Below are 72,089 nucleotides of genomic sequence, written 5' to 3' on the forward strand. Positions count from 1 at the left end.
CACTACGCTGATGAGCAGCCTTTAACTTTGTAACACCTTCAGGATCAGAGATGATAAGGACTTTAGGACTATTTGCTACACCCTGCAAGAAAAAACTTGGGATTGTCAACAAAATAAATAAAGCCTATAACCTACAAAATACGAATAGAAAACAATGATATTACAGGAATCCACTATGAACAACATTGTAATTACACTGATGAGATAGAGAAATTACACTGAAAAAACTAATACTCCCTCTGTCCCAAAATAACTGTCTCAACTTTGTACTAGCTCTAGTACAAAATTGTACTAAGCTTAAGACACTTATTTTGGGACGGAGGGAGTATGAGTTAGGATGTAAAATCAATGATAATATATAACAAGTACATTAAACAAAAGAATGAGGAAAACACAAAGAAATATAACACGCCTGTATGAAGGAAGAAGATGATGCTATATTGTTAAGCTGGTTATAAGCTTCATTCGTCTTCTTTGTGAAATTAACACACCTGTCAGAAAACGTGGAGGTGCCAACTATTTGAACTTCTTCAAGACCAACCACCTAGAGAAAAAAAAGAGGAACAAACACCAGAAATTCAAAATAAAGGAAGTTAAAAACAAAAATAAAGAACAGATTAACAAAATAAGATGATCCTGACAAAACAAATAACACAAATAAAGTGGGCAAAACTAATAAAATATTATCACTTTACACGCAACTATCTATAAAACACCCTGCAAAAAAAACATAAGATTAGCATCAAGCATGACAACAAATATAAACTGATAACAAATTTATGTGACATGTTTGATCAAATTACTTGGACTTTCTCTGCAAAATTATTCTGCATTTATTAACAGATCAGAACAGAATACTTGTTGGCACAAACAGATAATATTGTTGTTCATTCTACAACAAGTTCAGCACTTATAATATCCTCAAAAAAATATCGAGTGCGGGTGCATACAATCGAACCAAATGCAAATGAAGGGAGCATCAAGGGGCAGACGTTGTACCTCAATGACGATGAAGATGGTTTCCTTAACGTATGGCTTTTAAAAGCCTAAACTTTTTTACAGTGCAAGCCACTAAGAATTACAGTGTAATTCACTAAGAAATACAGTGCAAAAGCAGTAAGAATTAAACTGTAAATCACTAAGATTAACAGTGGAAACCCAAACCCACTAAGATTTACAAAGTAAATCCACTAATAATGGTGGGGAAAAGGCACGAATAACATGACAGTAAACTGAAACTCTAGTTCCTAAAATCTCAAAACCAAACCTAAGAAAATTAAAGCACACACACACAGCAGGATCATCCTACATCAAGCTAAGGGCTCAAGGATGTTATATGCAATGGTGAACTAGCATCAACACTTACGTGCTAAATGGGAATTACATTGCAAATCCACTAGGAATCACATTGTAAAAACAAATATGAATTACACTGTAAAACCAAAAGGAATTACAATGTAAACCTACAGAGAATTACACTGAAATACAATAAGGAGTTATACTGTAAATCCAATGAGAATTACAGTGTAAATCGACTAGGAATTACACCGTAAATCCACATCCACCGAGCAAACTCCCACTGAAACACACCACTAAAATGTGAGAATCCCAATTTAACCAGGGAACTAACCCTACATCCACACAGTGACAACAAAACGGCCTAGGGGTAAATAACACATAGTTCCACTAACTAACAACACTGGAGAGCAGGGAATTGAACATAATACAGTATGTTTGAATTACTCAGTACCACATATTAACAACTAATCAAGCCCACGTACAAACAACCAATAGAAATTAATTAACCAGATAAAGATCAATCAACACACAAGGTTCAATCCCAAAAATGGTGCAATCTCACACATTTACACCAGAGGCCATGGGAGATTAACACAAGCAACAGATTCGACCGAGAAAACCCTATGCACAAACATACATAACTAAGGAACAAAACAAAAGCAAGGGAAAATACCAAATCAGACGAATACATTGAACCACTAAGAATTACATTGCATGATCGAAATAGAATTATAATAAAACCACTAAGAAACTACTCTAAAATTTTGGTGAGGATTACAATGTAAATCCAAATATAATTACAGTGTAAAATCAACTAAGAAAAGTACACTATAAATCCACTAAGAATTACAGTGTAAATCCAGATATAATTACAATGTAAGATCTAATAAGAAAAATCCACTGTAAATCCTCTAAGGATTACAGTGTAAATCCACTGAGAAAAAAATGTAAATCCACTAGGAATTACACTAAAGAAACGCGCAGGGAAGACAATTACAGCAATCTCACATAAAGACCCCTTACTATTCTTGAAGATGAACATCAAAGCACCCTCACTGTAAATCTCACATAAGGACCCCTTACATCTAACAGAATAAACCACATCAAGTCACCCGAAGGAAGAACACCGGACGCCTCACTACCACCGTAGCGGAGGGAGGGGAAGGGGACCGGCGGCTACAGAGGTAAAAATGAAAAGAAAAAACCAAAAAAGAAAAAGCACACCGGGTAGTAAGTGAGAACGGGTGTACCTGCACACCGGATAAGCGAGTGTGGTCGGCTCAAGTCAGAAGGAATCTCGGGAAAAGATCGGACGGTCACAAATTCGGATGAAAGCTAACAATTTTCATCCGGATGAAAATTAGCAATTTCAAAAAAAAATTCACACCTGCCTGACAAGATTTGTCACCTTCGTCAGACTTTCAAAATATCTTGAAATGATTCAATCGCAAAAAAAGTCAGTAGTATCAGCACTAAGCAGCCAGCACACATCGATCACCCTGTACAACAGACAAGACATAATCTTGACAACCAGTGTGACAATGACAACACCTAGGTTCCTAATCAATATTGTATAGTCATCTGGACTTTTACAGCTTGGATATCTGACCCAATTAATGTTCGTAAACACATTTTGTTACCTCCCTAATTTCAAGAATTCTATTAATGTTAGCTGCATCCAAGGTTTTTCTTTTCTCGATTCTGATTTTTTTCGGTAGGGCCCGGGAAAACCGGTTTTCGGAAAATCTCGGAACTTTTGGATTTTTTTCGTCTGAAAGTTTCAAATGAATTTTGAGTTCAAAATTTTGGTATATTCAGCATAATATGTCTAAGCCATGTTTAAACACGGCGATCGGCCTGTCGAAATGGCTACCAAGTCTTCTCTACGTTCTGAAGTTCGCAGGATCAACACACCAGTTCTCCGTGGAACTACTTTATTTTTCTAATTAAACTTGAAATAACATTAAAAAGTAAGTTTGCAAAAACTGGGATTCGATCGATGTGTCGAATCCCTAATTTGTTACCTCCCTATTTTCAGGAATTCTATTAATGTTAGTTGCATCTAACATATTTGTCAGCAGGTTGTTCCTGAGTCAGGAGAGTTGGTAATCTCAGGGATCAACATTATGAAACCCTACCTAACGATTGGACTTGTCTCAGGTTTCCTGATTTCACAGTTTTTGTGTCGTATATATATCCTTAGCAAAAAATAATATACTGAAGATTTGATTCCACATATCTACTGCAGAGGATGGAATGAAGCTCGAGCAAATGGTTGATCTTAAGCTAGACAGATGCACATTTTGCCATGAAATAGGGATAACTAAAATGTAAGTTTGTTCCTGCTTCTAGCTAGTTGCGTATGTATGACCAAAATGACTCTTATTTAATCTGAAGAAAAGGAATGTGTCGGCAGTGGCTACGGACTCAAAAGTATTTCAATTTGTACAAATATAGGTACAACATTATCATGGATATGCCACTTACCCTAAGCGCAAGTAGGATTCTACGAGCAGCCCCGTAAGTACTACTACTTACTGAACTAATTTTTGGAACAAAAATAATTTTTCTCAAGTTGCTAATTTGTTCATCTTGTACCCTCATGCAGTTTGATGGAATACGAGAAGGAAAGCTATGCAAGAATCGGGGTCATGCCCCGTAACGGAGATGCAGAGTCAGTAATATGGTTTGATGTAGAACCATTCTGCACAATGCATCTTGTCAACTGCTTCGAGGAAGGTGATGAGGTATAATATCATAAATGATCACAGTATAGAATTTGTTTTCATTGTGTACAGTTATAATCTGCAACGGGCGAAAGACTACATCATATAGAGTACAGTACCGATAGTTAGTCATAGGAACCTAGAGGCCTACATGGATTAGAAATTGCATTTTCTCAATAAAAACTCCTAATTTACCTTCATTTATGTTCTCTTAGGTTGTTGTCAGGGGATTTCGTGTGCCAGCTTCTATCATCATGGGTCCAATGCTTCAGCACAACAAAGTGTCTGGTGATCAAGAAATGAATGAGGAATACTTCTCTCGCTTGTACGAGTGGAGACTGAACTTGAAATCCAAGGCAGTTGCAGGAGAATGGCTAACCGGGACAGATGTCGCTATGGAATTCCCGGTTATCAATGACAAGTATGTTGGCTTGCATCACAGGTACGCATACGCACAGGTGGTGAACGTGGAAGGGAGTATGGCTGGTGGTTGTGGAACAGGTAACTCCAGCAGGATTTTCAGCTCCCGGGTGCCCAGGCACCCTCTATGAACAGTAAAATAAAAAAAATAGAAAAAAATAAGAAAAACCTGAAACTTTGCAGCATCAAAGATGATGAAATTTTGTAGGTGTTTGCAAGTTTTCATGTCAGAAAACTATTCGAGGAGCTCTACACACGGAAAATATTTCAATGCTTGAAGTTTTGAGCACTTTTAGCGCTGTAATCTGAAACTTGTTTGTACATCTTTCTCTACATGATATTTTAACATGAAAACTTGTAGGAACCTACAAAGTTTGATCATCTTTGATGCTGCGAAGTTTCAGATTTTTTTGAATTTTTTTTTGAATTTTACTGTTCATAGAGGGTGCCTAGGCACCCGGGAGCTATCACACCTTTCTCCTCCAGCAAACGTTGCAATTCTCTTCTATATATGCAGCAACAAGTTGGGTTACCTGAATCAAAGATTTCTACTGTATATATTAGTAGATGCAACATAATCATAAACCTTGGAAATGTAGGGTTAGATAATAGAAAATCCCATCAACTATGTGGTGTGAGTCCAATGCTAAATTTTAATATATTTCTCGATCTTGTAGTGAGACCAAAGTTTGGAGGTTTTGCAAAACTATATCTTGACCAAGAAATCAAGGTAACACATGGCATGCCTATCATCTGTAAAATCCATTCATGTACTGCTACTTGCTCGTAAGATTACTGACTTCATAATTTGCAATGCTTTTAGGAGTCTTGTGGAGATTCAATCCATGTGGAGTACCACCACCTTGAAACAAATCAATTCTGCTCAGGAGCAATTTTTGTGGCGAAAGAGGATGCGCTACATGAGGATGATGGATGGATAATCTCTTTTGTGCACGATGAGGGCACAAATATATCACAGGCAAGTATTAAACTTAGGCTGGGAAGAAAGGACTTTGGTTGTTAGTACTATCACAACTACGATATGCATTATCCATGAACTAAACAAACTTCAACCTTATATATTTATTTAACAGGCACATATTATCGACGCACGAAGATTTGAGAGTGGGCCAGTTGCTAAAATAACATTGCCACAAAGAGTACCCTATGGCTTTCATGGAGCATTTGTCTCAAAAACTTAATGAAAGCAAACATAGCTCTATAATAAGTGTAAATTACCTGTAGTTCATATTAACCGGTGACTGGCCATGTGCCTTGCTTGATTAACAGAAGTGCAGCAATGTCAATAAATTATTAAGCCATTCCTGATAGCACTGATCTTACAGTAGTATATTTTTATAGGAGTGTTGATACGTTTGTCATATGCTTTACCTCTCATTTGTTGTTAACATTTGTGAGCATGTTTTTCTCCGTAAAGATGCAACAAAACAGATTCTAACAACTCTAGAGTAACACTTTAAGAAATAAAATATGTACATGAGTGCTAGTACATAGCACCAGATACAAATATGGTAAATTAAGCTTGGAGTATTCTCAATTGCTTAGTTGCTACTCTTATTTCTTGTTGTTACAGCTCAATGAAATTCATTATGGAATGGTACGGCATGATAAATTACTCACTGTGTCATGATAATCTGGAGAGCTAACTCGATTCATATATGGACACAGTGCTGCAAGCCTGCGATGGTGGAGTGCTCACATTTGAAGAAAACAGAAATACGGCCTTTCATATAACTTTTGGATAGATAGAATAGAATACACTCCACTAACTAAATCTAATAAAACTTGAGTCTGGTCATTGCTCTGCTCTTGTCTTTTCAGTGTCACCCTAAAACCATGTTCACCCATCGATTCTTGTTGCTCATGATGCCTATACTGTGATCTTGCATCGAATCTGAAGGCAGGACATGTTAATACAATCAAAATATGAGCAGCAGGCTACATGCTGGACCAAAGATATGACTTCAGAGATTTAAACGATCTTATATTAGTTACTAAAGAGGGAGTAGTACTTTATTTAGTTTACCACATTTTTACAGGTTTTTATCGATGAAAAGTAGCAACTGTAATGGTGCATATTGCATTGCAGCCCACGCCTAACAAACAGAGGTAATAATGGATACAGTTGCAGACAAAAAAATAAAACCTGATCCATCCATTCGAACAAACAGAGAAACAAAAGACTTGAATTTTTTCCTCCTCTTCTCTCCGGATATGTACTTTGGTTTGTATAAAACTATTACCCCAGTAAGCATTCCGCTTATGGGTTTTTTTATATATAAATCTGTAGGTAGGGGGTCTGCCCTCCCGGTTTCCTTCAAAAATACAAAAATTGCTCTGAAAGAGATAGAAAACTAACATTTGGAAAGAGATATTGTGAGAGGATAGAAAGAACAAGAAAAAATACACACTTTTAAGTGGCAAATCTTTGAGAAGGAAGAATCAGTGCCTTATACAAATATTCATTTATCCAAATCAATGCGGGACGGTCGTTAATGCATCTCTCCATGGCAGCCTCCAATGTGGGACGAATGGATTCGTCATTAGTGCAGTGGACGCCTGCCCTTGTGGGGCAGGAGAGATCAGTAATAGAAAAACTACTTTACGTAAGATATATTAGTCCCGGTTTGTAAACGGACCGGCACTGATGTGACCATTAGTGCCGGTTCCAACGGCTAGGGGGCGGGCATCATTAGTCCCAGTTCATGTTGAACCTCTAGTACCGGTTCGTGCCACGAACCGGGACTAAAGGTGCTAGTGGGGCCCCAGCCTGACACCAGGCTGCCATCACCCCTTTAGTCCCGGTTCGTGGCACGAATCGGTACTAGAAGCTCACATTTAGTCTCGGTTTGTGTCATGAACCAGGACTGAAGGTTTTCCTATATAAACCCTTCGTCCATCCCGCGATCGAGCTCTCTGTTCTTCCCCGTTCCTCTCCTCTTTGTTCTTCTGGATTGAGCTCGAACTAAAGAACTTTGCACACTCTTCTCCACCGATTTGGAAGGAAGGGACCTCGGGCTGCTGCTGAGCTCGCAGCGGTCCCGGATCGGTGGTGCTCTAGTCCACGCATCCGGCGGCCAACTTTGTCTGCGAGGGTGGCGGCGAGGCTACCGATAGGTAGGCGTCCTTGCTGCCGGCGGCAGGTGTATGCCTCTATGCATAGGAATACCCAAGGAGCAAACCCATGCCCAGCCCATGAAATCTCCCTATCTCGTTCGCTCATTCCAGGCTTCCAGGTTCACACGGACGCATCGTCGCATTGAGTCCTCACAGACACGCAACACCGTCGGATGCTGATGTCAACCGGCCTCACGATGGTCCCGCGCTGGCGGCGCCCGCCCCTCCTCTTCGGCTCGGAGGGAGCAGCAGCCGACGGGTGACCCTAGCGCCCCCCCCCCCCAGGAGGGCACAGAAACAGAAGGTGTGACGACCTCCGTGGGTCCGCCCCCGCCCCCAATTTGGGAATTTCTTGATTTGTTCTAGTTTACTAGATGCAGGTACTCGATTTATTTAACAGATGCAAGTATTTAAATTTGTGCTCCCCCTGTTTTCCTAACGTAGATGAAGAAGAGTGGAATTGTTGGCATCAGCATATTTGCAATGTAGGAAAAGGCTTCAAAGGCAAGGAAAATAGATGAAGTATCCTCACCGAATCAGACAGTAGTTGCATCTAGTATTTGTACTTCTCCTGTTCATTTTGAGAGCAATTTGCAATTGGTGTTATGACAAGAACCTTAGAGTAGAGGAGAAACCTCAATACCTCATGTAGAAGATGATGAATCTATTGATGAAGATGATGAACCGATGCAAGCAGATTTGGACGCACTCGAACATGATCCTCGAAAGTCGTGTTTGGTTTAAAGAATTTTCATGGATTGAGTGTAGTGTGTAAAAAGATAGATTCTGCCAGTAGCTACCGCTAGTATTGAAAGGGTATTTTCTTCAATGAGCTATGTGAAGAATAAGCTAAGGAACAAAATGGGTGATCAATATTTGAATAATTGTTTGGTTACGTTTGTTGAGAGAGAATTTGTCAATCAAGTGAAGGATGAAGATGTCATCAATCTTTTTCAAAAAGGTGACCGGAGAGTTATAGTGTAAAAAAGCATATGCCTTATTATGGATACTTTGGCTGTGAATAATTGATTTGGTTTTGAGCAGGGGCAGAGACAGGGGACGATCAGGGGTCTCCCCCAACCTGAAATATGTAGTGTATATTTGATTGATATGAGCAAGTATATATGTACTTGCCCCCTCACCCCCAATCAACAATCATATTCAAATCCTCGCTCCATCACTAGTTTTGAGGTTAAAAAACACCTTCCATTTCCAAGTTATTGTCCCCTCTATGCAGTGGCAGAGTATATGAAATGGGACAGAGGAAGTAACAAATACTCCCTCCGTTTTTAAATATAAGTCTTTTTAAAGATTTCATTCGAAACTACATACAGATGTATATATACATTATTTAGAGTATAGATTTATTCATTTTGCTTCGTATATACTACCTCTGTCCCGGTGTATAAGTCATTTGTGTAGTTCTAGGTCGACAATCTAACTATCTAAATATGTATTATATGTGACAAAAAAATTCTAAAAGCTATATCCGTGAAGAAATCTAATGATATAATTTTCATGTCATATAACATATATTTAATTCCTCAAATTGATGATCCAAAACTACGCAAATAACTTATACATCGGAAGGAAGGGAATAGTCCGTAAGGGCAACTCCAACGGACCGACCCAAACAAATGGCGATTTTATCCGCTTTGTGTCCGTCTGGGTCGGTCAGACGGACACGAACTTTCGCTTCTGCAAATGGGTCGGCGCATGCGTCCAACGCTGCTCCGACCCATTTTTGTCGGCGTGCGAAAAAAATATAAAAGTGCATAATTAAACATTAAAAGTCGGCCATGAAGGCCGGCGGGAGTCCAGCGTCCGCATTACATTAATTAAACATAAAAAACCTAAAACTACGAGGCAGCCCTAGGTGACGTCGTCGTCGTCGGAGTCGGTGAGGTCGACCAGCGTAGGCGCAGGGCCGGCCCAGGGGAACGTCGTGTTCCAAAGCGCAGCTGACTGCGCCTCCGCCGTCTGTCCCGCCGGCACGGGTTGTGCTAGTCGCGTGGCAGCGCAGCAGCAGGGGCATCCACTTCCTCCTCCAACCCCGTCGTTCCTCCTTCGCCTCCTTCTCCAGCTCCATCAGCCAAGGCCTTTGGCGCGCTCCGCCTGCAGGAGCAGCGCCCTCCAGTGCACGAGGTAGGCTTCCTCCTGCTGCAGTGTCGCGCCCAGCCAGATGGGCGACACACTGACAAACTTGTTGACGATGTTGGTCCACTGATAGACCTCCCGCGGCTCCGTGGGCTCGGGCTTCGGCAGAGGTGGCACGACCCAGTCGTCGGTGGCCGATAGCGTGATGGCATCCGCGAGCTGCTGCTGGTACGCCGCCTCCTCTTCGTCCCTGAGTCGCGCTTCCTCATCGCTGTCACGGGGAACAGCTGCCAGCGCCGCCTGGTACGCGGTCTCAGCCTCCTGGTCCTCGTCGCTGACAACAGGCTGGTCCTCCTGGTTGCATGCCGTGCACGCCACGACAGCGCTGCTCCTCGTGCTCCACCGCGAACCAGAGCTCCCAGTTGAGGGAGTCGGCCGCGTATGCAAGGTCTCGCCGCTGCTCCGTCGTCAGTAGACGCTGACGGCGGCTCACCTCCTCCACGTGCACCTGCGCCGACCGCGGCACTTCCGGCACCAGGATCCTCTCCGGATCCAAATGCCAGCCCTGCGGCAAGGTGACGTCGGGGTAAGGGAGCGGCACGCGGTGCTTCCAATGCCACTGTGCTTGGTGCATCGAGACGCTCACACGTTGGCGAGGCTGGCGGGGAGATGGCGCGGGGTAGAGCGAGGCCTTGCCCTTGTTTGGAAAGCCACCGGCCATGGTGCTAGGGTTTTGGTCGTCGAGGAGTTGGCGTGGTGGGGACGGGCGGGTTCTGAAAGCAGATGGCAGAACCCACCGCACGCTCGGATTAAAAAAACGACCACAGTCGCTGACGTGTGGATCCAAGGATGACGGTCGTCATAAATAATATTGACCGCAGTGGTTGGGGACGGACACAGAGAAGGAGCGCGTGCGTCCGCTTCGCGTCTACGCCAACGCATTTAGTCCCAAATTTGGACCGAAAATAAGTCAACGGGTTGGATCATCTTTTTTATCCGTACCGATTCAAACAAAGGACGAATGAAATGAGTCGTTCCATTAGAATTGCTCTAATGAAATCAGAAAGGAAGTGGGTATGACTGATTACATTAGAGCCTATTTCAGCACCCACTTCTATCAGGCCCCTTCACTCCATGAAAAGGACACGTCATGTCCTTATTATTTCATACAGTACTACTTCCTTCGTTTTTAAATATAAATCTTTCTAGAGGTTTCACTAATAGACTATGACGGATGTATATAAACATATTTTAGAGTATAAATTCACTCATTTTGCTTCGTATGTAGACACCTAGTGAAATATCTTAAAAGACTTGTATTTAGGAACGGAGGTAGTATATTTTTGCAGCAAGCAAAGCGGCTAATTACTACACGTGTCAATTGGGCAGTGGACATACTGTGTGATGTGTGCCCGACATGTACAGAACAATCAATAAAGAGACAACATGATAGAACAGCAACAGGGCTTGCACCGATGAGGTCATCTTCTAAAAACACCCCTCGGAAATCTGCATCGTCAGCAAAAAGGCCTCTTGTCGCCGCCGCCGGCCGCCGTGGCGTTCCGCCGTGACACCGGCGGTATCCTGAAGTGCCAGAGCCGGCCGGTCCCTCCCACCCTGAACCTCTCGCAGAGGAACTCCTCGGCGTACATCCTCTCCACCCTGCGGTCCACGTCGTGCAGGAACACGTCGGTGTCCCCCTCGCCGCGCCTCGCCCGCGCCATCGCCGCCGCCGTCCATATCGCCGCCATCCTTCCGGGCGCCGACGGGAAGTACCCCTTGGGCGCGTCCACCATGAGCATGTCCCACTCGTGCTGGTACACCTCCGGCGGCAGGTTGTGCAGCGCCAGCGGGCATTCGGCGTTGCCGCGGACCCGCACGGGGGCGTCGGCGCTGGCGCCGGGGACGCAGGTGGCGAAGTTCCTGTAGGAGCGGAAGAGGATGTCGGCGTGGTCGAGGCGCGTGCGGTAGCGGACCAGGTGGGCGCGCAGGAACGGCGACTGCGCGCGCACGACGCGGTACCACTCCGGGTCCTCCTCGAGGAAGACGGTGACGCCGCCGGGGTTGAGCGCGTGCCAGAGCGGCGAGTCGTGGCCCAGGCCGAACACCAGCAGCCGCAGCGGCGCGCGGCGGCGCAGCACGGCGAGGGAGAGCGAGATCTCGTCGCGCGACTGCTGCGGGACGGTGGGCGTGGTGGCGTAGTAGAGGGCGGCGTCGGCGAGCGCGGCGAGGCCCGCGGGCGCGTACCCGTCGCCCGAGGGCGCCGTGACGGCCGGCAGGCACGGGAGCAGGGGGAGGAGCGGCAGCGGCGAGGTGAGGAGGGTGGCGACCAGCAGCGACGCCGCGACGAGCAGCGCGGCGGCCGCGGCGGTGGCGAGGCGGCCGGGGGGCTTCATTGCGTTTGCGGTGGCGACGCGGTTTCCCCTGCACTGGACGATAATGCCGCACGGCCCTCTCTTTTTCTGCCACCACGTCCCGGTGTCGGCCCGCCCAACGAGGCGACGTCTCTCTCTCTCTCACTCACTCTCTGCCGATCGTTGATTGGCTGCGTCCTGCATGCATGCCCGTATGGGCCCGCCACGTGGGTTTGTACAGAGACCTTAGAATAATTACTTTTTGAAAGAAAATGCTGATGCCTTCTACAGTATGTTTCATTTCAAAAGCCAAAGCCCTGGTATTCTTCAACAAAAAGTTTATACTTTTCCCTAAGCACCAAGTGTGATCATCTAGGAATTCCTTTGGCGCGATATGGTTCGTAGGAATGGATTCCTGTTAGCCCTTCCTCCGTTCCTAAATATAAGTCTTTACAGAGATTTCACTAGTGGACTACATACAGATGTATATAAACATACTTTAGAGTATAGATTAAATCATTTTTCTCTGTATGTAGACTCTTAGTGAAATCGCTTAAAAGACTTATATTTAGGAACGGATGGACTACTATATATGATAGAAATCAAATCTTTTAAAGCAACTCCAACGGGTTAATCCAAACGAATGGTAATTTTATTTTATTATTGTTCGTTTAGGTCCGTCGTCCGTTCCATGTATGTTCGGCTTTTTTTGTCGGCCACGTGTTCAACACGGACGATCAATTTTATGTTTCCACATTTAGATTAAAAAGGCCTTCATGTCAATACCCAAGAGTTCATTCCGGCATCATGCCAGCGACGGGCATACATTACCAGCCTACATAAACCCATCATGCAGTTCATGCTGGCACACTTGCCAGCGGCCGGCACACATGCCAGCACACCAAAAGGGGCGGGAATTCGACCATGCCATGTCGGCCCGTGGTCATGCTAGCACACTTGGCGGCATACAAAAAGGGGATTGTGATCTCCGTCACAGATCACATCTCGTCGAACTTCAGCTTTTCGGCCTGCATCTTCTCGAACCATAGCCTCTTCCTCGGCGACACGGTGTTCAGATCAACCTTCATGATCTCCACGCCTGTCTTCATCCCTCCGGATGATGATCTCCACGCCTTCCTGATGCCTTCTTTTTCCTTGACCTATTTAGTTATTGTTACGCCCCGAATTGTGAAAGTGATTTTTAGCGCCATCTCCTCTTTTTGTTGCACTGACCTTCTCGTCATCAGAGTCGGCGTTCTTCGTACCGTCCGACTCAGCATACCTGGTGAGGGTGTCCATCAACTCGTCCATATCCTGCACCTTTCGCTTGAGGTGTCCAAGCTTCAATACGAGGGGTTGGAAATGATAGTTCTTCTTCAAGATCAGCACGGCCTGAGCCACCGTAATATCATCCGAAGAGTGGATGATTTCGTAGTATAGTTAGGCACCTTACGGGGACCTTTGAAGTCTTTGTGCATGCGCTCATTGCACAGAGCGAAAGATAGGCAAGGGACCCCGACATTCCTTCCTTGTCCACCGTATCCCGGAGCTGGTTGAGCATAAGTCGGAACTCCTTGACCCGCCAGGGCCGCCGCTGCCTCCGCCTCGGCCTGCCGGGCGGCTCGGGTAGCGTTGACAAGCACCTAAGCATCGGATGCTGGCGGCTCTAGTAGATTGATCTGAGGTTGGTGTCGATGAGCGTCACTGGAAACTGCCGGAGGGTCATCTGGGCGACTCTTCGTGCGGCTCACCTGTGCTGTGGAGTGCAGACGGTCACGACTGTACGAGAACTGAGCCTGCTGGACTACCGCAGTCTTTAACATCTCTATGGTGTTTCGTGCCTCCACCTCTAGGGCGGTATTCCCACGAATGAGGAGAGACTTCAAGTGGCGGGTCGCAGCCATCATGTTATCCACCAGATTGAAGAAGTGACCCTGAGGTGTTTGGAAGTGTTGAGCCGCCCGCGGTTCAACGGGGGTTGCATCGCCTGCTGGACGATCTCCCCATGTGGATCGGCCTAGCCTGGCGGGTTACGATCCGCGCCAGGCGTTTGCGGGCTGCTGAACAGGCGGGTTGGATTAAGGTTGGGTGGGATGCGACTCTGGCGCCTCCTCTCATAAACGGCTTCTGACGCGACTCGTCGGCGCTCAAGTCGCCATGCCTCCAATTTCAGACGCTCCTCCTCTTCGTCGATCTGGGCTTGTCGATCTGTCATCCGGGTCTTCTCCGCATCGATCTGGCGCTGTATCTGGGCCATCTCTTCACGGAGTTTAGCCAATTCGGCGTTAACCTCCGCCTGGTTGTCAGCCGTCACGACTATGGCCATGAGTTTTGACATCTCAGTCATCAGATCTGAGATGGCCTGAGCTGGGGTCTTGCCTGACCCGCTGGCCCCATTGACGTTTGTCGCGTTTGGCTGGTCCTGAGCCGCCGTGGCTCCTGTCATAGAGATGGCGACTTGGCGGGGGGGGTCATGTGGTCCTTCGGAGATCGCCGCCTCAGGAAAACCACCCAGCCTTCCCTCATAGAGAGGGCAGATTGAATCGGTATCTCCAATCGACGACTCGCCATCAGAGTTGACAACGGTGTCACCGCCAGCTTCTGGGTCCTCCGGGAGGGCGGCTCCTTGCGTGAAGCCGACTAAGATGCGACACTGTCTGAACTGACGCGTGGCGGGTTGGGCAAGCCGAGTCGGCTCGACGATGTCGTTGTATATGTCCGGCTCGGGAACCGGTGTTCTGATCTTGCCGATGAAGACGTGGATCTTGCCAAAGGGGACCCGGTATCCGGATTCGATTGAACCGGCCTCGGGACCCCAACTTGAATTGTCGACGTAGTACTTTCCGCAACGACTCTTAGTCATGAGGTCGACCGCATAGCTTCCGAACCCTGGAAGGGCTTCCTTCAAGAACTCAACTCCACCCTGCGCAGGCCCCAAGGTGGGCGCCAACTGTCGTGGTTTTGTCACGGCATATGTCCTCGTGAAAGCACTTAGTGGTGAAGCCATCGCAACCATGTGGCGACTCAAAGGGGTTGATCGGGAAACGGGAGACGAGTTTACCCAGGTTCGGCCCCTCAGATTGAGGTAAAAGCCTACGTCATGCTATGTGTGTATTGCCGTAGGAATCGATTACAAGGGTGCGGATTCGCGTGACCTAGCTCTCGATTGATGTTAACTTACCCTCTCAACCCTAGAGACTCGCCTTTATATACAGGTCAAGGCTCTAGGTTTACAGGAGTCCAACTCTCATTACAATTCGTGAGCCAGCCTACGTCTAACTCGCCTTGTCTCTTACGCAAGGAAACTTCAGGTGACTCTTTCGTCATGTGGGCCGTGAGTCGCCTTCTTTGAGTCATGGGCCAGCCGTCCCTTCGTAGAGTACGCCTGACGCCTTCCACTTCTTAGATAACGGCCCATCTTGATCATGGAGATAGAACCGTCATTAATCTGACCCGGCCTCATAGGGCGGGTCTTATAACGGGATAATATCCCCAACAATACGTGATTTGTAGTAGTAGCCTCCGCCAGTGGGGACGGTAGCACTGAAGGACTTGTTTGTTGGTGGTACTCCTTTTGAGTACAAAGACGTGATTTTCAGGATGAAAACTCGAGGTCTTATCTTTATTGGTTGTGTGTAGCAGTGAATTGTCATGGGAACGTGGTATTTCTTCACGGTAAAAATTTATGATCTTTGATTGGGCAACGACGTTTATGCACTGTTTTTTTTTCTGAAAGTGTTGCTTTTGGAGAACCTTCTTTCTAGTCCGTATGTTCTTTTTGATAGTGGTTAGAGTGCTCCTACCAGGGGGTTGATCACCGCGACATGGTCTTTTTTTTTGTGTGCGTTCTGGATGCTTTTATGCATCTTGTTGGTGCTCAGACCCAGTATAATTGCTACGATATGAATATATTCCTTTTTTTTAAAGGTCAATGAGATAATTCAAAATTGTGTCAACATTAATCAACATGTTACAATTGAAAGTATTCCTCAATTGTACACGTAATTTCTAAAACGGAGGGGGTACTTTTTTGCATCTAATTTGTACTTTAAAATTTAAAATCAATTGGAGGTTGTATTTTAGAAATCAGGTTATACATAAATTTAAACTATAAATCTAAAACTCTACTGTAGTTGTGCAACTCCATGGTAAATTATACATAAATTTAAACTATAAATCTAAAACTCTACTGTAGATGTGCAACTTCATGGTAAATTTGTACGTACCATCATAATTTTCTGCTCTCTCAGCATGGGGCACAACATTAGCCATTGGGAACGGATACTTACTTCACACCCACTTTTTTCCGAATTTTGCTACGTCAATTTGGTATCACTTACAAACCAAGTACTCATTACGTCACGGTTTAAAAGACGTGCATGAGCGATCTCTCGGATCAAGGTAATCTTGATTGATTCTATTTTTTTATAAGTGCTCACATAATAACCGTACAGTGCCTAATTATTTGAAAAGATAATGCACAATAACCACACAACCACTAAATCAGGAGTGTATGCAGCGTGCTAGTACTCCTAATTAATCAAGCAATAAATGTCACGGGACTTATTTCTATTCTATTCTGAAAATGCATGTAAATAAAACTGTGTCTTTTAAACCGTGACAGAGAAAGTAGTGATATTAAGCACGTCGTTCCAAAATCATGGTTCTATGAAGAGTTTCTTTTCTGTAAACCCCCCACCCCGCCCCAACCCCCCACCCCGCCCGTCGGAGTTTGCACAAATCTTAAAATTACTTATTAAAATGGATACTACTATACATTCACGATCAACTAATACTCACTATTCTTTTATTCTTTCTTGGACGTGACTAGCTGGCGCACGGGCGTCAGTTTGCAGGAGTGAGCACTCTCAAGAAAGGAAGCAGCAAACCGGCATGCAATCAGGACAGCCTAAAAAAAACAAACCCCGTGCGACCTGGTTCCTTGCTTCAGTGTAATTATTTACTTTCTTTTCTTTTTTTCAAAAGCCACATCTTTTGTGCCGAGCGTCTGAATTAAGAGCCGTTTTCACTGCTGGGTTTTTTACGACGAGTTTTTCAAAACTAGATTCAATATGGATAGGTTTCGACAAAAAAAAATAGGCAAATTTGGATGATATTGAGACAACTTTAGTGTTATAGGAAAGCAACTTTTCTTGCCCTAGTTGGATTCCTATTTGGTTGATTTTTGTAAAAATGAGAAAATCACACAAAACAGGAGGCACACTTAGTGCTAGATACAAGTAACTTCACTGCACTATGCGGACATGTGAATCTTGTCAACATTATCTCAACTTCCCTATTATTGCTGCTCAATTACCTGCCATTGATGATTAGTTGCATGTGGTTGATGCTTAATTGCCTATATGTACTATAAAATTACCAAACATTGATGTCCAGATGCCTATTAATGATGATCAGTTGCTTATGGTTGATGCTCAATTGTCTATAAATATTATGCAATTGGTCAACTTTGATGCTCAGTTGCCTATTACTAATGGTCAATTGCCTACGATTGATGTTTAGTTGCCTATAGATATTATAAATTGCCTACCATTGATTCCCAATTGACTGCTATGCGTAAATAGTTGCCATAATTGCACTCGAGTATCACAAAAAAGTTAGTAATTTTTAGTGTGTTTTTATGCAACTCCAGTGCATTCAACAAGCAACTCATGTGTATTTCCCATCATTATATCTAGAGATTTCAATACTTTTTGCGGGCAACTCGTGCAAAAATTGAACAACTTGTGTAGGTTTGCGGGCAACTGTCCGATCCGCCCCCTATGAAATTTCTCATTGCCCCTATACATCTTCTGATCTGTCCCGACTTTTGCAACTAGCCAACAGCTGCGGCCTGACTAGTCAATACATGCGTGCTCAATAGCATAGGCGGGCAGACTACCCTAGAAAAGAAAATAAAAAGGCTCTCATGTCATCCATGCCCACATAGTTTTGAAATTTAGAATCATGATAGATATCCGACAAAAACTTTTCGATGTTGTAGGCAACTTATGTCCTTTGATGGACAACTTCCATAGTATTTTAGGCAATTGAGGATCACCCGTAGGCAACTTCGTAGCAATACATGCAACTTGGTTCTCAGGGAAACAACATAAAAGCCATATTAGAAAACTTTCCACTCTATGGTAAACAACTTTCGTAGTATCGTTGGCCACTATACTATCTACAAATTAGTTTCTGATGTATGCAACTTAGCAACCATGGTAACCCTCTATTAGGCTACTGCACACAACTATTAGCATCCTACTAGGTGAATTCACTAATACACATGATGCAATTCATCAAGCATCAAAGTTGCTTCTGTTTAGCACTAAAATTGCCTCATCTACCATCGAATTTGCTTTTAAAAAAATCTTCAAAACATATTCATATGGGATCTCGTTTTAAAAAGTTTGCACGAGGAACCCAACGGTGAAAACAGATCATAATTCTGACACACAGTTTGAAAGTTATAAATTTGTGAATTTTTTCATAAAGGAACTAATGCACATCCAATGCATGCGGAGCCGAGCATGCACATCCAACGCATAATTTGAACATTTCAGTTTGGAAATAGTTGAGCACATCTGCCATGTGGTTGCTAAAGGGTGAAGTTAGTTAACCTGTTAGTCATGGTAGACAACTTCGAAGGAATTTTTGTTGATAGACGATCATACTAGGCTGACTAATAAGAAGTTGTTTTTTTCTAGTATTAAAGTTGTCTCAATATCACTCAAAGTTGCCTCAAAAAGTTTGTCGAAACCTATCCATATGAAATCTAGTTTTGAAGAACTCATCGAAACAAACACAATGATGAAAACGGATTTGAAATTCGACGCACGAGTCAAAAATTATGGATTATATAAAATTTTAAGCCCCAAATAAATGCATGCACGTGAGGTCTTGCTGAGAAATAGCAGAAAGGAGGGGACGTGAAGACACGAAGAGACAGGCGACCATGTGCTTTTCCTCTTTTCTTAGTAACTGTTAGGAAAGCAACTTGTATTCCCATGAGGCCATAGGCCGGTATATATACATGTACAGGTGATGGACTATATGCAGGAAACCCCTTATATATTGGGATAAATACAAAAGGGTACATGACTTATATTATAACTCTAACACCCCCCCCCCTCAAACTCATGGTGGATAAACAACACTGAGTTTGGAGAGATAAAAGCCATGTTGTGCTCTAGTCTGGGTCTTCGTCGGGAAATCCGCCAACTCTAACTCAGAAGGCACATACTGAAGAGCAACAACCTGATCCTGTACAGCAGCGCGCACATAGAAAGCATCAACACCAATATTCTTGGTGAGCTCATGCTTCACAGGATCGCGCGCAATGCTAATAGCACATGTATTGTCAGATAAGAGCAGAGTCGGTGTAGTGACAGAAACACCAAAATCCTGAAGTAACCACCGTAACCAAGTCACCTCTGCCGTCAAAAGAGCCATCGCTCGCAACTCAGCCTCTGCACTCGAACGGGAAACTGCAATCTGTTTCTTCGTCTTCCAGGCAATGAGAGAACCACCAAGAAAAACACAGTAAGCAGAAATTGAATGGCGATCTGAAGGATCACTAGCCCACGTAGCATCCGAATAGGCCTGAAGCTGTAAAGAACTAGAGCGAGGAAAGAATAGACGGTGAGAGATCGTGCCCCGAAGATATCGGAGAACACGGAGGAGATGACTATAGTGAACCGATGTGGGAGCAGAGACGAACTGACTCAGAATATGAACCGGATAAGAGATATCCGGATGAGTGACAGCTAGATAAACAAGACTGCCAACAAGATGACGATAACGCGTCGGGTCAGGCAGGGGATCACCATCAGTAGCAGAGAGGTGAATATTGAGCTCCATAGGAGTCTCAACAATGCGCTCATCAGTAAGAGAAGCACGAGCAAGAAGATCCTGGATATACTTTTCCTGGGATATAAAGAAGCCATCGGAGGTAGAAGAGACTTCAATCCCAAGAAAGTAGCAAAGAGGTCCAAGATCAGACATAAGGAACTGCTCACTAAGGCGGGCCTTGACAAAGGCAATATACTCGGGGTCATCCCCAGTGATGACCATGTCATCAACATAGAGAAGAAGAAGTGTCCGACCACGAGGAGAAAGGTGAATAAACAATGCTGGATCATGAACACTGGGTGAAAAACCAACGGCAGTCACCAAAGAGGCAAAACGCTCAAACCAGGCGCGGGGGGCTTGCTTAAGGCCATAGAGAGAGAGCGACGAAGACGACATACCATGCCATCGGGAACAGAATACCCAGGCGGTGGCTGCATGTACACCTCCTCACACAGCTCACCATTAAGAAAAGCATTCTTAACATCAGGTTGAGAGATAGACCAGTGGCGTGTAGAGGCCACGGCAAGAAGTGTATGAACAATGGTCATATGAGCCACAGGGGGAAAAGTCTCGTCATAATCACGACCATGCTCCTGCTGAAAACCACGAGCCACAAGACGAGCTTTGTGACGCTCAAGAGAACCATCAAAACGAGTCTTAACCTTGTAGACCCATTTACAAGTGATGGGACGAACTCCGGGAGGAAGGGAAACAAGACCCACGTACCAATGCATTCAAGAGCAGCAATCTCCTCTGCCATCACAAACTGCCATTCAGGATGAACAACAGCCTGATGATAAGTAGTCGGCTCAAGAACAGCAACACCAACGGTGGAAAATCCAAAATGATCAACAGGCGGACGAGGACGAGAACGCAAGCCATAAGTAGGCTGAGACGAGGATGACGACACATCCACAGAGGCACCGACAGAACGTGAACGACGAGTGTAACACTGAGGAAAAGATGGAACAATGGAAGGAGGAATCGCCAATGTAGAATCGGGGAGTGACGACGAAGAAGTCACCGGACATGAAGGTGTAGAATACGATGAGATGCTAGACAAGGAGACCGTGGAAGATGGTGATGACAAATCGACTGGAGGTGGAGAAGCAGAGGGAGCGGAATGAATAGGCAAAGGCTCGACGGGTGTGATAGGTGTGTCAGGAAAAGTGAGGAAAGAGATATCCTCCACTGAAAAAGCCAAGGAAGATGGGCGTGGGTAGAAGGGACGAGACTCATCGAAACTCACATCCCGAGAGATACGCATCCGACGACCGACAGGATCCCAACAACGATAGCCCTTATGCTCATCACTATAACCTAAGAAGACACACTCAACAGACTAAGCGGTCAGTTTGGTGCGTTCGCGGGGGGCAATAAGAACATAGCAAACACAACCAAACAAGCGAAGCATCGAATAATCAGGAGAACGATCAAAAAGACGCTCGAAAGGAACACCACCCTGTAGAGCAGCGGAAGGCTGGAAATTGATGAGATAGGTGGAGGTGGAGACGGCCTCAGCCCAAAAATGAGGCGGGAGAGAGGCAGCAATCATCAATGCACGAGCCGTCTCAAGAAGATGACGATGCTTGCGCTCAGCCACGCCATTCTAAGTGTGAGCACCAGGACAAGAAAATTGAGAGAGAGTCCCTTGCTCAGCAAGAACACCATGCAACATCTTAGAGATATACTCGCCAGCGGAGTCAGCACGGAACACACGAATGGGAGAAGAGAACTGAGTATGAACCATGGCAGCAAAACGCTTATAAATGGACAACACCTCACTACGAGAAGTCATGAAATAAAGCCATGTGTAACGAGAGAAATCATCTATGAAAATATTATAGTATTTATGACCCCCTTTCAAAGCGAAGGGAGCCGGACCCCATACATCGGAATGAACTAAATCAAAAGGTCGCTTAGACACTGACTCACTGTGTGGATATGGTAACTGAATCTGCTTGCCAAGACGACAACCCTGACACTCTAAAGAGGCATCTCCTGAGACAGACCCCAGAAGACCCCGACGAACTAGCGACGACAAACGAGAACCACACAGATGACCAAGTCGATGATGCCACTGCTGGATGGAACCGGTAGCCAAGGCGACCAAAGCGGAAGAACTAGCGATAGAGCGGGCAGCGAAAGAAACATGAAGCCAGTCCAACTCCCAAAGACCCTCAGAATCACGGCGGCGAGGACCAGCCCCAACCAGAGTATGCGTGCGACGGTCCTGGACAGAACAAGAGACAAGGTCAAGGTGACGTGACAACCAGAATCAGCAAGTTGACCAGTGGAAAACAAATTCATGGTAAGTCGAGGAACATGAGCAACATCCGGAACAGAATAAGAAGGAGTGGTAAGGGTGCCTCTACTAGACAGGAAGGGGAGTACCATCAGCGGTGAGGACATGAACAGGAGAATCAAGCGATCGAAGGGAGGACGGAGTGGAAGAATGAGAAGTCATATGAAAGGAAGCTCCACAGTCCAGAACCCATGGGGATGTACCTGACTGTGTAGAAGGTGGTTGCTCAGTGCGGGAAGCCTCAGTCACAGAACCAGCAGTACCCGTCGAGGAAGAACCTGAAGCAACGAGCAGACGTTTAAGTCTCAGAATATGCTGCTTAGTCAAAGCGATGGCTGAAGCTGTCGAGGTAGATGACGAAGTCGCTGTAGATGATGAGCACGCCTTGCGCAAATGTTTCTTCTTTGTGTAGCAGTGGGACTCAATATGACCATCATTGTTGCAGTAGTCACAATGTGGACGGGGCGACCTGAGCCTCTAGAAGGAGTGGGCAAGAGCGGCGGAGCACTCGAGCGAGAAGGGGTCGGTGCAGCAGGTGGCGGAGAAAAAGTCCGAGCAGCGAGCACCGAAGGAACCTCCAGCAAACCAGCACCACGTAAGCGAGTCTCCTCGGCACGAATCTCAGAAAGCGCCTCCATGAGAGAAATACAGCCACGAGCAAACAACTGAGCACGCCGGGGCTCAAACTCCTTACGGAGCCGAGACAGGAACTCGTAGACGCGATGAAACTCCAAGTCAGTCTGGACAGCCTGGCAACAGGGGCAAATACGACAACCAGCACTGCGGAGAGAATCAAGCTGGCGCCAGATAGCAGAACTTTGTGCGTAGAAGTCATCAACAGTAGAGTCACCCTACTGAAGAGCATGCTCCTGACGGACCATAGAGAGGTATAAGGCATCACTAGAGGGCTCATAGCGCTGACGAAGGCGATTCCACATCTCAAACACAGTAGGAAGTCCCATAAACTCAGAGGCAGACTGAGGCAGAACACTGGCAGTGAGAACAGCTGCAGCACGGGCATCATCATCAAGCCACTGGGTGTAAACAGAGAGAGCATCATGATACACCTGAAGAGCCTCCTCATAAGTCAAAACCTTCTCATCATAAGCGCAAATAGCAGCCTCATCAACAACCTTAGCCGCATCCTTCGCAGCCTGAGAAGCATCCCCGGGAAGAAACCGTGGAGTCGAAGGAGTGGGAGCCACAAGAGGAACCGGACGTGGCGGACAATAGACCTCGCCAGAGAGAACTCCCCAGAGACGGATGCCACGCATGTGAATGCGCATGAAGCCAGTGAACTCGGTGTAGTTAGTACCATCGAAGATCACCGAACAGTGAGGGACATCAACATAGCCAGATGCAGTAGACAATTTTTTTTAGGAAAGAAAATTAGTCAACGGGATGAGAAACCACGTCGACGGCAGAGAGAACAAGCCGATCGTTCTCGAGGGCAGAAACCACGCCGGCTGGGTGGGAACCGTGAGATCCCGTAGGTGGTACCTGGTCCAGGCGGTTGGAGAGATCCCGTAGGCAGTAGCTGGTCCAAGCGGTTGGAGAGATCCCATAGGCGGTACCTGGTCCACGCGGTTGGAGAGATCCCGTAGGTGGTAGGTGGAGCGATCCACGTAGGCAGCAGTCGGGGAGGCTAGTCCCTCGATACAGCACGGCACGACCCCTGTCCCGCGATGCGCCGGGGCAGATCGAGGGGACTGGATCGTACAGCACGACACGACCCATGTCCCGCGATGCGCCGGGGCAAATCGAGGAGACTGGATCGGGGCGGGCGGGAACGGCACTGGATCGGCGGGCGACTGGATCAGGACGCGAGATCGAGCGGCTGCGCGGCGGGAGGACTTGGCGACGAGATCCAGCGAGACCGAGGCAGCCACGGGAGAAGAAATTGCGCCGGCTAGAAGATTGGATCGGGAAGAGCACGAGTTGCGTGTGCAAAAAAGATCCTAAGCTCTAATACCATGTTAGGAAAGCAACTTGTATTCCCATGAGGCCATAGACCGGTATATATACATGTACAGGTGAGGGACTATATGCAGAAAACCTCTTATATATTGGGATAAATACAAAAGGATACATGACTTATATTATAACTCTAACTGTAACAAGGCAATCATAATAAAAAATACTGGGATCAGACGACTCGAACGGATGCGATCGCTGCAACCAAATAGTGCAGCTACACTAATAAATATTTGGGTTCTTTCAAATCATCAAACAAATGGTCAGAGCAATCTAATATCTTTTATTCAGGAGGTAACTTCTAATTTTCACATTTACTCTGCATCAAAACAATGTAGAAAAATCACGGGGGTGTATGTAAGCAAAACTCTTGTGAAGAGATAATCTATAAACTATGTTGCTGGTGCTTGTTGTAGTACTCTAGTGGTGCGGAAAGACAGATTCGATGTCAACCATTTGTGGTGGATTTTTTTATTTATCTTTTTGGCGTTCATTTGTGGTGGATTTCCTGATAATGCTTCAACTCTCTTCCCTCTTTTTCTCCTTTGGTAGTGTCTGTATTGCCTGTATTACCAAAAAAAATTGTGTATTTCCATGGAACAATTAATGGAAAGGGGGATGTCCGGTTGGAGAAGTAAGCTCCAACTCTGACGGAGAACTCTAAAGGATAAAACCAATGATTTTGTCATATTTTCACTCAAATACACAACTGAACAATAAGCCGGCATGTCTTTCTTAATGGTATAAGAAAGATGCAGCCTTATTTAGAACAATGGACAATAATTTTGATGGAGGGCTCTTTCCAAGTTGTTTCAGCAATCTTCAACAGCACAACTAGACATATAGGTAACATATAATTGTCCGTGTTACATCAGAATGACAGTGTAAACAACCTTCCAAAACATACCCAGGGGGACTGCCCATACGCATGTACGTAAAACAAACCGAGAAAAACCATACACATATGGACAATCACAAAACAAGCTAGAGCATACTAGGACCTTGCAAGCAGCACAGCACAGCACACTCAGTCCATGTACAAACGAAAGAATGACCTATAAAATTCGCAAAACCAACCAAAAGCCACAGGTAGCCATTCGCACAAAGATGACCAGCAATGGATCGTGCCAACCAATCATGATGAGAGGGGTAAAAACAAGCACATATGATTGATTGATCTCATTCTGCGGGAGGACCGGAAGCAGCCGCTTATTCAAAAGAGATCGGCTTTCCGCTTCTGCAGCTCTTGCTTCCACCCTGGCTGCAGGTAGAACACGTCCTTGGTGACGCCGAAGACAGTCTGGAACTCGCTCTCCGATAAGTACGCCTAGAGAAGCAACAGACAAAGACATCAGCAATTCAGCTGCAACCTAAACAAGCTTAACCCTAGTCTAAGCAAAAACGCTAAACCAGCAAACCTAAGAAAGTGCTTCAGAAGAATAACCTAGTACATGTGGACCCCAGATATAAAGTGTTCTCGGGAACAAACCTCTCTGCGTTTGTAGTCTATCCCACGGATAGGATCAGTAGATTTAGATATCAAGCGGTCGTAGCTAAATGTTGCTTCACCAACATGTTCAGTTGTTTGTTCCTCTGGCACCTCCAGCGCCTCAGGCTCTGCTACATCTACCTGGGATGGCACCTCATCCACTGGAGCATCTTTCTCTGACTGAAATTCAGAGGATTCTCCAGCTTCAGAGCGAGGAGATGCTTCTGATGGAGATATTACGACGACCTCCGCATCTGCAATGATTAAAGGTATTAAGCTTTGAAAGAATACAATAGCAGCAAGTCCATAAGGGCTCACTTCATTTATGGATCTCCCTACTAGTCAGGTGAACATCATGCAGTTACTCCACAGTATACCAGGAAATTAAATATACAGCACGGTAGACATGCATTCACTATTCCAAAGTTACTTGCAGAGAGATGAGCACAACTGTTTTCAAGTCTTGGTGGAACAGTTTCACGGAAAAACACAAATCGGGTAATCCACAAGTCATTATTGTTCTCTAAGAAGATGAAATTTAAAAGGAGGCTACGGCTGTACCAGTCTTTTCTGATGTTGTGCTCGTCTTGCTAGCTCTGAGATTGTCAGATGATCCAGACTGCTCAGCAGTCAGCACAGAGGATAGCGCAGCAACTGCAGCTGCTCTTTGTGACCCTTGACCTGAACGTGACGGAGGTGGAGTTTTTGGTTTTGAGGATGGATTAAACGCATTGGACAAGGCAGCCAGTGCAGAGGCGCGTTGAGTGGGTCCATCACCCGAGCTTGGAGGCCTACTATCATTAACCTGAAAGGGATTGTCTAGTTAGTTCATCACTCATAATATATTGGTACATAAAATATTGAGCATTTACCTGCTTCTGCTGCGGAGATGGATTGAATGCTGCATTGGACAAAGCAGCCAGTGCAGAGGCACGTTGAGTGGGCCCATCACCAGAGCTTGGAGGCCTACTATCATTAACCTGAAAGGGATTGCCTAGTTAGTTAATCACTCATAATATTTTGGTGGAGAAAACATTGAGCATTTACCTGCTTCTGCTGCGAAGATGGATTGAATGCAGATGATAGAGCGGCTAATGCAGATGCCCTTTGTGTGGGTCCACCATTACCAGAGCTCCTAGATGCACCCTGTAAAGTAATGGCATCAATATCATGCTACTATTATATTCTCGATATTTTGCATCTCCAATGAATTCATGAAATCTGTATCATGTACTACAGCATGATCAATTGTGTAAATATTGGGTTTATGAAGTTCATTCTGTAAAAGTAATTCAGCTATACTATACTTGTTATTCATTCGAGCAGGGCTGCGACTGTTTACCCAAATTACCTCTGAGCGTAATCCAAAAAGAAGTGAAAGTTTCTTTTGGAATGAATTCCCATGAATCTGCACAAAACAGGAAACCTATTAATAGCCCATGACAAACACTAACAGAATAAACAACACGAATAGCATACGCAGGTATAAGTGAACAAGGAGAATTATAACGAAGACTGCCTACAGAAGTAAATGAAACCACAACTGTTCAGTAGGTTTTCACTTTAATTAACTTAAGTAGATCATACCATCACTATAAGTTAATAATAGACAACAGCACACAAAGATATAGCAGTATAAGATATCCGACAGCATACCACAGATTTTGTGCTATCCCAAGAGAAGTATGTCTTGAAGAAGCATGGCTCATTCCCTTCAGAAACTTTGTAAAGTGGTACATACGGGGAAAGATCTTCAATCGACATCGCATGCTCTATATATTTCTGTGGTAAAGAGATAAGAAGCATCAAGTGTTGCATCATTGAAAAACGACAGCAAACTGTAATAACAAGGTCAAAGCTTCAGGTCACCTGGCCAATGTCGAACGCCTTTTGTTTCTCTTTTGGTTCCACGCACTGACCAATCCAAATAAAGACCTCCCCGTGTGTGTCAAGAATCATCAAGTCTTCAGTCAACAAATCATCTTGGCAAAAATTGAAGATCTCGGTAACCTGCCGAAGCTCATTGACATCACATATCCTGAATTGCTATAACTAAGTCTAACTTTAGGAAACTCAAGGGCAAGAGGAATACCTCCAGTCTTCCTGATCAATGGTAAATTGATGACCATGTTACCATGAATGAAACCAAAGCAACAAAAGTATAATTAGGACAAATACATGTACCATATAGATACTGACATAATTAGAGCAAAGAAGTCAAAGTAAGAATTCTACAATGACTAACCTTTCCTAATTGAGAAGGCATACAAATGAGGATCTCTGACAATAGTATCCTGCATGATGGGTTTGCTTGTATAGCTCTGTTTTCCATCAAGAGCAAACCAGAAAGCAGAACTCTCTGTTCCCTCCTTGCAATGTTTCACTGTCGCACCAGGCTGCAAATATTGGATACAGAAATCTTAGCGAGGGGTAGTTCGGAAAGGCAGTGATTCATGAAGTTTCAAAGTTTTCAATGCTTCGTAAAAAAAATAGTTATGGAACAATTTTGCAGCAACCCATAACCACGTTCATGCAATTCCATGTGATATTTTTTTAAACTATGTTGATTACTAAAACAGAAGAACTCTTTAGGTAACCATGACACTATGACCATCCATCAAGCTACAGTGAATAGACATTTCTACTGAAATGTCTTCCACAAATAACCAGGGGCATGTAACAGAAAAGGTTGTGACGACCAGTAAGGAGTCAAATAAAAAATTAGATACATGCTGCTGCAGATTGGCTGTATTTGAGACGTGCCACTGAAAAGCTCCTTCGTGATGTGCCATTAAGTGGCTGATTTCAGATATATGCCATTATGAACAGGACGCCAGAGCTGGAGGATGGGCTGTGTTTAAGAAACACATGGAAACAGCATGGCTGTATTTTTATGTACAAAAACGTTGGGGTGGGACGCTAATACTAAATCTAGGGCACTGTGAAGTCTGCAACGGTTTTACACAGGTCGGTGCAAGGATGGCTCAGCTGGCACGAAAAAAAGGAGAAACGGGAACTCAATAACGCTGGCGCAAGGATGTGTGGTGGAAGCAGCTCAGTTACGAAAATGGATCTGCAATGGCATATATCTCAAAGAGGGGTCCTCTTAGTAGCATATCAATAAAATGAACACACGGTGGCATGTATCTAATAAATTTTCCATCCAAAGAGATTAGGTTGAGTTTTTACCTAGTAAATTTTGGCAAAAACCAGCAATCGGTATAAGTACTGAACTGCAATCAGTACTAGTGCTGAACTGCGTCAGTACACAGAGAAATTATATTATATACCCAACTGGACTGGCAATTTTTGCTAATTGTGCAATTGCTTTATTTCAGTTGACACTGACATTTTGATACATATTACCACAAGCCACCAGAATGGTGAGCTTCAATCTTCATGTGTCACCTTTATAAGGTTCCCATTTCCATTCCAAATCAGCGTATAAGCTTGAATTTTTCACGAGTTAAACTATTAGTGTCACTATTAACATCTTATATGTATGTGGTAATAACTTGTAGCTGTAAGATGGACGAGTGATGGGTTAATCTGTCATTCAATAAACTCAATAACAAATTACATTATAAAGACTTCTGCAAAAGGGGCATAGAAATTTGAAATGATGTCTGTTTGAAGATGGTCATGTACCTTCAAGAACTCAGCAACTTTCGCTGCCCACTGCTGTTGCTCGTAAGTGCTAGAATTGCCATGCCATGTAAACATAGCACTTCCAGATTGCAATACAAAACAGTCTGTGGAGCTTAAAGATGTAGCTAGCTGTAAAATAATAACTGATTAGCTCAAAAGAAAAATAACAGAATCTATGTACAGTTGTAGATTTTGCAAATATTCTCTGTGCATCAGAGGCATATTTTTTCATAGAAATTGGCACAAAGGTATACTTTTGAAAGATTAATATTGGTACCCCGAAGCCCAATAATCCCGCTTGCACAACTTTTGTTGTACTAAATCAGCGATAATTAATATGGGTCGAAGGGAGTATGTGTCGCTCTAGATATCAGCAAAAATAACAGGCAGGCAGGTTATACCGCGTCAACGTGAAGCGTTTTATTGTTATGGATAGCTGTTCCAGACACCCGAAACAGAGCTATGCCCTCGGGGGAGTAAGTTCCACTGGTTGCACCCTTTTCCTCTGTAATCTTCTTGTATCCAGAACCGATACCACCCTACATGATTAGTAAAAGAAAATACTTAACATATATTATTTACAGCAATTCTGCATGGAAATCAGCAACCCATGTACCAGAACTTTAATTTACTTTCCTTCACTTTGTTTACTTGTACTTGATCACTTCATTTATGGGTTCTCATAGGTTTCTGTTGGGTTTCATCTCTAGCCTACACCAACTTGCTTGGGATAAAAGGCTTTGTTGTTGTTGTACATTATTCAGACTAAGGATTAAACTATGCAGTCCTTTTAGCATAACAGCATCGAAGGGAAGCCACCACTCAGGTGGTGAGTGATTGTCAAAAAAAAAGATCAATTCAGAAACAGTGATACCTTCAAGATAACCATGGGCTGGAAAAGGGCAACAAATTGCGGTGGTTCCTTCCCTTGATAAATACGACCCTACAGTACAACTACAAATAAATTAAACTCTTTTCTTGAGAATAAATATTATATACATTTGTGAAAATGTGAAATAAAATGCAGCACCAGAACAGGCCTTCCTTTCAGTGAATTCCACATTGTATTGGCTAGTTCAGCTCCCATCACTTGATCATCCTGCATAGAGTACGCCAAAAGGTAAACATAGAGCCCAGCTCACTTTTAAAACCACATGAGTCATGTTGATGTAAAAATATGATAAACAGAGATCAGTTAACTCCTTTAATACCAATAACATGAGTTTGTCCTTGGAAATCTATTCTAACATAGAGCGGACACACTTAAATTTAAGCTATGTATGGAAAGATTTTGGCAGGCAGATCCGGAGCATCCTAGCAACATCTGCAATTTAAAGATGAACCCTTCCAGCAAAAACATTCTGAGACTAGTTGCTGCAACACCTGTTTTATGCATGCATCCTGATTTATTTATTTATAACCTTTCTAATTTGATCAGGCAATGTGGCTTGTGCATTGACAAGTGAATATAAATAACTCTACAGAAAGGCTTAGGCATAGGTTTTATCTAAAGTACACCATCGTGTAAGTAAATGCATGATATATAAAACAATAAACGCCGAATGAAGACAATCAGTAATTCATTATCACGCTAAGAAAATATTATTTGAAAAGAGCATCAACAACTGGGATCAAGTGAAAAGAAAAGGTTAGTCATTAGCTAAGTGGGGCGGCAATCAACGTATTATTACCGCTGTGCTTTCCTTCCCAATCCAGTAATTGAGATAATATTCTTCTTTCTTGTCACCCGAATGATATGTATAAAGAACAATATAACAGTCTCCACTGTAAAATTTTCCATTGTCCTCTTTTGGAAGTGGACTCTTGGCATTTCCATCAATGCACCACACCTGAAATAGAAACAATTTATTTGTAAGGGCACTTCCATTAATGCATTTTGGGAATAAATATTTTAAAGAATGTGACTCATAAAGTAGGACACAGGATCAGCCAAACCTCGAGTCTTCCACCACCTTCAAGCAAAGGAGGAACTTCCTCGTTTACTGGAGTACTGCTTTTTGGAGCTCCTTTTACATCAACACCTTGTTGCTTCAATAAAGCTAGAAGAAACACCAAAGATCATCAGCGGTAATCAAAATGGAATTTTTGTTATCCTGTTAGTTGTAACTGAATAAACTACCTGCAACTTTTCCCCGCCCATCCTCTGCACCTGAGTTCCCTGTTGTAGTACCCGCCGGCCATGATTCAAATTTTGACTTGAATGAGTGGCTTTCATAACCCTGAATCACTTGTGTCACTCTTGTCGTCTTTGGCCTTTTCTGATTAATGATGAATTCCTACAAGAGGCAAAACCATAACTGTGTTGCAAATCTGAGATGACAAATCAAAAACATAAAAAGAGAAGGAGAAACTTTCTGTAAGCTCACCTCAATGGCTTTAGTGGCAGCTTTTCTGTCCTCGAGTTGTGTTACCCGACCAACCCATACAAACATTTCAGCCCCACAGTCAAGTAAGAAACATCTTGTGTTCTCAAGGACTGCTTTTGTAAGAGGTATATCTTCAAACTTTAGTTCACCGCCGTTGATACTGCAAGGAGAACAATGGACAGGGCAAACAGTAAAATAGCAATAGAGCCATGTCTTCCAACATCAAGTGATCTTTACAGATAATGCAACGATAAACATTTGACAGGTAACTGCTTCTAGGCAAACCTCCTGGCTACCTTTGCAGACCCACCTCCTAGTGGTCTTTTAAAGGCCTTTAGCTGGTGGTCCGGGTTATTTCCAGAAGGAATGTGGAATACACAGATTAGGAGCACAAGAACTTGAGGCAAACTATGACAGTCTGTGGGTCGCTGTTTTGTATTGTGTTCTGTTGTCGACTATTTGCTGTTACAATCATCTTTACGATGCTAATAAAATCTTATTACTGTGTTGCTGCTCCTAAAAAAAAACTTCTGTTCAGTTAATATCTTATAGAGTAGAAAGCAAAATTTATGGGTGTAAAAGACATGTAACCTATGATGTAAAAGGGTATGTAGCCAAGGACTAGCCAGAAGCCTTTTTAAGTGTAGGAGGCACAACTGAAGCAAATAACAAGCTATAACTAAGCATTCATCTGACTCGTCTAGAGATGAATAGGGATTTCAATTTATTTATTTCAAATGCCAACCATTAAGGATCAACAAAAGTCACTTATATTAAGAAATACCTGTACAGCTTGGGTGCTGTAGTTTCCAGTACAACATCGTCATCACTAACAGTTTTTTTCCCAATAGGTGCAAAACCTCCAAAAAGGACCCAGAATTCACCAGAGTCTGATTCCGCTTGTAGTTTCCCATCATCTGGCATTATTAGAGTTAAACCACATGAGTAGAGAAAAAGGCGCATCAGTTAACAAAGATACCGATGTCAGGTCAAATATCCCCTTACCAACGATTGCAACATCACACACGCCCCCATGGTACTTCTCCTTTAAATGTTGGATCACTTCCAGTGATTTAGCCCTTTCTTGGATATTGGAGTTTGCACCATTGAATTGATAAATTTTCTTTTCAGTATCTAAGATAAACACATCATCATGGTTTAATGATGACCGTGCAAAGGGAACCTGAACAATGTAAGCACCATATTAATGTAGCATACAGAATTGATAAGCTGGTATGTGAAAAGAATATGCAGGAAGAGGGTAAAATATCCCCTACCTGCTTAATTCTAATAGCTCTCTTCCCTTTGCAAATATATAACCGTGTTTCAAAGGTCTCCTCTTCTGGCGTCTTGAACCCAGAGGCGAAACCACCCTCCATAGGTATAATGCAAGGTTTGAAGTATGACAGGAACTTGTCAGATTCATAACCTTGGAGTTCCCTATACTGGACTGCACGACCCCCAAGTACAGAATCAAGTTCAACCGTCTTGATTGCTGCAGTGCCAGCTTCATCCTGCACAACGACAAGTCGTCAGTTGGTTGAAAATGGATTTGTGAGTGTCACGGAAATTGAAGTTTACACGGTGTGTACTTGGCTTGAGTCTTTCCCAATCCAGAAGTGGACGTCGTACAGATATGCACCACCCTTAGGAGAAGTCGTCTAGAAAAATACAAAGAAATAGCTTAGTAACTTTTGTATGATAGAAAAACAAAAGATCAATGATGCATCATAGAATGCAAGAGTCAAAGCAATCACCTGCAAAACTATATATGAATCTCCAGAATAGAATTTACCATAATCAGATTTTGGCAATGCAACTGGCTTAAAATCTTCAATGCGCCATATTTCTATCCCACTAAGTGACGTCAAGGGGCACGCATACATAAATAAAGAAGTACAATCCAGATTTGTGAGCTTAACGAACAAAATCAATTCGATCAAAGATAACCGGCTGACAGTCGTGTGGAAGGATACACTTTTTGGCCAGCCCCTTGGAAAGCAGGATCCACCACTTTCGGGGTCGACATTTGGAAGCAACTTTACCAGGGCTCGATTTGAAGGTGATGAAATAGCAGCAACGGCTCCGCTGTACAGCAAGGGCCCTGAAATTTGAGAGTAGGTCATAAGCTGAAAAGGGACCAAATCAAACAAGAATTGTAATATGAAAACGCATTCAGTTACTCCAACAAGGAAATAGAAGAAGAAAAAACTCCAATCGACTGCAGATAAGATAAGTAACGAAGTCACGAGTGAGATGCTGAGAGTAGAATGCATCAAGCCAGGGACAATGGTCATGAACCAGCGCTGGGCATCTGTCTGGATAGAGGTCTAAACCAGCATTGATGTGCTCTCCCTTTGACAAGAGATATCCATCAACGCATAATTTCTATTAAAAAAGCTAACGCTGTAAAAATAGATAAGTGTCAACATTGTTTTCCAGAAGTCACGAGTGAGATGCTGAGAGTAGAATGCATCAACGCATTGATGTGCTCTCTCGAAACCCCATGACACGGAAGCCTGCTCTTTCCACCCTGCTCCAAAGTGACGAGAGAAGAGCACAGCTTCCCCTGCGCGCATAGGAGTTCCAATTGCACGCGGCTAGGTGAAGATCACCATCTCGTGACGATGGCCTGTGTTATGCTGCTGCTACTTTCAACTGTTTACCCCACGGGATCAGCAGCGGTGCCGAGGTGCAAGCACGCACACACGCTTATAACTGGTCCAAGTAAATCGATTTCAGGAAACATGTGTCCGTCCCTCCAGGGGATCACGCGCTAGTCTTGGTCCGAGCTGTGAATTCCGGCTGGCATAGGGAATGCAACTTGCATAGTACGATGGCCGGCAGCTGGCCGGTATAATGAGAGAGAAAATTCGGAGCGTGCAGGAGGAGAGTGACAGTCTGAAATTCAGCAAAAGTTGGCCGGCGCACGGCGGCAGAATGATGAAGGAGCATTCATTCGAATCCGGCCGGGCTGTGCGCACGTAACGCCGGGATCACGGAGCAACGGCCCGGATCTCACGATCTAGCGGGGCCGGCCATTGCCGAGCCGGATCCGCCCGCGGCGTGATCCCCGCCCGATCCTGCCGACGATCCCGGCCCGCGCGGGGCCCTGTCGCGCGCGGCCTCCCGTCGCCTGGCGCCGCAATTCGGCGGCGAGGTGGCGCGGGGAAGAGGCGAGGAGGATCTGCGTAAGGAGACGAGCGCAGGGGACGCGACTCACCCTGCCCGGGGAAGGGGCGCCGGTGGGGCCGCCGACGAAGTGGGGGGTCCCCGCGCCGCGCGCGTAGATCCGCCGACGCGGGAGCGGTGATCCGGTGGCGGGAGAGGGAGCCGGAGCGGGAGGGGGCTCGCTCGTCCGTCGGCGGTGGGGAGGCGAGAGTGAGGAGGGGAAGGGGGCGTCCGACCGCGTGTGTGGGGAGGGAAGGGAAGGGAAAGGAGGGAGGGGAGGGGAGGGGTGGGCTGAGCTGGGGTGGTGGAGGGGAGGGGGGGGGTGGCTCGTGCCACCGCACCGGGGGTAATAATGGTCGCGCTCGTGGACGCTTCGCTGCTGCATGGCGCGGACGCGGCGATGGATGGATGGATGGATGGACGCCCCCGCCCCGGCAGCGCATTCTTCCGCTCCGGTCGGTCGGACCCACGCCCGCCCGCCCAGTGGCGGCCATCATCACTCGTCGCCGCTGCCACAAGTGTACGCACCACGACGCAATAAGTGCCACATGGCGCACGAGCAGGGCCAGACCCAGACCGGTACATACATATACATACGTATACATATACGTACGTACAGCTGGCCGGTGACGCGTGGCGGTATATTCGGCGCCGTGTCCGGAAGGAGAAGAATATTATCACGTTGTTTTTTCCCCTTCTTCTTTTCCTTCTTTTCGGAAGAAAAAAAAAAAGGAGGGACGATATCTGTGGCATGCGTTTTCTTCTCCTTCTTCTAACCGGCCGGTTGACGGTTCCTTCCTTGCACGTTTCGTGTGTTTTTTCTTCTTCCGCCTTTGATTTGAATTGACGGCGACACGTTCCGCGTTTGTTTTCTTGCGTTTGAAGCGGCGCGGAGAAACGTATACATGGCCACGAATGCGTCCTGCGGTCTTGGCCGGCGGGAGCATTTGCTTGTTCACATCCGGTCCTGTCGGTGTCCAAACTTGTCATAAGATAAGATAGGGGGTATTTTTTTCTTGTTAACGACCACAAAAACTATAACATGGTGAAGGGTTTGTCTTTGCCTGCACCATACATGCGCTTAAGGGCATCTCCAACCCGCAAACCCAACAACCCATATGTTTTTCCATGTCCAAAAAATTGTCAAGTATACTTGGTTTTTACATGTCCCATCATAGAAAAAAACACTCCATCAATCCGTGCCAATCTGAGCCTCCATGCTCAACTTGTCATCACCGTCGTGTAAAGTTGACTCCACCTCGGCATCCTCCTCAATCTCCTCCTCCGCCGCCATCTCCAGTTCATCCTTCTGTCGCTGCAACATCTTAAGATGGACGACTTGTACGATCATTCTTGCATTGCGTCGTAGTCCAATTCTGCCACCTTCAAGATGAGCATCGTCGCGTCCTCTGAAGCAGTGATCTCCACCTTCTTCTCCTCGAGCTCGAGTTTCTTCTCAATCGCCTTCATCAACAAGTCAAACATCTCCTGCTTCGTCAACATGTCCTCGAACCTCTCTGTCATCATGGTCACTGCGCCTTCTAGATTTGTCCTCTCCTCCTATTTCTTTCCCCGGAACCCTATTCTAACCTTCTTTGGTGGTTCTTTTGTTGGATCGACTGGGTCACCGGTTTCTCACCCTCGATGGTCGGGTAATTTAGTTATATCAGCTCTGGTATCTCGTATAGCGGGTAATTTGGTTAGTCCAAAATGAAAGCCAGAATTTTGTATTCCAAAAAAAAAAAATCTCGAACACAAATTACCCAAAAAAATGGTTCGGTATTCCGGATACCCAATAACCGAAATATTTAGAGCAACTACGAAAATTATAGATAGTTTGGGAGTACAAATAACAGTGCACAATTAACACCTTGGTTGGTAACATGACCAACACCTAAGGTGGCATTAATTCAGAAAACAGTCTCAAAATCTTATAGGTGAAATTAATTTAGATAAACATCCAACATCTTAGTGCACAATTAAAGTTGTTTGCTAATCACTTTAAGCATTGAAGAATGTTCCTTAACTTCCTTAGCAAAAGTTTCATTTTGTTCATATTGAGCATGCATGAAATTCTTAGTGATCTTTTAAGTCTCAAGCAATATTTTGTCATAGAATTATTGTTGGGGTTACCATAACTATTAGAGGGATTGTCGTGATATATTCTAGGACTATTATTTTAACTAGATGATGCCCCGCGCGTTGCTGCGGGAACATTGCTAAAAAATAGATAAATAATTGTTATAAAAAATCTAAAACTAATGGAAAGCGAATGTAAGCTTAAAAACAATAAAATATAAAGCGTATCAAAGAGAGTGAAAATTATAGTTAAAATGTAATTTCTAACAAAATATGGAGGATGAACTCTAATGAAAAAAACTACTTATGACTAATATGCATGAATTGATGATGTGGCACCACTGCATGCGTAGAGTAATGCAAAAGATGTTATTTATGTCTTGCATGTATACTTGCTTATGTGTCATGGTTGCATGGCTAGAAAAATTAGGTAGTGGGTTGTAGCTATTTAGGAATAGATGATTCCCTCTATACACATTGTTATTGAAATTTCTCCTTAAAATAAAATTCACATTAATAGCATCATTATTTTTCTCAATCATGTAGGATCTGAAGTATGTCTTGTTGGGAATATGCCCTAGAGGCAATAATAAGTTGGTTATTATTATATTTCCTTGTTCATGATAATCGTTTATTATCCATGCTAGAATTGTATTGATTGGTGATGGCGAGATGATGTATATACTGTTGGAATTATGCCCTAGAGGCAATGATAAATAAGTTATTATTATAATTCCTGTATCAAGATAATCGTTTATTATCCATGCTATAATTATATTAAATGAAGACTTAGATACATGTGTGGATACACAGACAAAACACTGTCCCTAGCAAGCCTCTAGTTGGCTAGCCAGCTGATCAAGGATAGTCAGGGTCTTCTGACTATGTACAAGGTGTTGTTGCTTGATAACTGGATCACGTCATTGGGAGTATCATGTGATGGACTAGACCCAAACTAATAGACGTAGCATGTTGATCATGTCATTTTGTTGCTACTGTTTTCTGCGTGTCAAGTATTTATTCCTATGACCATGAGATCATATAACTCACTGACACCGGAGGAATGCTTTTTGTGTATCAAACGTCGCAACGTAACTGGGTGACTATAAAGATGCTCTACAGGTATCTCCGAAGGTGTTCATTGAGTTAGTATGGATCAAGACTGGGATTTGTCACTCCATGTGACGGAGAGGTATCTCGAGGCCCACTCGGTAATACAACATCACACACAAGCCTTGCAAGCAATGTGACTTAGTGTAAGTTGCAGGATCTTGTATTACAGAACCAGTAAAGAGACTTGCCGGTAAACGAGATTGAAATAGGTATGCGGATACTGACGATCGAATCTCGGGCAAGTAACATACCGAAGGACAAAGGGAATGACATACGGGATTATACGAATCCTTGGCACTGAGGTTCAAACGATAAGATCTTCGTAGAATATGTAGGATCCAATATGGGCATCCAGGTCCCGCTATTGGATATTGACCGAGGAGTCTCTCGGGTCATGTCTACATAGTTCTCGAACCCGCAGGGTCTGCACACTTAAGGTTCGACGTTGTTTTATGCGTATTTGAGTTATATGGTTGGTTACCGAATGTTGTTCGGAGTCCCAAATGAGATCACGGACATCACGAGGGTTTCCAGAATGGTCCGGAGACGAAGATTGATATATAGGATGACCTCCTTTGATTACCGGAAGGTTTTCGGAATTGCCGAGAATGACGAATGGGTTCCGGATGTTCACCGGGGGGGGGCAGCTCACCCCGGGGAAGACCATAGGCCTTAGGGGTACTGCACAGCCCTTAGTGGGCTGGTGGGCAAGCCCAAGAAGGCCCCTGCGCAGGAGATAAGAAAATCAAAGAGAAAAAAAGGGGAAGTGGGAAGGAAGGGAAGGACTCCACCTTCCAATCCTAGTTGGACTAGGATTGGCCAATCCTAGTTGGACTAGGATTGGAGGAGGAATCCTCCTCCCCCCCTTCGGCCGACCCCCTTGGGGCTCCTTGAGCCTCAAGGCAAGGCCCCTCCCCTCCCACCTATATATACGGAGGTTTTAGGGCTGATTAGAGACAACTTTGCCACGGCAGCCCGACCACATACCTCCACGGTTTTTCCTCTAGATCGCGTTTCTGCGGAGCTCGGGCGGAGCCCTGCTGAGATTAGATCACCACCAACCTCCGGAGCGCCGTCACGCTGTTGGGGAACTCATCTACCTCTCCGTCTCTCTTGCTGGATCAAGAAGGCCGAGATCATCGTCGAGCTGTACGTGTGCTAAACGCGGAGGTGCCGTCCGTTCAGCACTAGATCGGAGCGGATCGTGGGACGGATCGCGGGACGGTTCGTGGGACGGTTCGCGGGGCGGATCTAGGGACGTGAGGACGTTCCACTACATCAACCGTGTTTATTAACGCTTCTGTTGTGCGATCTACAAAGGTACGTAGATCTGAAATCCCCCTCGTAGATGGACATTGATACGTCTCCGTCGTATCTATAATTTTTGATTGTTTCATGCCAATATTCTACAACTCTCATATACTTTTGGCAACTTTTTATTCTATTTTTGGGACTAACATATTGATCAAGTGCCCATTGCGAGTTCATGTTTGTTGCATGTTTTTTGTTTCGCAGAATATCCATACCAAACGAAGTCCAAACGTAATAAAAACTTACGGGGAATTTTTTTGGAATATTTATGATTTTCGGGAAGAAGAATCAACATGAGGCGACGCACGGAGTGCCCACAAGCCTTGTCGCCGCGGCCAGGGGGTGGGCCCGCGGCAGGCAGGCTTGTGGCCACTCCTTAGGCGGTTGGATCCCTTCTTTCGCCGCAAGAAAGATAATATCCGGAAAAAAATCGTGTTAAAATTTCAGCCAAATCGGAGTTACGGATCTCCGGGAATTTAAGAAACGGTGAAACGCAGAATCTGGGAGCGCAGAAATAGAAGGACACACAGAGAGAGAGATCCAATCTCGAAGGGGCTCTCGCCCCTCCGCCACCATGGAGACCATGGACCAGAGGGGAAACCCTTCTCCCATCTAGGGAGGAGGTCAAGGAAGAAGAAGGAGGGGGGCTCTCTCCCCCTCTCTCCCGGCGGCGCCAGAACGCCGCCCAGGACATCATCGTGTGACGGCGATCTACACCGACACCTCCGTCATCTTCACCAACATCTCCATCATCTTCCCCCATCTATATTCAACGGTTCACTCTCCCGCAACCCGTTGTACCCTCTAGTTGAACATGGTGCTTTATGCTACATATTATTATCTAATGATGTGTTGCTATCCTATGATGTCTGAGTAGATTATCGTTGTCCTATCGGTGATTGATGAATTGCTATGATTGGTTTAATTTGCTTGTGATTATGTTGCTGTCCTTTGGTGCCCATCATATGATCGCGTGCGTGGATCACACCATAGGGTTAGTTGTATGTTGATAGGACTATGTATTGGCAGGCTAGAGTGGCAGAAGCTTCAAACCTAGCATAGAAATTGATGCATATGGGATTGAAGGGGGACCAATATATCTTATTGCTATTGTTGGGTTTTACCTTAATGAACGTTAGTAGTTGCGGACGCTTGCTAATAGTTCCAATCATAATTGCATATAATTCCAAGTAAGGGATGACATGCTAGCAGAGGCCTCTCCCACATGATACTTGCTATCGATCTAGTGACGTAGTCAATTGCTTAGGGACAATTCCACAACTCCTACCACCACTTTTCCACACTCGTTAGACACTCGTAGTTGTTTCTTTATCTAACCAGCCCCTAGTTTTATTTACGTGTTCTTTACTTTCTTGCAATCCTATCCTATCACTCCTACAAAGTACTTCTAGTTTCATACTTGTTCTAGGTAAAGCGAACGTAAAGTGTGCGTAGAGTTGTATCGGTGGTCGATAGAACTTGAGGGAATATTTGTCCTACCTTTAGCTCCTCGTTGGGTTTGACACTCTTACTTATCGAGAAAGGCTACAATTGATCCCCTATACTTGTGGGTTATCAGACATCACCATGATAGGTCTTCGTGCGCGTAGGAAATTTTTTGTTTCCCATGCGACGTTCCCCAACAGTGGCATCATGAGCCAGGTTCATGCGTAGATGTCATCTCGAGTAGAACACAAAAGTTTTTGTGGGTGGTGACGTGCGATTTTCTGCCCTCCCAAACAAGTTGATATGAGAGAGCATGGATTACCTTATACAATGATATGGGGCTGACCTACATATGTGTAAGCAACATAAGAAGAAAAGCCTTGCTCTCTTTCTCCCACATTCACCAATAGACGGACGTCCCCCACAAAACTCTACAAACAAGAGGACAAAAGGATAAGATGAAGGATCAGATGCTCATGAAAGAAGTTGTAGGACACAGGAATAGACTTTAAATAGACAACACCATGTTTCAAAAATAAGAAGTTCAACATAATTTCTATTACGTTGAGTATTGAGTGGATACAATGTATTTTGGAGTATGATACATGTGAAAGCAAAGCCAGAAGATCGAAATTCACTTTGTCTATGAACTCAGATCTCAATGAAAAATGTTACTCCCTCCGTTTCTAAATATGAGTCTTTTTAGCGATTCAACTAAAGACTACATACACAAAAATTGCTTTTGGAGACTGAGCTCCATGGAAGCCTTATTTTCTGAAATTCAAAATTCAACAAAATTCATATTTTCAAAATTCAAAAAATTCTGAAAACAGTTACAGATATAAATGGAGGCATAATAAACATGTGTGTAAATTTTTAGGACAAAATACGTTAAAATGAGAGCTGTGCAAGAAAGACAAATTTGAGGCTTTTTAACACATGATACTATTCATTCGTAAAGTCCGGAAATTTGTCCTTTTTATACAGGTCGCATTTAAAGGTTTTCCATCCTGAATTTTTACATACATACACATTTCATCATTGTATAATTGCATATTTTTTTGTAATTATTTGAATTCAAAGTTTGAATTTTGAATTTTCCAAAAATAAAGGGTCCATGAAACTCGATCACCAAAACGACATGCTCCTACAAACGGATGCATATAGACATACTTTAGAGCATAGATTCATTTTTTTCGTATGTAGTCCGTAGTGAAATCACTTAAAAGACTTATATTTAGGAACAGACGGAGTAGAATGTAAATACGGAAAACGGGAACTTACCATGCATGAAAGCTATTATCAAATGTCTGTTCTATCAGCAGTCCATGACTGTCCCATATGAGAATGAGGTCTGATGAAGTAATAAATTACATGGAAGAACTATGGATTAGTACAAGCAAATATGCAATGTACTGGCAAGATATCTAGGTTGATAGAGATGTGCATTCAAAATCAACATTTGGCTAGGAGTTGGTTACATTTATAAAATGGGAGTCTAGCATTAACGTAAATGTACCATCACGCATGTGTATTTTATTGGCAAACGGCGATGCAACAGATAAAACGGAAATATACAGAGTACTACACTTTTTTCTCTCACATGTTAAAACAATTTTCTAAGCATGTTTCAACCCAAAAGAATTTCTCTTCTAAATTACAACATCACATATATACGTAGAGAAGTAAGACCTAAGGCTAGTCCCACTAAGCTCATGCTTTGTTGGGGCACAATCAGCCAACCTATTCTTCTTGCATACCATGGAGGTTTACTTAGTCACCCCTCTTCTCTACCATGTGTGCAACAATGCTTAAGATTGAACACTCCAAATAAAGATATTAAAATAGTATCAACATGTATACCAATACACTGCAAATAAAGATTGAACAATGAGAATCAGGTACTTTTTGTGCTAAAATAATAAATTACATGGAAGAACTAAAGATTAGTACAGCCAAATATGCAATGTACTCGGCGGTTACGAAGGTCAACGTCAATGATTCAGCAGAGTTGGTATAACAGCAACGAACGATGAACTGAACTACAGTATTCAGGCGAATACCCTGCCGATGGTCCTAGTCCGTCGTAGTTTCTTCACTCGGCAGCCTTGTTGACGGTGGTGTCCTCCTTATTTGCTACATACTTATATCAGTGCGCCTCCTCCTCCACTCCATCGCCATCATCAGTCATGTGATACACTCATCTATGGGACACAAAATAAACGTTCAATCTAAGTGTGACCAGAACTTGGGAACCAAACCAAAAGATAAAAGGATGCGGCGAAAAGGGATCACGAAGAGGAGGGGCGTGTGGATTGGTTCGCCAGGGTGGAGGACCTGCGAGCTGGCGGCGACGGCGGGCCTAGGATCTGCCCGACAGGAGTAATCGAGAGGGATGGCTCCGCTCCCTCGCGCTGGATCCTCTCGCCGATCTCCTCATGGTGCCTCGGCTGGAGCGCGTCCGCTAGATCCCCTCGTGATGCCTCGGCTGGATCCGTTCCTCCTCTGACTGCGCCACGAGTATGGTGACGGTGCCATCTGTGTCGCGGGCGAAAGATGGAGGAGAGATGGGGGTGGGAATCGAACGAGAGGAACGGGAAGTGGAACGGAACGAAACAAACAGTCACCGGGAATGGGCTGGCCTACCGCCCAATTAACCACAGGGCGCCGTTTCACCCTCTAGAGCAGCCAGCCATCGGACGGTGGGCCCAGTATTTAACACATGCGATAAAGTTTGCTTAACACACATATCTAACGACTAATAACACCCAGATCATGAAAATGAACGGTTAAAACGTGAATCCCTGAGAAGGCTCGCTTTAGGCTCGGTTTTACTGTCCTTAATAGCATGAGTAGCACGACAATCCCGATGGCGACACGTTGATGGAGATCATAGTGTGGCGCCGGTGACAAGAAGATCGTGCCAGTGCTTTGGTGATGGAGATCAAGAAGCACGTGATGATGGCCATATCATGTCACTTATGAATTGCATGTGATGTTAATCCTTTTATGCACCTTATTTTGCTTAGAACGACGGTAGCATTATGAGGTGATCTCTCACTAAAATTTCAAGACGAAATTGTGTTCTCCCCGACTGTGCACCATTGCTACAGTTTGTCGTTTCGAGACACCACGTGATGATCGGGTGTGATAGACTCAACGTTCACATACAACGGGTGCAAAACAGTTGCACATGCGGAACACTCGGGTTAAGCTTGATGAGCCTAGCATGTGCAGACATGGCCTCGGAACACATGAGACCGAAAGGTCGATCATGAATCATATAGTTGATATGATTAGCATAGGGATGCTTACCACTAAAACTATCCTCAACTCACGTGATGATCGGACTTGAGCTAGTGGAATTGGATCATGAACCACTCAAATGACTAGAGAGATGTACTTTTTGAGTGGGAGTTTAGCAAGTAATTTGATTAAGTTAAAACTCTAATTATCTTGAACATAGTCTAAGTCCACTTTGAATATATTTGTGTTGTAGATCATGGCTCACGCGACAGTCACCCTGAATTTTAATACGTTCCTAGAGAAAGCTAAGTTGAAAGATGATGGAAGCAACTTTGTAGACTGGGCTCGTAATCTTAAGTTGCTCCTGCAAGCTGGGAAGAAGGATTATGTCCTTAATGCTGCGCTAGGAGATGAAACACCCGCTACGACTGACCAAGATGTTAAGAACGCTTGGTTAACACGTAAGGAGGACTACTCAGTAGTTCGATGTTCAGTCTTGTATGGCCTAGAGCTGGGACTTCAACGTTGCTTTGAGCGTCATGGAGAATATGAGATGTTCGAGGAGTTGAAGTTTATCTTTCAGAAGAACGCCCGGATCGAGAGGTATGAGACCTCCGATAAATTCCATGCTTGCAAGATGGAGGAGAATTCGTCTGTCAGTGAACATGTGCTCAAAATGTCTGGGTACTCAAACCGTCTAGCTGAGCTGGGGATAGAACTCCCGCAAGAGGCTATCACTGACATAATTCTTCAATCACTGCCGCCAAGCTATAAGGGCTTTGTGTTGAACTACAACATGCAAGGGATGAACAAGTCACCCGGCGAGTTGTTCGCGATGCTGAAAGTCGCAGAGTGAGAACTCCGTAAAGAGCATCAAGTGTTGATGGTGAATAAGACCACTAGTTTCAAGAGAAACAACAAAGGAAAGAAGGGTAATTCAAAGAATAGCGGCAAGTATGTTGCCAATCCGACGAAGAAACCCAAAGCTGGACCTAAGCCTGAAAGGGAGTGCTATTATTGCAAGGGTGTGGGTCACTGGAAGCGCAATTGCCCCAAGTATCTGGCTGATAAGAAGGCGGCCAAAGAAAAATCAGGTATATTTGATATACATGTTATTGATGTGTACTTAACCAACTCTCGTAGTAGTGCCTAGGTATTCGATACCGGTTTTGTTGCTCACATTTGCAACTCGAAACAGAAACTGCGGAATAAGCGAAGGCTGGCAAAGGATGAAGTGACGATACGCGTGGGAAATGGTTCCAAGGTTGATGCAATCGCCGTCGGCACATTTTCACTTCAGTTACCATCAGGATTAGTTATGAACTTGAATAATTGTTATTTAGTGCCTGCGTTAAGCATGAACATTATATCTGGATCTTGTTTATTGCGAGACGGTTACTCGTTTAAGTCAGAGAATAATGGTTGTTCTATTTCTATGAGTAATATCTTTTATGGTCATGCACCCAATGTGAGAGGATTGTTCATATTGAATCTTGATAGTGATAATACACATATACATAACATTGTGACCAAAAGAATTAGAGTTAACAATGATAGCGCCATGTTTTTGTGGCACTACCGCTTAGGTCATATTGGTGTAAAGCGCATGAAGAAACTCCATACCGATGGACTTTTGGAGTCACTTGACTTTGATTCAGTTGACACGTGCGAACCATGCCTCATGGGCAAGATGACTAAAACTCCGTTCTCCGGAACAATGGAGCGTGCAAGTGACTTGTTGGAAATCATACATACCGATGTGTGCGGTCCGATGAGCGTAGAGGCACGCGGCGGATATCGTTATTTTCTCACCTTCACTGACGATTTGAGTAGATATGGTTATGTCTACTTAATGAAGCACAAGTCTGAAACATTTGAAAAGTTCAAGCAATTTCAGAGTGAAGTTGAAAATCATCATAACAAGAAGATCAAGTTCGTACGGTCTGATCGTGGGGGTGAATATCCGAGTTTCGAGTTTGGTGCTCACTTAAGACAATGTGGAATTGTTTCACAGTTGACACCGCCTGGAATACCACAGCGTAATGGTGTGTCCGAACGTCGTAATCGTACTTTATTAGAGATGGTGTGATCTATGATGTCTCTTACCAATTTGTCGTTATCGTTTTGGGGTTATGCATTAGAAACAGCTGCATTCACTTTAAATAGGGCACCATCAAAATCCGTTGAGACGACACCATACGAACTGTGGTATGGCAAAAGACCAAAGTTGTCGTTTCTTAAAGTTTGGGGATGTGATGCTTATGTAAAAAAGCTTCAGCCTGAAAAGCTGGACCCCAAAGCGGAAAAGTGCGTCTTCATAGGTTACCCAAAGGAGACAGTTCGGTAAACCTTCTATCTCAAATTCGAGGGCAAAGTGTTTGTTGCTAAGAACGGAGCTTTTCTCGAGAAGGAGTTTCTCTCGAGAGAATTGAGTGGGAGGAAGATAGAACTTGACGAGGTTGTCGAACCTCTCATCCCTCTGGATGGTGGCGCAGGGCAAGGGGAAACCCGTGTCGTTGCGATGCCGGTTGGGGAGGAAGTTAATGATGATGATCATGAAACTCCAGTTCAAGTTTCTGTTGAACCACGCAGGTCGACGAGATCACGCGCTGCTCCAGAGTGGTACGATAATCCCGTCTTATCAATCATGTTGTTAGACAACAATGAACCTGCAAATTATGAAGAAGCAATGGTGGGCCCAGATTCCAACAAATGGCTAGAAGCCATGAAATCCGAGATAGGATCCATGTATGAGAACAAAGTGTGGACTTTGGAGATACTGCCTGAGGGCCGCAAGGCTATTCAGAACAAATGGATCTTTAAGAAGAAGACGGACGCTGACGGTAATGTGACCGTTTATAAAGCTCGACTTGTGGCAAAGGGTTTTTCACAAGTTCCAGGAATTGACTACGATGAGACTTTCTCTCCCGTAGCGATGCTTAAGTCCGTCAGAATCATGTTAGCAATAGCTGCATTTTTCGATTATGAAATCTGGCAGATGGATGTCAAAACGGCGTTCCTTAACGGTTTCCTTAAGGAAGAGTTGTATATGATGCAACCCGAAGGTTTTGTCGATCCTAAAAATGCTGACAAGGTGTGCAAGCTCCAGCGATCCATTTATGGACTGGTGCAAGCATCTCGGAGTTGGAACAAACGTTTTGATGAGGTGATCAAAGCATTTGGGTTTATACAAGTGGTTGGAGAATCTTGTATTTACAAGAAAGTGAGTGGGAGCTCTGTGGCGTTTCTAATATTATATGTGGATGACATATTGCTGATTGGAAACAACGTGGAGTTTTTGGAGAGCATAAAGGATTACTTGAATAAAAGTTTCTCTATGAAGGACCTAGGAGAAGCTGCTTACATTCTAGACATTAAGATCTATAGGGATAGATCGAAACGCCTAATAGGACTTTGACAAAGTACATACCTTGATAAAGTTTTGAAGAGGTTCAAAATGGAACAGTCCAAGAAAGGGTTCTTGCCAGTTTTACAAGGTACGAGATTGAGTAAGACTCAGTGCCCAGCAACTGATAAAGATAGAGAGCATATGAGCACCGTCCCCTATGCTTCAGCCATAGGTTCTATCATGTATGCAATGCTGTGCACTAGACCGGACGTTAGCCTGGCCATAAGTATGGCAGGCAGGTTCCAGAGTAATCCAGGAGTGGATCACTGGACGGCGGTCAAGAATATCCTGAAGTACCTGAAAAGGACTAAGGAGATGTTTCTCGTGTATGGAGGTGACGAAGAGCTCGCCGTAAAAGGTTACGTCGATGCAAGCTTTGACACATATCCGGACGACTCTAAGTCGCCGACCAGATACATATTTATTCTTAATGGGGGTGCGGTTAGCTGGTGCAGTTCCAAGCAAAGCGTCGTAGCTGATTCTACATGTGAAGTGGAGTACATGGCTGCCTCAGAGGCGGCTAAGGAGGGTGTCTGGATGAAGCAGTTCATGACGGATCCTGGAGTGGTGCCAAGCGCACTGAATCCAATAACCCTGTTTTGTGACAACACGGGTGCCATTGCCTTAGCAAAGGAACCACGGTTTCACAAGAAGTCTAGACACATCAAACGATGCTTCAACCTCATCCGCGACTACGTCGAAGGGGAGGACGTAAATATATGCAAAGTGCACACGGATCTGAATGTAGCACACCCGCTAACTAAACCTCTTCCACGGGCAAAGCATGATCAACACCAGAACTGTACAGGTGTTAGATTTATTACAATGTAATTCGCATGGTGATGTGAGGGCTAGATTATTGACTCTAGTGCAAGTGGGAGACTGTTGGAATTATGCCCTAGAGGCAATGATAAATAAGTTATTATTATAATTCATGTATCAAGATAATCGTTTATTATCCATGCTATAATTGTATTAAATGAAGACTTAGATACATGTGTGGATACATAGACAAAACACTGTCCCTAGCAAGCCTCTAGTTGGCTAGCCAGTTGATCAAGGATAGTTAGGGTCTTCTGACTATGTACAAGGTGTTGTTGCTTGATGACTGGATCACATCATTGGGAGAATCATGTGCTGGACTAGACCCAAACTAATAGAGGTAGCATGTTGATCGTGTCATTTTGTTGCTACTGTTTTCTGCGTGTCAAGTATTTATTCCTATGACCATGAGATCATATAACTCACTGACACCGGAGGAATGCTTTGTGTGTATCAGATGTCGCAACGTAACTGGGTGACTATAAAGATGCTCTACAGGTATCTCCGAAGGTGTTCGTTGAGTTAGTATGGATGAAGACTGGGATTTGTCACTCTGTGTGACGGAGAGGTATCTTGGGGCCCACTCGGTAATACAACATCACACACAAGCCTTGTAAGCAATGTGACTTAGTGTAAGTTGCGGGATCTTGTATTACGGAACGAGTAAAGAGACTTGCCGGTAAACGAGATTGAAATAGGTATGCGGATACTCACAATCGAATCTCGGGCAAGTAACATACCGAAGGACAAAGGGAATGACATACGGGATTATATGAATCCTTGCACTAAGGTTCAAACGATAAGATCTTCGTAGAATATGTAGGATCCTATATGGGCATCCAGGTCCCGCTATTGGATATTGACCGAGGAGTCCCTCGGGTCATGTCTACATAGTTCTCGAACCCGCAGGGTCTGCACACTTAAGGTTAGACGTTGTTTTATGCGTATTTGAGTTATATGGTTGGTTACTGAATGTTGTTCAGAGTCCCGTATGAGATCACGGACGTCACGAGGGTTTCCGGAATGGTCCGGAAACGAAGATTGATATATAGGATGACCTCATTTGATTACCGGAAGGTTTTCGGAATTACCGGGAATGTACCGGGAATGACGAATGGGTTCCGGATGTTCACCTGGGGGGGGGGCAGCCTACCCCGGGGTAGCCCATAGGCCTTAGGGGTGCCGCACCAGCCCTTAGTGGGATTGTGGGCAAGCCCAAGAAGGCCCGTGCACAGGAGATAAGAAAATCAAAGAGAAAAAAGGGGGAAGTGGGAAGGAAGGGAAGGACTCCACCTTCCAATCCTAGTTGGACTAGGATTAGAGGAGGAATCCTCCTCCCCCCCTTCGACCGACCCCCTTGGGGCTCCTTGAGCCTCAAGGCAAGGCCCCTCCCCTCCCACCTATATATACGGAGGTTTTAGGGCTGATTAGAGACAACTTTGCCACGGCAGCCCGACCACATACCTACACGGTTTTTCCTCTAGATCGCGTTTCTGCGGAGCTCGGGCGGAGCCCTGCTAAGATTAGATCACCAGCAACCTCCGGAGTGCCGTCACACTGCCGGAGAACTCATCTACCTCTCCGTCTCTCTTGCTGGATCAAGAAGGCCGAGATCATCGTCGAGTCGTATGTGTGGTGAACGCGGAGGTACCATCCGTTCGGCACTAGATCGGAGCGGATCGTGGGACGGTTCGTGGGACGGTTCACAGGGCGGATCGAGGGACGTGAGGAGGTTCCACTACATCAACCGCATTTATTAACGCTTCTGGTGTGCGATCTACAAGGGTACGTAGATCTGAACCCCCCCTCCTAGATGGACATCACCATGATAGGTCTTCGTGCGCGTAGGAAATTTTTTGTTTCCCATGCGACGTTCCCCAACATATACTTCTCGCTCCTCGTTGGTTACCCCAAGTGGAAGGTTGAGATTATTCAGCAGCATGTTTTCCCTTACACGGAGAATGTAAGGTTTATCGAACGAGGAGGCCTCCTAGGCTCAACAAGTGGGTGTCTTCCATCCTGGCGCTAGCAGAAGACGTGGACCTGGACACACAACAAATAACTTTGATCCCAACGAGTACATAGAGGTTGTCAATCTCTCCGGCCTTGTAGTTTGCAAAGGATCAAAACACAAGGGGGAATAGTAGTGGTGATTGCAACGGAAAAGTAAATGAAAACGGTAAATGATGGAGGTGTAAACAATGATGGTGATATGGACCGGAGTCACATGATGTTCACTACTGATGCCTCTCTCCCAAAAGACGATAAAAACTATGCTTGGGTAAACAAATCACAGTTGGGCAATTGACAGAATTATGAACGCACCGCAATGCTAATTATGCTAATTGATAGTTAGAGGTTCAATAGTAACGGGCAGTACGCCAAGATAAGTAGACCGTTTATTCATCAACATCTACTTACGAATCATCCACCTTGAGATATCTATCCAGAACATCTCGCCGGTATTAAGTTGCGAGCCCCACCCAAAGTGTAAACTCAAAGCAACGGACAACTGCATTAATGAACTATGCGTAAGGTGAACAATCCTTGCAACCATGGTCACAAGCACCGTTGTTTTCTCCCTGGTGGCAACAACACATCCCCTAGTCTCATGTTCCTGTCACTCAAGCTAGACATCGAGGGGCATGAACCCACAATCATGCATAACGCTCCCTGTTGGAGTTACAATCTACTACTCGGCCAAAGCAATAAATAGCAACTGAGAACATGCATGAATCACTAAGGAACGGAATATAAAAGAATAATCAAATATATAACTCATAACAATCTGAACATAATCTCATAATCCATCGGATCGCAACAAACCGAGCATAGCAATAGCGTTTACATAGATGCCTTGATCATGTAGGGTAGCTCACAAGGACTAACTATTGAAGCACAAGATTGGAGAGAAGACATCACATAGCTACTGGTCATGGACTCATGGTCCAAGGAGAAGTACTCACGGCACGTCTGGGAAGTGTCCATGGCGGTGGAGAAGCTCCCAGATAGGGGTGGGCATAAAAACCGATGAACCGAACACCGAACCAAAGCCAAAACCGAAAAATCCGAATTTTCGTCATTGGTACAACTAATTTCGGTTTTTACTTATGAAAACCGAACTAAGTTTGATCAGTTTGATTTTACATACGGTTAGCCGAAATACTACTGAACTGTAGGTGAATTAGTAGGAAGATAACGTGAATCACTTTCCCAGGTCGAACTTGTCTTCTTTTTTTTCTTGTATACCCAGCCACCCCACTTCCGTGGAATTTTGGGTCAAGGCTAGCAACCAAATAGCTCACTAGCCCACGTTCAACTTATTTTCTTGATACACAACCCACGTTCAACTAGGACACACCAAACGTGAGTCATGTGGACCTTGGGCCGACTTCATGCATGTCTGACAGCCCAACAACTAAGGAAATTCTAGCGGGCGCGAGCAGAGAACGAGGAGAACTTTAGTCCCAACTCGCGTGACTAAGGGGAAAAGGCTAAGAATTTTTCCTATATAAGAGATTGCTGCTCCTGTATTTCAAGCACATTCGGTATAAACCGAAAACCGTATCGAAATAATCGGTTAACCGAAATTTCGGTTATCTCTTTCGGGTTGTTATTTTCGGTTTCTAATTTTGCTAACCGAATTTTGAAAAAACCCGATTGGTAGAAACAGAATTGTTGGTTTAAACCGAACGCCCAGGCCTACTCCCGGAGGTCAATCCTCCCTCCGGCAGGGTGCCGGGAAGAGGTCTCCTGACGCTCCCGATCTCTGAAGCGCTGCGGCGGCGAAACGATGGAGAAATTTGTGGTTCTGGAAGTTGTGGAAGGGTTTCCTCTCGGGACTGTAAATATAGGCCAAAGGAGGGCACCAGAGGAGGTGGGGCCCACCCAGGCGGCCTCCTGGCATGACCTAGGGCCTGGCCACGCCAGCACGTCGCCTCGGCAGCCCCTAGCCCCTCTGTGGACCATCTTCGGCGATCCGGAAGCTTCTGTTTTGCTGATTTTTTATATATTTTTTCTGGAATTTTCCGGGCTTCGAAAAATTGGGTAAAAGCCCCTGCAAAATAGACATGAGCAGACAGAAACTAGCACTGGGTGCACTGAGTTAGTAAGTTAGTCCAAATATGTGTAAAATGATATAAAAGTGTAGCAATATATATAACAATGTCACCCAGAAGATCATGGAACAAGCAGAAATTATAGATACATTTGGGACATATCAACATCCCCAAGCTTAATTTGTGCTCATCCTCGAGTAGATAAATGATAACACAATAATTTCTGTGGTGACATGCTAACACACATAAAAGAACTTCAAAGTAAAGTAAGTAAGATATGCAATTCAAGTCAAGACAATAACAAGCAAGAGTCTATATCTAGTATTGAAATTAGCAAAGTAAGAACATAAAGGTGCAAGAGCTCTCACTGTCTGTGACTCGAATGTCTCCAAATGGTGTTTGCATGCAAGAAGTGGGAGATGGGTTGAGATCATAAAATAATTTTTAATTGAGAACTCTACTAAAATTTCACACTTAGTCTCATTCGGAATCTTATTTTGACTCATCCCTAGACCACTAGTCAGGCACAAGTCAAAATGATCCTCTCCCTTTCGACTTGAGCACTCATGCAATGGATGAGCGTAAGCAAGATATGTTGGCACTTAGGATGGCAAATAGAATAATGATGGAGAAGGAAGACAAAAAGGTGTGAAAGGCTCACATAAATGAGGATAACCATAGGCGAGGGAAAGCCAAATGATAGATATGATGTGACACTAGTGGGGACGGGGCCTTTAGCCCCGGCCCGTAAGGGGCTTTAGTCCCGGTTCACCAACCGGGACTAAAGGGGCGGGACTAAAGGCCTAACCTTTCGTCCCGGCCCTCTTACAAGCCGGGACTAAAGGTGCTCCACGTGGGCGCCTCGTAGCGCCCCAGGGGCAGGCCCTTTAGTCCCGGTTCGTTACACGGACCGGGACTAAAGATTTTCAGATTTTGCTGGTTTTTGGGGTTTTTTTTTGAATGAAATTATTTTTGGGTTTTAGGGTTTTAGGGTTTAGGTGTTCGGGAGATTAACGTGATGCCTCGTTTGGTGTTCGGGAATTAGTTTTCATATAATTTAAATAGAAATAATTATGCATATATATATATATAAGATTAACTTATCTTACAAGCGATCATATTTATATACAATTATATGGAGATCTGAATTATCGGGACTAGAGCCCGTCTATTCGATTACATGGACGAACATCAGTAATGACCCTTAGCTACACTAAATAGTCCTTTGTCTTCTATAGCTTCCGTCCTCAGAAATCCCGCAAGCTCCTCTGCAACAGCAATCGCGCGTTGCTCTGGTAGGACCTTCGTCCTCATGGCCGTGTGCTATATAAGAAGAGGAGATGAATATGAATATCAATCATGATAACAAAGAATGACGGGTAAAAATAGAGGTGTGAATGTTCATTGCTTACGTCGAATCTGTGATCCTTGAACTCAGAGGTAAACGTGCGAATGGTCTCGCAAACATAGTATCCGCATAGATGCGTTCCCCGTGGCTGATGGTCGCACTTTATGAGAATATAATATATATAATCAAAATAATAATCTAGCATCATAAACGTATTGAAAATTAATAGAAGTATATCATACTACTACTTACCTGAGCAGCTCTAAAGGTCAGCTTCTCAGGAAAGTTACCGAGAGTCACGCACTTGAACTGCTTCCAAACCCTGCCCGACAAGGATAATGATTTGCTAAGTTTTTCATTAATTGATATATCAGAAAATCATCGAAAGAGACCGATAGAGCGCAAGAATGATTAAAATTACCCTTGGAGCATGTCTTGCAGGCTTTGGAATTGTTCCAAGGGTCTCGATAATGGGTCGAAGGCATCAACTCTTCCCTTATCAATTTGAGTGTCCAACAGAATCCAATGGAAGCTGCACATGTGTGTGTGTGTATATATATATATATATAAATAGATATGTGTCAGTAACTTATCAATTACACTTATAAGTGAATGGACACAACAAAGTAAAGACCCTCACCTGAAGTTGTATGGAAATAGTATGTGGCCACATAAATTTTGATCTGTTAGAAACCTTAGAAGGTTTTCCTCCGTCTCCTTGGGTTTGTCAGTTAGCGTCGCAATATGTATTTTATCTGGGTCAATAAACCCAATATTTAGGATGCTCTTACTTTTACACTCCAGAATCTTCATTCTGCATAATAGAGTACAAGTTATATAGAGACAATGAATTGAAATAACTAAACAAGTTATATGTAGACAACAAATTGAAAAACATACAGACAATAGCAACTCATAAGCGATTTGTCGAGGGCGTCGCCATTGTACATCTGGAAGAGTTCATCAAAGTCGATATGGATTTCTTCGGAGCGGCCGTAGTACTCCCGTGAGACACTCAGCACGATCATCGTTCTCCCATTCTTTGATTCACTTAAGTACCATTTATGCAAGTAACGCATATTTGTTGGGAGATCATCTTTGCTGACCAAAGGCTCTCCCATGACAAACTGTGGCTTAGGGGCTACCACAACCTTGGGTATCCTGTCGTCTTGGGAAGTCAGCAAATCTTCAACCGAGATACCACATTCATCCGCCAACTCCTTTGCTCTTTCAAAAGCTTGCCCCTGCACCGGAGGGGGAACATTCTCGTAACACCTTGAGGGGTGGGATCGACTGTTTGGCCTGTTGTCCAAGCTGAGGAACGTCTGATTTTTTCTTGCTTGTAGTTGAACTTGATTTGCTCCCACTTGCACTTGCACGTGAGCTGCTCTTTTTCACTTCCTTCTGCAATGTGCGTGTATAGTCATGAGAACCCAAGATATATATACAATGATGACTATAAAAAGTACGAAACTATGATAAGTGTTCTACTATAGTCATCTGGAAGCTATTATAGTGACTATACAAGTGTTCGACGTTCAGAACACTTCCAGATGACTATAAAAAGTACATAATAATAGCTACCATAGATATATATACAAGTGTTCGACGTTCAGAACACTACTCGTCTGAATCATCTAAATCAGAATGTCCACCTTCCTCGAGGTGACGCTGGCCATAGTGGACGACTCGAATCTTGCGGTACAACTCGTATGAAACGTATGCATCTTTTGCTGCATACTCAATGTTGATATCATCAAGTGGGCCCTTCTCCCAAAGTTTGTGCTGAGACTTTGGGAAACTGGTCTTCATATCAGCATATGAATCGTCGATCAAGGCAACTGCCATATGAGCCATCGAAGTCCTGTCATGTCGAAGCCTGAATATCGTTTGGAGATCAACGAGGCAACCAGCTGGTATCTCAATACCGAAGCTGTGCCTCATCTTCATCTTGTCATTCCTTATGTCAACAGAAGCAAAAGTGATGCCGCTGCGAAGGAAGTCCATGAGTTCTGGACAATGCTTGTCACTCCTGCAACAGAAACAAATTAAAATAGAACAAATGTTACATACTGCTGCAATAAGGAAACATGTTTCACTACAACTAAATAGAAAATTATCTTTAGGATTCAAATAGAACATATGCAATGGAACCTAGAGAGATCACTATAGCTATCCAATGGAACCTAGAGAGATCACTAGCTATATGCAATTTTCATGACTATGACATATCATATTGCTATCCAATGGAACCTAGAGAGATCACTAGCTATATTCACTTTTCATAACCTTGGATCAAAGAACACCGCATAAAATTGTATCACTACAACTATGATTTCAATGGAACATATTGAACCAATCAAAATTTTCAGATTGTGGAACACTATTCCAATCAGATTGTGTTCCCTTCAACTAATCAAAATTGTTTCACTACAACTATTTGAAGCGAACCAACTATGATTCCAATGGAACATATTAAACACTAGTTGATTCTAATACAATTTTTCAGATTATGGAACACTATTCCAATCAGATTGCGTTCCCCTTCAACTAATCAAAATTGTTTCACTACAACTATTTGAAGGGAACCAACTATGATTCCAATGGAACATATTAAACACTAGTTGATTCTAATACGATTTTTCAGATTATGGAACACTATTCCAATTAGATTGTGCTCCCCTTCAACTAATCAAAATTGTTTCACTACAACTATTTGAAGGGAACCAACTATGATTCCAATGGAACATATTAAACACTAGTTGATTCTAATACGATTTTTCAGATTATGGAACACTATTCCAATTAGATTGTACTCCCCTTCAACTAATCAAAATTGTTTCACTACAACTATTTGAAGGGAACCAACTATGATTGAAACATATAAACTTACAATGTCATTATCTTGGATCAAAGAAAGCCTCAAAACTTACCTCGCCCATTGGAAGATCAAGACATGGCGTGCGAAGCATAGTTGGATGACGGCAACACCGCGTTGATCAGCCGTGTACTCCAGATCAAGCCCCAAGAACTTCTCATGATCCACTGCGTTGTCAAACCATCGTTCCTTCAACTGTTGAAGAAAAAACGGCACCTCCCTGCTCAAGTTCGTGTACACGACATGGAGCTTGGCCGTGCCATGTGCGAGCACCTCATGAAAGCTAGTTGGCATGGTGGAAGAAGAGAAGGGAAGAAGAGAGGAGAAGAACAAAGAGGGAGAGCGAGAGAGAAGAAGAAACAGAGAAATGGCGACTGTACGCTTCGGTTCGTGCTTTTCATCGCCCGAAACGACACGGGATGCAAACCGTTTGGGTCTTTAGTCCCGGGTTGAGCCACCAACCGGGACTAAAGAGGTATACCAACCATCGCCACCACTACGGCAGGCCACGTGTTAGTCCTTTAGTCCCGGGTTGAGCCACCAACCGGGACTAAAGGGGGATACGAACGGTTGCCACCACCACTGCCCACCACGTAGCCCTTTAGTCCCGGTTTGGGACACGAACCGGGACTAAAGGCTCCTTACGGGCCGGGACTAAAGCCTCGAGGGAGGCATTGAGAATTGGGGCGACGTGGCCGGGCCTTTAGTCCCGGCCCAGAGGCAGGCCGGGACTAAATGGTCCCGGCCAAAGGCCCGTTTTCCACTAGTGTGAGGAGTAGGGATTGCCATGTAACAGATGCACATATGAGCTAAGATTAGCTCTCCAATGGAACTAGTGGGGGTGCATCCAACTTGTTTGCTCATGAAGACCTACAGCTCATTTGAGGAGGCTCATCATTGGAATATGCAAACCAAGTTCTATAGTGTAAGGGTCCCCACATAGTTATGTATGAATGATAGTCTCTATGTAGTACAAATATAGCAATGAAGTACGAGTGTGGATCTTTCAAAAGGAATAGTAGTGTTGCCCCCTTATCTCTTTTTATTTCTTTTTCTCTCTTTTTTATTTTTTGTGGCCTCTTTGGCTCTTTCTTTTTATCTCTCAGTTGTCCTCTTTGGGATATTTTCTTCTCTTAAGGGCAACACTCTATGTTTTACAAGAATAAAATAAAATCCATCACACTTTATAAGAAGTACTCAACATAAAGACAAGTGAAAACTATCATGATGTATGCAAATGTATGCCTCTGCCAGTGTAGCAGGATATGCTATAATACTAGCGTGTCATGTAGCAGTAATAAGGGCAAGGCCCAACTATCATGCGACTCTATGATCAAGAAAAAGCATGTATGCCATAAATATCAAGTCATGAGATGGTGGATGTTGCATGGCAATGTATCTCGGAAAGGCTATGGAAATGCCTTAATAGGTAGGTATGGTGGCTGTTTTGAGGAAAGATATAATGAGGCTTATGTATGACAGAGCGTATCATGTCATGGGTTTGGATGCACCGGCGGAGTTTGCACCAACTCTCAATGTGAGAAAGGGCAATGCACGGTACCGAAGAGGCTAGCAAAATATGGATGGTGGAAGTGCCAACAATCGAATACTCACACTAGTCCGAAGAACTCATACACTTATTATCGGTAACTCTCTATCTAGTTAGGAAATTCAAAAAGAGACAAGTACCCCGAGGAGGAGTGTTTGGGGATTTGGTTATCCTTGCGCATCCTCGACTCATGGTAACGTGAGGGTACTCTATATATTCCAACCCCTCCAGAGGTTAGCGATGAATTTAGTAGCTAGAGTTCTCAACTAATTTTTAGTTTTTGAAAAACACACGGATTTCCCAAAATACGACACCTATCACTAATAGGCTCAAGCTCTTGGCACCAATAGTCTAAACATTACTCAAATCAATACCTCAAAACTATTGCAAGTTACTATTATACTTAAATAGCAACCTCAATTACATACTCATGCAAGACACACAACTCAGTGCAACGAGCCAACTCTCTAAACAAGATAAGCATGATAACTCAAGAGAGTGCCAGAAGCAACCTAAATAAAAGCTCTTAAAAAGATAAGCATGAAAACTAAGAGCTAAGCATGACAGTAGCTAAAAATATGAAGAACACACAAAAAGATAAGCATGAAAACCTATGTTGTGTTCTAGAGTGGAATGGAGCGTGTTTCTCTCACAAACAAGGTAGGCTAGGTTCGGACTTGTTATGAACAACAAGTAAAACTAAAACAAACTAAAAAGTAAAGGGCGGGACGCTCCAAGCATAGCACATATCATATGAAGTGATAAAAATATAGCATGGAGATGGACGAACTAATGATTGTTGATAGAGAAGGGGATGCACTGGGGCATCCCCAAGCTTAGACTCTTGAGTCTCCTTGAATATTTCTTGGGGTGCATGGGGGCATCCCCAAGCTTGAGCGCTTGACACTCTTGTATCTTCTTTCATCATCTCCTATCGCATACTTGAAAATTCTCTTCATACGAAACTCATCATAAGCTGATTAGAGTGGTTAGTACCCTTAATAAAATAATTCATTACCTGATGGAAATAAATATTTTCATGAAAAGCTACTTCTTATCATGATTCCCAAAATGTTTTCGCAAATAAAAAGTAATCTTGGGATTTGCAAAACAATGAAAATGCAAAACATGGAAGAATCTGTGAAAAACAAAACAACAGGTAGTAAATAATTTATTCGGGGCACTTATGCAACTCAAATCAAAAAACTAAGAACATATGCCAGAAAGACAATTATATAGAGCATGCTGTCAAAACAATTCAGATAAAAAATATGACCTGGTGATTTTTGGCGATTTTTTCCGTCAAGCAGACATAATCTGTTTCTGGACTGCATGTCACAACTTTTGAACTCTTTTGCAATCGGAGGCTAAAACTTGGCACAAAGCTTGAAAATAAAGATACAATGATGTTTCTAGAGTAGTAACAAGCATCAAGACCACTAAAACTGAAAGTAAAAAACTCAAAGTAAAGATAACAAGGGTTGTCTCCCTAGAGCTCTTTCTTTATAGCCATAAAGATAGGCTTAAGATTTTAATGATGCTCTCGTAGGAATAAGAGTTGTAGAACAAAAGAGAGCATCAGGAAGAAAATACCAAACACATTTAAGTCGAACATGCTTCCTATTCATAGGAATATTGCAATAGAATAATTCATTGAAGCACAAGGCAATAAGCATAGGAAGGCAAAACAAGTGCAGCTTCAAAACCTTCAGCATAAAGAGAGGGAACTTGATATTATTGAAATATCTATAAGCATATGTTCCCTTCTCATAATAATTTTCAGTGGGATCATGAATAAACTCAACAATATAACTATCACATAAGGTATTATTTCCATGATCCACATGCAAAAAGGTACTCTTACTCTCCTCATAAGCATAATCTTTAGGGAGCCCATGGTTAGGACATTTTAGCGTTAAAGTTTTGACTCTCCCCAAGCTTGAGCTATGCTTTCTCTGTCATGAGACCAAAAGTTATAAATATAGTTTCTATCTCGATGTATTTCATGAAGAGGATAAAACTTTGCATAAAAAAGAGGCATAAGATCTTGCCAATTTAGCAAATGAGAGTTATCAAGAAGCCTATACCAATCCAAAGCCTTATCTTTTAATGATAGAGAGAATAGCTTTCTCATAACAAAATCCATCGATATACCTGCAAGCTTAAATAAGGAGCATAGTTGTGAAAGATATAACAAGTGTGCGCCTGGATGTCTATCTCCTGCATATCGATTAGCCAAGACACAATCAATAATACCAGTTGGTATTTTAAAGGGCACAATTTATGTAGGTGGGGGAGGCTTCTCCACCACAATAGCGGTGGGGCGGTTCCCCACAAGCAGCGAACTAAGAGTGCAGTTTTCCATAAGCCTAACTAGCCATGCCAATCATGAAAAGCAAACTAACAAGACTAAAAAGCAAAGGTAAAAGATAGCGTGCAACTCCCCTATCTTCAAGACTGGAGTCCTCGGCAACGACGCCAGAAAACATTGCTTGATGACGAGATGATGTATATACTTCTCGCTCCCTGTTGGTTACCCCAAGTGGAAGGTTGAGATGTAGTCAGCAGCATGTTTTCCCTTACACGAAGACTGTAAGGTTTATCGAACCAGGAGGACTCCTATGCTCAACAAGTAGGTGTCTTCCACCCTGGCGCTAGCAGAAGACGTGGACCTGCACACACAACAAATAACTTTGCTCCCAATGAGTACACTGAGATTGTCAATCTCTTCAGCCTTGTAGTTTGCAAAGGATCAAAACACAAGTGGGAATAGTAGTGGTGGTTGCAACGGAAAAGTAAATGAAAATGGTAAATGATGGAGGTGTAAACAATGATGGAGGTGTAAACAATGATGGTGATATGGACCGGAGTCACATGATGTTCACTAGTGATGTATCTCCCCCAAAAGACGATAAACAACTATGCTTGGGTAAAAAAATCACAGTTGGGCAATTGACAGAATTATGAACGCACCGCAATGCTAATTATGCTACTTGATAGTTAGAGGTTCAATAGTAATGGGCAGTACGCCAAGATAAGTAGACCGTTTATTCATCAACATCTACTTACTAATCATCCACCTTGATATATATATCCAGAAAATCTCGCCGGTATTAAGTTGCGAGCCCCACCCAAAGTGTAAACTCAAAGTAACGGACAACTGCATTAACGAACTATGCGTAAGGTAAACAATCCTTGCAACCGTGGTCACAAGCACCGTCGTTTTCTCCCTGGTGGCAACAACACATCCCCTAGTCTCATGTTTCTGTCACTCAAGCTAGACATCGAGGGGCATGAACCCACAATCATGCATAACGCTCCCTCTTGGAGTTACTATCTACTACTCGGCCAAAGCAATAAATAGAAACAGAGAACATGCATGAATCACTAAGGAACATAATATTAGAGGATAATCAAATACATAACTCTTAACAATCTGAACATAATCTCATAATCCATCGGATCCCAACAAACCGAGCATAGCAATAGCAAGAGAATTTACATACATCCATTGATCATGTAGGGTAGCTCACAAGGACTAACCATTGAAGCACACGATTAGAGAGAAGACATGAGATAGCTACTGGTCACGGACTCATGGTCCAAGGAGGACTACTCACGGCACGTCCGGGAAGCGTCCATGGCGGTGGAGAAGCTCCCGGAGGTCAATCCTCCCTCCGGGAGGGTGCCGGGAAGAGGTCTCTTGACGCTCCCGATCTGGAAAGCGTTGCGGCGGCGAAATGATGGAGAAATTCGTGATTCTGGAAGTTGTGGAAGGGTTTCCTCTCGGGACTCTAAATATAGGCCAAAGGAGGGCACCGGAGGAGGTGGGGCCCACCTAGGCGGCTGCTACCTCTTGAGCTTGCGTTAGTTTTGTTGGAATTATGCCCTAGAGGCAATAATAAATGTATAAGTTATTATTATAATTCCTGTATCAAGATAATAGTTTATTATCCATGCTATAATTGTATTGAATGAAGACTCATTTACATGTGTGGATACATAGACAAAACACCATCCCTAGCATGCCTCTAGTTGGCTAGCCAGTTGATCAATGATAGTCAGTGTCTTCTGATTATGAACAAGGTGTTGTTGCTTGATAACTGGATCACGTCATTGGGAGAATCACGTGATGGACTAGACCCAAACTAATAGACGTAGCATGTTGATCGTGTCATTTTGTTGCTACTGTTTTCTGCGTGTCAAGTATTTATTCCTATGACCATGAGCTCATATAACTCACTGACACCGGAGGAATGCTTTGTGTGTATCAAACGTCGCAACGTAACTGGGTGACTATAAAGATGCTCTACAGGTATCTCCGAAGGTGTTAGTTGAGTTAGTATGGATCAAGACTGGGATTTGTCACTCCGTGTGACGGAGAGGTATCTCGGGGCCCACTCGGTAATACAACATCACACACAAGCCTTGCAAGCAATGTAACTTAGTGTAAGTTGCGGGATCTTGTATTACGGAACGAGTAAAGAGACTTGCCGGTAAACGAGATTGAAATAGGTATGCGGATACTGACGATCGAATCTCGGGCAAGTAACATACCGAAGGACAAAGGGAATGACATACGGGATTATACGAATCCTTAGCACTGACGTTCAAACGATAAGATCTTCGTAGAATATGTAGGATCCAATATGGGCATCCAGGTCCCGCTATTGGATATTGACCGAGGAGTCTCTCGGGTCATGTCTACATAGTTCTCGAACCCGCAGGGTCTGCACGCTTAAGGTTCGACGTTGTTTTATGCGTATTTGAGTTATATGGTTGGTTACCGAATGTTGTTCGGAGTCCCGGATGAGATCACGGACGTCACGAGGATTTCCGGAATGGTCCGGAAACGAAGATTGATATATAGGATGACCTCATTTGATTACCGGAAGGTTTTCGGAGTTACCGGGAATGTACCGGGAATGACGAATGGGTTCCGGGAGTTCACCGGAGGGGGGCAACCCACTCCGGGGAAGCCCATAGGCATTTGGGGGGGTCACACCAGCCCTTAGTGGGCTGGTGGGACAGCCCACCAATCCCCTATGCGCCAAGAGAGAAAATATCAAAGGAAAGAAAAAAAAGGGGGAGAGGTGGGAAGGGGGAAGGACTCCCTCCCACCAAACCAAGTAGGACTCGGTTTGGGGGGGGGGGGGAGAGTCCTCCCCCCTGGCTCGACCGACCCCTTGGGGATCCCTTGGACCCCAAGGCAAGGTCCCCCTCCCTCCTCCTATATATATGGGGCTTTTAGGGCAGATTTGAGACGACTTTCTCACGGCTGCCCGATCACATACCTCCATGGTTTTTCCTCTAGATCGTGTTTCTGCGGAGCTCGGGCGGAGCCCTGCTGAGACAAGATCATCACCAACCTCTGGAGCGCCGTCACGCTGCCGGAGAACTCTTCTACCTCTCCGTCTCTCTTGCTGGATCAAGGAGGCCGAGATCATCGTCGAGCTGTACGTGTGCTGAACGCGGAGGTGCCGTCCGTTCGGTACTAGATCGTGGGACTGATCGCGGGATTGTTCGCGGGGCGGATCGAGGGACGTGAGGACGTTCCACTACATCAACCGCGATCTCTTATCGCTTCTGCTGTACGATCTACAAGGGTACGTAGATCACTCATCCCCTCTCGTAGATGGACATCACCATGATAGGTCTTCGTGCGCGTAGGAAAATTTTTGTTTCCCATGCGACGTTCCCCAACAGGTTTTCCCTTGAAGAGGAAAGGGTGATGCAACACAGTAGCAGTATGTATTTCCCTCAGCTTGAGAACCAAGGTATCAATCTAGTAGGAGTATCAAGCCAAGTGTCGAGAGTACCTGCCCAAACACAAACGAGATTGCACCCAATGCTATAAAGGGGTTGTCAATCCCTTCAAGATTGATTGCAAAGTGAGATCTGAAGGCGGAAAGTGCAACGAAATAAAAGTGTAAGGCTGAAAATATGATGTGAAGTAGACCCGGGGCCATAGTGTTCACTAGAGGCTTCTCTCAAAATAGCAAATATTAGGGTGGGTGAACAAATTACTGTCGAGCAATTGATAGAACCGCGCAAAGTCATGACGATATCTAAGTCAATGATCATACATATAGGCATCACGTCCGAGACAAGTAGACTGATACTTTCTGCATCTACTACTATTACTCCACACATCGACCGCTATCCAGCATGCATCTAGTGTATTGAGTTCATGACGAACATAGTAACACCTTAAGCAAGATGACATGATGTAGAGGGATAAGTTCATGCAATAGATATAAACCCCATCTTTTTACCCTTGATGGCAACAACACGATGCGTGCCTCGCTACCCCTTCTGTCACTGGGTGAGGTCACCGCACGATATGAACCCAAAACCAAGCACTTCTCCCATTGCAAGAATCATACATCAAGTTGGCCAAACAAAACCCACAACTCGAAGAGAATTACAAGGATATGAAATCATGCATATAAGAGATCAGAAGAAACTCAAATAAGATTCATAGATAATCTAATCATAAATCCACAATTCATCGGATCTCGACAAAGACAACGCAAAAGAAGACTACATCGGATAGATCTCCATGAAGATCATGGAGAACTTTGTATTGAAGATCCAAGAGAGAGAAGAAGCCATCTAGCTACTAGCTATGGACCCGAAGGTCTATCGAGAACTACTCACGCATCATCGGAGAGGCAATTGTGTTGATGAAGAAGCCCTCCGTATCCGAATCCCCCCTCCGGCAGGGCACCAGAACGTGCCCCAGATGGGATCTTGCGAAGACATAAGTTTGCGGCGGCGGAAAATTATTTTCGTGGATCTCTCGCGTAGTTTTGGATTTTTCGGGAATTATAGGCGGAAGAGGTAGGGCAGACGAGCCACAGGGGGCCCACAAGCCTGCTAGGCGTGGCCCCCCTGGCCGCACCTAGGGGGCTTGTGGCCTCCCCTGGTGGCCTCTGCCTTGGTTCTCACGCCCCGTGCGTATCTTCTGTTCTGGAAAAAATCTTTTCGGAAGTTTCATTCCGTTTGGACTTCGTTTAATATTCTCCTCTGGAAAGGGTCAAAAACACGGAAAAACAGGAACTGGCACTTGACAGTGAGTTAATAAGTTAGTCCCAAAATAGATATAAAAGGCATACAAAACATCCAAAGTTTGACAAGATAATAGCATGGAACCATAAAAAATTATAGATACGTTGGAGACGTATCAAGCATCCCCAAGCTTAACTCCTTCTCGTCCTCGAGTAGGGAAGTGATTGTCACGCCCAAGATGCGACCCTATCCTCAATTTGGCACGAGGGCCTCGTCAGGGATAGAAGCGCATCTCGTCGTGTCGCAAGTATGGATATCGTTACAAGTACATGTACTGAAAAGATGAGATATATAAAGGGTTGGCTTACACTCGCCACAAGCTACATCAGAGTCACAACAGTACATTACATAATCATCAAGAGTAAGAGCAGGGTCCGACTACGGACGAAAACAAACGATAAAAGAAAGAACGACGTCCATCCTTGCTATCCCAGGCTGCCGGCCTGGAACCCATCCTAGATCGATGATGAAGAAGAAGAAGAAGCAACTCCAATCGAACAATCAACGCGCTCGCGTCACGTAACCTTTACCTGTACCTGCAACTGGTGTTGTAGTAATCTGTGAGCCACGGGGGACTCAGCAATCTCATTTCCAAAGGTATTAAGACTAGCAAAGCTTAATGAGTGAGGTAAGGTTAAGTGGTGAGGTTGCAGCAGCGGCTAAGCACATATTTGGTGGCTAAACTTACGGGTACAAGAATAAGAGGGGGAAGATCTACGCATAGCGGACGTGGACTACGGATGATCAAATGAATGATCCTGAACACCTACCTGCGTCAGACATAACCCCACCATGTCCTCGATCGGAGAAGGAACTCACGAAAGAGACAATCACGGTTACGCACACAGTTGGCAAGTTTTAATTAAGTTAACTTCAAGTTATCTAGAACCAGTGTTAAACAAAGTTTCCACATTGCCACATAACCGCGGGCACGGCTTTCCGAAAGATTTAACCCTGCAGGGGTGCTCCAACTAGTCCATCACAAATTACCATAAGCCGCATAGAAATCCTTAATCACGAAGCTCGCGATCTCGTCGGAACTCCTAGTGGAAAACCTCAACTCTGAGATTACCCAAAGCATCACCGGAATCCCGATGCACAAGATATCTCGTCAAAGGTAAAACTAATCCAGCAAGGCCGCCCGACGTGTCGATGATCCCGATAGGAGTCGCGTACCTCGTTCTCAGGACATGACGGATAAGCGACGCGTACAAGTGCCAAACCTCGAGTTTCCTCGCGGTGGCCCCGCACAGTGCTCTGTTTTGGACCAACACTCATGAGGAGCACTGGCCCGGTGGTTGATTAAAATAGTCCGCGGGTGCCGGCGGGTCCCTATGCATTATTATTGTTGGAATTATGCCCTAGAGGCAATAATAAATGTATAGTTATTATTATAATTACTGTATCAAGATAATAGTTTATTATCCATGCTATAATTGTATTGAATGAAGACTCATTTACATGTGTGGATATATAGAGAAAACACCATCCCTAGCATGCCTCTAGTTGGCTAGCCAGTTGATCAATGATAGTCGGTGTCTTCTGATTATAAACAAGGTGTTGTTGCTTGATAACTGGATCACGTCATTGGGAGAATCACGTGATGGACTAGACCCAAACTAATAGACGTAGCATGTTGATCGTGTCATTTTGTTGCTACTGTTTTCTGCGTGTCAAGTATTCATTCCTATGACCATGAGATCATATAACTCACTGACACCAGAGGAATGCTTTGTGTGTATCAAACGTCGCAACGTAACTGGGTGACTATAAAGATGCTCTACAGGTATCTCCGAAGGTGTTAGTTGAGTTAGTATGGATCAAGACTGGGATTTGTCACTCCGTGTGACGGAGAGGTATCTCGGGGCCCACTCGGTAATACAACATCACACACAAGCCTTGCAAGCAATGTAACATAGTGTAAGTTGCGGGATCTTGTATTACGGAACGAGTAAAGAGACTTGCCGGTAAACGAGATTGAAATAGGTATGCGGATACTGACGATCGAATCTCGGGCAAGTAACATACCGAAGGACAAAGGGAATGACATACGGGATTATACGAATCCTTGGCACTGACGTTCAAACGATAAGATCTTCGTAGAATATGTAGGATCCAATATGGGCATCCAGGTCCCGCTATTGGATATTGACCGAGGAGTCTCTCGGGTCATGTCTACATAGTTCTCGAACCCGCAGGGTCTGCACACTTAAGGTTCGACGTTGTTTTATGCGTATTTGAGTTATATGGTTGGTTACCGAATGTTGTTCGGAGTCCCGGATGAGATCACGGACGTCACGAGGGTTTCCGGAATGGTCCGGAAACGAAGATTGATATATAGGATGACCTCATTTGATTACCGGAAGGTTTTCGGAGTTACCGGGAATGACGAATGGGTTCCGGGAGTTCACCGGGGGGGGGGGGGGGGGCAACCCACCCCGGGGAAGCCCATAGGCTATGAGGGTGGCGCACCAGCCCTTAGTGGGCTGGTGGGACAGCCCAAGAGGGGCCTATGCGCCAAGGATAAGAAATCAAAGGAAAAAGAAAAGAAAAAGGGAGGAGGTGGGAAGGGAGGGGGATTCCCTCCCACCAAACCAAGTCCAACTCGGTTTGGGGGGGGGAGAGTCCTCCCCCTTGGCTCGGCCGACCCCTTGAGGGTCCTTGGACCCCAAGGCAAGGCCCCCCTCCCTCCCACCTATATATACGGAGGTTTTAGGGCAGATTTGAGACGACTTTCCCACGGCTGCCCGACCACATACCTCCACGGTTTTTCCTCTAGATCGCGTTTCTGCGGAGCTCGGGTGGAGCCCTGCTGAGACAAGGTCATCACCAACCTCCGGAGCGCCATCACGCTGCCGGAGAACTCTTCTACCTCTCCGTCTCTCTTGCTGGATCAAGAAGGCCGAGATCATCGTCGAGCTGTACGTGTGCTGAACGCGGAGGTGCCGTCCGTTCGGTACTAGATCGTGGGACTGATCGCGGGATTGTTCGCGGGGCGGATCGAGGGACGTGAGGACGTTCCACTACATCAACCGCGTTCTCTAACGCTTATGCTGTACGGTCTACAAGGGTACGTAGATCACTCATCCCCTCTCGTAGATGGACATCACCATGATAGGTCTTCGTGCGCGTAGGAAAATTTTTGTTTCCCATGCGACGTTCCCCAACAGTGGCATCATGAGCTTGGTTCATGCGTAGATGTCTTCTCGAGTAGAACACAAAAGTTTTTGTGGGCGGTGATGTGCGTGTTGCTGCCCTCCTTAGTCTTTTCTTGATTCTGCGGTATTGTTGGATTGAAGCGGCTTGACCGACATTACTCGTACGCTTACGAGAGACTGGTTTCATCGTTACGAGTAACCCCCTTTGCTCAAAGATGACTGGCAAGTGACGGTTTCTCCAACTTTAGTTGAATCGGATTTGACCGAGGAGGTCCTTGGATGAGGTTAAATAGCAACTCATATATCTCCGTTGTGGTGTTTGCGTAAGTAAGATGCGATCCTACTAGATACCCTTGGTCACCACGTAAAACATGCAACAAAAAAATTAGAGGACGTCTAACTTGTTTTTGCAGGGTATGATTGTGATGTAATATGGCCAACGATGTGATGTGATATATTGGATGTATGAGATGATCATGTTGTAATAGAAATATCGACTTGCACGTCGATGGTACAACAACCGGCAGGAGCCATAGGGTTGTCTTTATACTAACGTTTGTGCTTGCAGATGCATTTACTATTTTGCTAGGATGTAGCTTTAGTAGTAATAGCATAAGTAGCACGACAACCCCGATGGAAACACGTTGATGGATGATCATGGTGTGGCGCCGGTGACAAGTAGATCGTGCCGGTGCTTTGGTGATGGAGATCAAGAAGCACGTGATGATGGCCATATCATGTCACTTATGAATTGCATGTGATGTTAATCCTTTGATGCACCTTATTTTGCTTAGAACGAAGGTAGCATTATGAGGTGATCTCTCACTAAAATTTCAAGACGAAATTGTGTTCTCCCCGACTGTGCACCGTTGCTACAGTTCGTCGTTTCGAGACACCACGTGATGATTGGGTGTGATAGACTCAACGTTCACATACAACGGGTGCAAAAGAGTTGCGCACACGGAACACTCGGGTTAAGCTTGACGAGCCTAGCATGTGCAGACATGGCCTCGGAACACATGAGACCGAAAGGTCGATCATGAATCATATAGTTGATATGATTAGCATAGGGATGCTTACCACTGAAACTATACTCAACTCACGTGATGATTGGACTTGGGATAGTGTAAGTGGATCATGAACCACTCAAATGACTAGAGAGATGTACTTTTTGAGTGGGAGTTTAGCATGTAATTTTATTAAGTTGAACTCTAATTATCTTGAACATAGTCTAAGTCCACTTTGAATATATTTGTGTTGTAGATTATGGCTCACGCGACAGTCATCCTAAATTTTAATACGTTCCTAGAGAAAGCTAAGTTGAAAGATGATGGAAGCAACTTTGTAGACTCGGCTCGTAATCTTAAGCTAATCTTACAAGCTGGGAAGAAGGATTATGTCCTTAATGCTGCGCTAGGAGATGAACCACCCGCTACGGCTGATCAGGATGTTAAGAACGCTTGGTTAGCACGTAAGGAGGACTACTCAATAGTTCAATGTGCAATCTTGTATGGCTTAGAACCGGGACTTCAACGTCGCTTTGAACGTCATGGAGCATTTGAGATGTTCCAGGAGTTGGAGTTTATCTTTCAGAAGAACGCCCGGATCGAGAGGTATGAGACCTCCGATAAATTCTATGCTTGCAAGATGGAGGAAAACTCGTCTGTCAGTGAACATGTGCTCAAAATGTCTGGGTACTCAAACCGTCTAGCTGAACTGGGGATTGAACTCCCGCAAGAAGCTATCACTGACAGAATCCTTCAATCACTGCCGCCAAGCTATAAAGGCTTTGTGTTGAACTACAACATGCAAGGGATGAACAAGTCTCCCGGTGAGTTGTTTGCGATGCTGAAAGTCACAGAGTCTGAACTCCGTAAAGAGCATAAAGTGTTGATGGTAAGCAAGACCACTAGTTTCAAGAGAAACGGCAAAGGCAAGAAGGGCAATTCGAAGAAGAGCGGCAAGTCTGTTGCCAATCCGCCGAAGAAATCCAAGGCTGGACCTAAGCCTGAAACAGAGTGCTTCTATTGCAAGGGTATGGGTCACTGGAAGCGCAATTGCCCCAAGTATCTGGCAGATAAGAAGGCGGGCAAAGAAAAATCAGGTATATTTGATATACATGTTATTGATGTGTACTTAACCGGCTCTCGTGGTAGTGCCTGGGTATTTGATACCGGTTCTGTTGCTCACATTTGCAACTCGAAGCAGGAACTGCGGAATAGACGAAGGCTGGCGAAAGACGAAGTGACGATGCGCGTAGGAAACGGTTCCAAGGTTGATGCAATCGCCGTCGGCACAGTGTCACTTCAGCTACCATCAGGATTAGTGATGAACTTAAATCATTGTTATTTAGTGCCTGCGTTGAGCATGAACATTATATCTGGATCTTGTTTATTGCGAGACAGTTACTCTTTTAAGTCTGAGAATAATGGTTGTTCAATTTCTATGAGTAACATCTTTTATGGTCATGCACCGAATGTGAGAGGATTGTTCATATTGAATCTTGATAGCAACACGCATATACATAACATTGAGACCAAAAGAGTTAGAGTAAACAATGATAGCACCATATTTTTGTGGCACTGCCGCTTGGGTCATATTGGTGTAAAGCGCATGAAGAAACTACATGCTGATGGACTTTTGGAGTCACTTGACTTTGATTCACTTGACACGTGCGAACCATGCCTCATGGGCAAGATGACTAAGACTCCGTTCTCCGGAACAATGGAGCGTGCAAGTGACTTGTTGGAAATCATACATACCGATGTGTGTGGTCCAATGAGCGTAGAGGCACGCGGCGGATATCGTTATTTTCTCACCTTCACTGACGATTTGAGTAGATATGGTTATGTCTACTTGATGAAGCACAAGTCTGAACATTTGGAAAGTTCAAGCTATTTCAGAGTGAAGTGGAAAATCATCGTAACAAGAAGATCAAATTCCTACGGTCTGATCGTGGGGGTGAATATCTGAGTTTCGAGTTTGGTGCTCACTTAAGACAATGTGGAATAGTTTCGCAGTTAACACCGCCAGGAACACCACAGCGTAATGGTGTGTCCGAACGTCGTAATCGTACTTTGTTAGAGATGGTGCGATCTATGATGTCTCTTACTGATCTGCCGTTATCATTTTGGGGTTATGCATTAGAAACAGCTGCATTCACTTTAAATAGGGCACCATCAAAATCCGTTGAGACGACACCATACGAACTGTGGTATGGCAAAAGGCCAAAGTTGTCGTTTCTTAAGGTTTGGGGATGTGATGCTTATGTCAAAAAGCTTCAGCCTGAAAAGCTGGAACCCAAAGCGGAAAAGTGCGTCTTCATAGGTTACCCAAAAGAGACAGTTGGGTACACCTTCTATCTCAAATCCGAGGGCAAAGTGTTTGTTGCTAAAAACGGAGCTTTTCTCGAGAAGGAGTTTCTCTCGAGAGAATTGAGTGGGAGGAAGATAGAACTTGACGAGGTTGTCGAACCTCTCATCCCTCTGGATGGTGGCGCAGGGAAGGGGAAACCTCTGTCATTACGACGCCGGTTGTGGAGGAAGTTAATGATTATGATCATGAAACTCCAGATCAAGTTTCTGTTGAACCACGAAGGTCGACGAGATCACGCGCTGCTCCAGAGTGGTACGGTAATCCCGTCTTATCAATCATGTTGTTAGAGAACAATGAACCTGCAAATTATGAAGAAGCAATGGTGGGCCCAGATTCCAACAAATGGCTAGGAGCCATGAAATCC

General features: G+C 44.3%; 3 protein-coding genes across 4 annotated transcripts in view; 1 reads left to right on the forward strand and 2 right to left on the reverse strand.

Moving 5' to 3' along the window:
- LOC123445533 (carotenoid 9,10(9',10')-cleavage dioxygenase 1-like) overlaps positions 1-5,776 on the forward strand; it is a 12,577-nt gene extending 6,801 nt beyond the window's left edge. Inside the window, exons 7-14 of the mRNA XM_045122521.1 lie at positions 3,381-3,459; positions 3,548-3,629; positions 3,757-3,819; positions 3,908-4,046; positions 4,241-4,526; positions 5,123-5,175; positions 5,269-5,424; positions 5,540-5,776. Coding sequence (XP_044978456.1) covers positions 3,381-3,459; positions 3,548-3,629; positions 3,757-3,819; positions 3,908-4,046; positions 4,241-4,526; positions 5,123-5,175; positions 5,269-5,424; positions 5,540-5,647 — 966 coding nt within the window. The 3' untranslated portion in view covers positions 5,648-5,776. The remainder of the gene's footprint in view (positions 1-3,380; positions 3,460-3,547; positions 3,630-3,756; positions 3,820-3,907; positions 4,047-4,240; positions 4,527-5,122; positions 5,176-5,268; positions 5,425-5,539) is intronic.
- Positions 5,777-10,999: 5,223 nt separating this feature from the next.
- Positions 11,000-12,158, reverse strand: LOC123440952 (probable methyltransferase At1g27930). The gene has a single exon (XM_045117490.1). It carries the CDS (start codon positions 12,074-12,076, stop codon positions 11,198-11,200), a length of 879 nt encoding a protein of 292 aa, XP_044973425.1. The 5' UTR covers positions 12,077-12,158; the 3' UTR covers positions 11,000-11,197.
- A 12,792-nt stretch (positions 12,159-24,950) lies between these two features.
- LOC123445535 (villin-2-like) lies at positions 24,951-35,160 on the reverse strand. Of its 2 annotated transcripts, XM_045122522.1 has the most exons (25): positions 34,915-35,160; positions 33,668-33,795; positions 33,449-33,548; positions 33,284-33,352; positions 32,969-33,205; positions 32,697-32,874; positions 32,476-32,608; positions 31,692-31,851; positions 31,445-31,601; positions 31,261-31,364; positions 30,996-31,154; positions 30,335-30,403; positions 30,179-30,247; positions 29,706-29,843; positions 29,305-29,433; positions 27,902-28,052; positions 27,749-27,759; positions 27,526-27,666; positions 27,313-27,438; positions 27,008-27,064; positions 26,704-26,802; positions 26,529-26,636; positions 26,218-26,461; positions 25,657-25,910; positions 24,951-25,494 (listed from the first exon to the last, which is right to left on the reverse strand). In XM_045122522.1, exons 2-25 carry the CDS (start codon positions 33,718-33,720, stop codon positions 25,381-25,383), a joined length of 3,060 nt encoding a protein of 1,019 aa, XP_044978457.1. In that variant the 5' UTR covers positions 33,721-33,795; positions 34,915-35,160; the 3' UTR covers positions 24,951-25,380. The 2 variants fall into 2 exon arrangements, with proteins under 2 accessions (XP_044978457.1, XP_044978458.1); XM_045122523.1 differs by lacking the exon at positions 26,529-26,636 and having other exon boundaries at positions 34,915-35,125.
- Positions 35,161-72,089: the final 36,929 nt, after the last annotated feature.

Source organism: Hordeum vulgare, chromosome 3H (assembly GCF_904849725.1).
Source record: "Hordeum vulgare subsp. vulgare chromosome 3H, MorexV3_pseudomolecules_assembly, whole genome shotgun sequence".
NCBI lineage: Eukaryota > Viridiplantae > Streptophyta > Magnoliopsida > Poales > Poaceae > Hordeum > Hordeum vulgare.

Excerpts from the sequence above, each read along its gene's own strand:
- LOC123445535 (XM_045122522.1), bottom strand. The coding sequence starts at position 33,720 with ATGTCGACCCCGAAAGTGGTGGATCCTGCTTTCCAAGGGGCTGGCCAA. Across the intron at positions 26,637-26,703 it reads CATCTTCGCAGCAGAAGCAG|GTTAATGATAGTAGGCCTCC; the intron begins GTAAATGCTCAA and ends AATCCCTTTCAG. Across the intron at positions 26,462-26,528 it reads CATCTCCGCAGCAGAAGCAG|GTTAATGATAGTAGGCCTCC; the intron begins GTAAATGCTCAA and ends AATCCCTTTCAG.
- LOC123440952 (XM_045117490.1), bottom strand. The coding sequence starts at position 12,076 with ATGAAGCCCCCCGGCCGCCTCGCCACCGCCGCGGCCGCCGCGCTGCTC.